The sequence below is a fragment of the Aquarana catesbeiana genome, linkage group LG02 (genome assembly GCF_042186555.1).
Source record: "Aquarana catesbeiana isolate 2022-GZ linkage group LG02, ASM4218655v1, whole genome shotgun sequence".
Taxonomy (NCBI): Eukaryota; Metazoa; Chordata; class Amphibia; order Anura; family Ranidae; genus Aquarana; species Aquarana catesbeiana.
The window spans coordinates 585,422,322-585,494,410 of record NC_133325.1 but is presented as its reverse complement, the minus strand read 5'-3'; the positions used below and the strand labels follow the sequence as shown (position 1 = coordinate 585,494,410).

General features: G+C 41.9%; 1 protein-coding gene across 1 annotated transcript; it reads right to left on the bottom strand.

The window, feature by feature from the left end:
* Positions 1 to 20,322: 20,322 nt before the first annotated feature.
* Positions 20,323 to 54,372, bottom strand: OPRD1 (opioid receptor delta 1). Its single transcript, XM_073616214.1, has 3 exons — positions 53,931 to 54,372; positions 25,896 to 26,248; positions 20,323 to 22,949 (listed from the first exon to the last, which is right to left on the bottom strand). Exons 1-3 carry the CDS (start codon positions 54,158 to 54,160, stop codon positions 22,417 to 22,419), a joined length of 1,116 nt encoding a protein of 371 aa, XP_073472315.1. The 5' UTR covers positions 54,161 to 54,372; the 3' UTR covers positions 20,323 to 22,416.
* Positions 54,373 to 72,089: the final 17,717 nt, after the last annotated feature.

The window sequence follows — 72,089 nt, the reverse complement described above, 5'->3', positions numbered from 1 at the left end:
AGTGATATACTAAAAATCTAGGGGCGCTGCAGTCCGGTCATGTGCTCTCCCCAGTGGGAGAGGAGAGAGCAGTGACAATGGCTGGATTGCCTGGGTGATGGTGTTACCCATAGGCTTATTATGGGACATCCGTTGTTCATTATCCTTCCTCTCCCCTTGCACTGGGAGCTGATCACATGACCAGACCAGAGCACCCTTAGGGCTTGTTCACACTTGACTACATTTCTAACGCGTAACAAATGCTCCTATAGCGTTAGTATGGGCGTTCGACTTGTGTTAATGAGCTTTAGTATGGGTGTTAGACTAGCGTTTTACAAGCGTTAATGACACGTTAAAAATGCTCCCAAAACACCCTATGGGCAGTTTTGAAGAGTTTGATGAGCGTTAATGTGGGTCAAAACTGCTCCACAAATGTCTATTCCATTACAGGGAATAAACTAGTCTTAACGCACCGTTACCATAGACTTGAATGGGAGGCTTCAAACGTCTTCTGACTTGACATATGGCTTCAATTTTGAAGTGACGCAACACTAATGCTTCATGTTTTGATAGTGCGAACAGCACTGTGTGCTGTCCATTGTATCATTTGAATAGGCATTTGAGGGACTTTTTTAATGCCTCTCAAACGCTTGCTTTTAATGCCAGTGTGAACTTAGCCTAAGATATACACATCTTTACTTTATAGAGTAGTTAGTATAGGGATTATAATGGGGTGGGAGCAGGTTTAAACTTTCACTTTAAAGTGGAAAAGAAAACTTTTTTTTTTTGCACATCATAGATTGTCAGTTTAAAGAAGGAGGTACACTGAGGTACACAGTGACTTCTTGGAATAGGGCACTATATTTTGTGTGTTATTGAGTAGCTTTATTTCACATGGTTCTACACATCACAGCCTGCACACTTTAAAGTGTTACTAAACCCTCAACAGTAAAATCAGTCTGTATATGCAATAAAGCATGCTTGTTATACTCACTGTGGAGCCTAAGGGGTTAATCATTTGCAGTGTATAAGGCTGTTTGATCCTGTCTCTCTGATCCTCCTCTTCTTCCACTGTCCCCATAAAATAACCTGATATTTATAGAGCCAGGGGACGGGCTGCACATGCTCAGTTTATTGTGTATTGTGAGGTTTTTTTTTTTTGGGAAGGTGCATGTGATCAGAACAAGGGCAATCAGCACTGTCCAGACATGTCCAGACAGAGGATCAGGGGAGAATGAAAACTCCTCCTACAAGCTTTGCTAGGAACTGATAGAAGTCACAAGACTGCTATATACTGCTGATGAGAAAAGGTATTTATCAGTTTATATTTACTAATATAATTGCATTTCCATGCTTTGTGTTCTGTGGGAGACCAGAGATAGTGAATGCAGGTTTTGGGTTTAGTAACACTTTAAAGAGGAAGTAAACCCTAATGGGTTTTACTTCCTCTTTTGTTCCCTGCAACGTAAAAGTATAATGGGCTAGTATGCATTGCATACTAGCCCATTATGTGGCACTTACCTGCAAATGAAGCCCGCAATGTCCCCGATGTCCCTACTGGTGGCTGCGTTCATCTTCACCCCTCTTCGTTCTGGGGCCGTGGACTCTGGCTCTGTGACTGGCCGGAGCCTTTTGACATCACTCCTGTAGGCAAAAGTGGTGTGTAAGGGTTTACAACCACTTTAACCACTTGCCGCCTGCCCACTGTCAAATGACGGCTGGGCGGTGCAGCTCTCATTTTGGGTGGACGTCATATGACGGCCTCCCAGAGTAACCGCCCTCGCACGCCCGTGGGCGCGCAGTGTGGCGATCGTGGCTGTGCCGTGTTACTAGGACACGCCGCGACCCCGATCTGTGTAAAGAGCTGCGGCCGCTGCTCTTTAACCATGTGATCACAGAGATGCCAGTAATCGGCGATCCTAGCCTCACACTGACAGAGTGTGAAGAGAGGAGAGCCGATCAGCAGCATCTCCTCACAGGGGACAGCTAGGTATGTAATCTGGGCACTGATCATCAGTGCCCTGATTACAAATATGTTCCCACCAGTGCCAGCAGTGATTGCCCACCACTGCCAGCAATCAGTGCCAACCAGTGCCCACAATTGCCACAAATCTGTGCCCACAAGTGCCAGCAATCGGTTCCCACAAGTGCCAGCAATCAGTGGCCATTAGTCATGTCAGTCAGTGCTGGCTATCAGTGCTGCCTATCAATGCCCATCACTGCTGCACATCAATGCTCATCACTGCTGCCCATCAATGCCACCCATCAATGCCTATCAGTGCCCATCCGTGCCGCCCATCAGTGCCGCCTATCTGTGCCCACCAGTGCCACCTATCTATGCCCAGTGCCCACCAGTGCCACCTATCAGTGCCACGTGTCAGTGCTCATAAGTGCGGCATATTCGTGCCTCCTCATCAGTGCCCATCAGTACAGCCTATCAGTGCCCATCAGTTGACTGCATCAGAAAAATTATTTATTTACAAAATTTACTGACAGAAATTAAGAAAAAATAAAAAACCCAGGAGTGATCAAATACCATAAAAAAAAAACTATTTGTGTGAATAAAATGATAACAATTTCACATGGTTACAGTGTAGCATGACCGTGCAAATGTCATAAAAAGTGTGACAGCGCTGAAAGCTGAAAAATGGCCTGGGCAGGAAGGGGGAGTAAGTGCCCTGTATTGAGGTGGTTAAAGGAGGAGGTGCACTGTAGTGCAAAGAATATTTGCATAATGTATCACATGTATGTAGGTTACTGAACATGTAGAATGTTGTTTTTTGCATTGCAAGCATCATGATTTTATGTGACATATGGCATTTTGTCTGATTATTAATAGCATTTGCCATATATAGGTCCTATATATGCACATATAATTTTGTGCAAATTTTATGTATTTTTCATGTAACAGGTGACATATCATGAATGTAAAAATGGCCATTGTAGACAGCCACACTGACATGACTCCAATTTGTCTGACCTCTAGTGCAAGTGCTTTTGTATTGTAAATGTCTTTTACAACAAAAGGTTGTGTATCAGTCACATGAGCCGTCGTGGTCGTCTGTGTCAGCATGACACTTAATGCCTGTCTCATCATTCTTACCTTCTTCTCAATCACAGGGAAACACATTTTAGAAATTGCAGAAAACATTCCTTTGACATCAGGATTAGTTACCGCCAATTCTAGCAAAAGCTCCATGTGGGAGAATTTGTCTTTATTCTTCAGCCATTCCTTTGTCCAAATCTATTGCCCTTTCCTTTTTCTTCTGTTGCTTCTGTATTGCCAATTATCCAAGTGTCATCGCTGCTGTGTTAGAAGTCTGTGTATCATCTATAAAATGTATTTTGTTAGTACATGCTATGGCTACCAAGTGTAAGGTTAAAGTGATATTAAAGGCAGATTTTTTGTAAATAACAAACATGTTATACTTGTCTTCTCTGTGTAATGGTTTTGCACAGAGTAGCCCCGATCCTCCTCTTCTCAGGTTCCCCACCGGTGCTCCTGACCCCTCCCTCCTGCTGAGTGCCCCCATAGCAAGCAGCTTGCTGTGGGGGCACCCGAGTAGGCTTGCTCCTGAGCCACTGCTCTGTAAGTCCATTCTCACATGGAGCGTGGCTCAGCCCCACTCCTGCCTCACTGGCTCACTGAGTGTGATTGACAGTATGTTCCCACTGCTGTCTCAGCCAGTGAGGGGAAGAGACCCGGGAGCTCTAATGCACATCACTGGATCAAGATCGAACTTGGGTAACTATTGGAGGGGGGGTCTGGGGCAAATCTGCACAGAATGCATGAAGGTAAAAAATCTTGAGTCTTTACATGCACTTTAAGCTTAGGTTTAGGGTGGCGGGGCGCAAAAATTTTAGGGGTTGTTTGCTTGGTTGGGTGTACCATTTATTTATTTATTTATTTTTTATAATCGGACTTTATTTTAAGATTTTTTGGGACAAGTACAAAGAAAGAAAGAAAAAAGGAAAAAAAAACACAAAAAGAGAAAAGAATCAATGTAACAGATAAAACATTGATGACAACAGTAGTACTTGTAGTTCGTTATCATCTAATTTTTCAAAAAATATCCCAGAGAAACCGCTACATTATATTTATTATTTAACAATATATTTAATATAAAGAAAACTTTCTTTAGAAGGCAGGCCTGTCCAAGGTAGAGGGAGACAGAGAGAGGAAAAAAAGGGGTTTATTATCAGCCTAATTAGAGCATGGGGCATCTAACCATTTTTTCCATATTTTTTGCACTTTATTTTAAAACTTAACTCCATTGTTATAGCATAGGGCAGCGGTTTCCAAACTGTGGCCCCCAGGCCAGATGCGGCCCTTTGCTTGCCTTTATCTGGCCATTGGGGCACAATTCCTCCCGCTGATACAAGGCTCTATTCCTCCCACTGACGCCAACAATGGGGCACTATTCCTCCCACTGACGCCAACAATGGGGCACTATTCCTCCCTTTAACACCAACAATGGAGCACTATTCCTCCCGCTGACACCAACAATGGGGAACTATTGTTTCCACTGACGCCAACAATGGGGCACTATTCCTCCCACTGACACCAACAACGGGGCACTATTCCTCCCACTGACGCCAACAATGGGGCACTATTCCTTCCACTGACGCCAACAATGGGGCAATATTCCTCCCACTGACACCAACAATGGGGCACTATTCCTCATGCTGACGCCAACAATGGGACACTATTCCTTCCACTGACGCCAACAATGGGGCACTATTCCTTCCACTAACACTAATGAAGAAGCAATATTCCTTTCACTGGCACGACAATGATACACCATTCCTCCCACTAATACCAGCAATGGGGCACCATTTCTCCTCCTACTGACAATGTAATTTTGTAATGTAATATTTCTACTCCCACTGAACACAAAGCCTGAGGCAATGGTTACCTCCAGGCATTTTCTACTCCCAGTTGCCACAGTCTGGCCCCTCTTTAAGTCTAAAAAACAGTAAACTGGCAGTTTGTGGAGACCTCTGATATAGAGAACCAATACCCCTCTATGTGATAGCATATTTGTAGTGACAGGTTCTCTTTAATGAGGGGTCTGCTTGACTAGGGGGGGCTGAAGGGGTTGCAGGTTATAGGGATCAGCGGAAGCAATCTGACGGCTGCTAAGCTGCTGCATTGTTTCTATATGAAAGCAGATAGTCGCCTGGTAATAACTACATGCTGCAGTGGCAAGGACTGAAGGTAAAACCACCTTGCTGCTGCCGATGTATCACATGTGTGGGTGGCAGTGATACAATATCCTATTTACCCCAATACCCCATTGCCCGACATGCATTTATGGCATAAATTGCAATGTAAACCTTGCTTCCATGTTTTTCTATGCAGTCAAATGACCGCAAAGCTCTTTGCTGTTCTTGAAATAGGTCTTTTCAGATGGGCAGTCAGGGGTGGTAAAAACGGCCATACGAACCATGGTTTTACCACACAACCCCTCCCAGCAAGGTAGCAGCAAGGTAGCAATGCTTAGCACTGTTTAAAATAACAGCCTCCCCAGACTGTCCAGATCTCTGCCCTGTGCACTCCCTCACTCCCATTTACTTCCCTATCCCCATTTGCAGGTCACCTCCCCAGCCCCAAAGTCTATTGGACCCTGCCCTGTGCACTCCTTCACTCCCATTTACTTTCCCATCCCCACTTGCAGGTCACCTCCCCTTTCTCAAAGTATAATGTGCTCTGCTCTGTGCAATCCCTCACTCCCATTTACTCCCCCATCCCCACGTGTAGCACCCTCTACTTGGGTAGGTGCTAGAGGTTAGGATTTTTGTAGTGCAGGTAAATTTAGGCAGGCGTAGCTGGAAGCAAGGCCTATTTGTTTTGATCTGTGTGGACTGGGAGTGGCTCAGAGTAGCAGCTGTGACTCACAGACAGCATCACTCCCTCGGTTACCTTCCTCTTGCTTCTAGAGGATTCTAGAAGAAGAGGAGGGGAAGAGAGGTGGAGTTGTTTTGGGTGTCTCAGGGAGCCCTAACCAATCCCTAACTAGGATTGGCAGGGGGCAGACCTCCTTGAGGGTCAGCCCAGCTGGAGAGGAGTTGTTGGGTGGAAGAACTAAGAATAGAGTACTAGGCTGTCAGGGCCTTGGAGGGAGCTCCCCAGTCTGGGGGGGGCTGACCTTGGGCCTGGGACTCGGGAGTAGGACAGATGCCTTCAAGAACTCATGAAAGATCTGAACAGGAGGCACAGAGAGGACAGCAGGAGCTAGTACTGCCAGGCAAGTCTTCAGGAGGGAACCATCAGTTTGCAGCCAGGAGGGCTGGTGAGTGACATGTGCTATCGGAAGGACTAGAGAGGCATGCCAGAGAGGACTGAGAGGAAACAGTCAGAGCTGGGTGTGCAGCCAGTGAGGATTGCAATATCGCGGGCAGTGAAGATAGGCAGCTGCAGCCAGGAGGGCTGGCAGGGCCTGAAGAGGGCTTACTGGGAGTACTAGTCCACCTAGGACAGCTAGCACTAAGGACTTCCTATTTCTATTTTTGCTACATTAAAGGGGCCCGCGGTCCCTGCCTGTAAATGACGGTTACTAAGGCTCGGCTGAGTCAGTGTCAGGCCTAAACATGTGCTAGCTGTGCGAGAGAGAGAGAGAGAGAGAGAGAGAGAGAGAGAGAGAGAGAGAGAGAGAGAGAGAGGAGAGAGAGAGAGAGAGAGAGAGAGACTGTAAGCAAGAGTTGTGCTGGAGGAGACTGAAGTAGCAAAGTGTATATAACTGTCCCAATTGATTGTATAGCAATCAATTGTAGCATTGTATAGCAATCGTCCAATTGTTTATTCCACTGGGCATCCCATAAATTCCCTTACCCATCCAAGTTCTATTCCCTCAATAAAACAAAACAAACATCTGGCCTGTTCATTGTCTCCAAGGTGATTCGGGGGAAGTGAATGCCGGCTGGGTGACAGGTGGGCCATATCACTTAGCAGCCCTTACAGGGGTACTGCTAGGGTCACCTCCCCTTCCCCAAAAGTATAATGCACCCTACCCTGTGCACTCCCTCGCTCCCATTTACTTCCCCATCCCCACTTGTAGCCTGACGTTACAGCCAATAGAGTTTACAGTTTTTTTTTTTTTTTTAATATATATATATATATATATATATATATATATATATATATATATTAATTAAAGTTACACTTCTGTTTGTCAAAAAGCAATATGTTTGTTTGTTTTATGAAACTTGGTTTTATTTTTAAAGACATTTATATATATCACAATGGCTAAATCTGTGTCTGTAGTGAATGTTGAAACCTTAATACCATAAGTAACAACATGTTAATAGATTTTTACTTCAGGAGTATATAATGAGTTTTGGAAATTCTGGAGAAATGTTTAAATAATGCATTGCAATTTATTTAAACCCATTCTATTTTAGTCAACTAAAATGTACTGGAGATTTTAGTCGATTAAATGAAAATTGGAATTGATTTTCGTCATAGTTTTAGTCAATTGACTTAATTCAAATTTTTGTCACGGAAAACATGCAGCTGAGGAAAACTATGACGAAAATATTTTAGTCGACGAAATTACCACTGCTTTAGCCTCCAGTTCTTGCAGCTCTCCGCACGGACATCTGTAATGCCCCGTACACACGGTCGGACTTTGTTCGGACATTCCGACAACAAAATCCTAGGATTTTTTCCAATGGATGTTGGCTCAAACTTTTCTTGCATACACACGGTCACACAAAGTTGTCGGAAAATCCGATCGTTCTAAACGCGGTAACGTAAAACACGTACGTCGGGACTATAAACGGGGCAGTGGCCAATAGCTTTCATCTCTTTATTTATTCTGAGCATGCGTGGCACTTTGTCCGTCGGATTTGTGTACACACGATCGGAATTTCCGACAACGGATTTTGTTGGCGGAAAATTTTATATCCTGCTCTCAAACTTTGTGTGTCGGAAAATCCGATGGAAAATGTGTGATGGAGCCTACACACAGTCGGAATTTCCGACAACAAGGTCCTATCACACATTTTCCATCGGAAAATCCGACTGTGTGTACGGGGCATTAGTGTTTCTTTGTGAGCCTGTCCGTTTTCTCAGTAAGGAAGTTGACAGGCTCAAAGAAGCATGCTGACAGTGGAGGCTTTGAGGGCCGGATAGGGACAGCCAAAGGGCCAGATGTAGCCCTAGGGCCCAAATTAGCCCAGGTCCGCCAGGACACCAGAACAAGGAGGAGAATCTTCCACTCAAGACACCTGTTGCGGTGACAACTGAAATAAAGGGAAATCTCTTGAATGGAACAAGATAAATAAAATAAACTGATAAGGGTTTTAAACTTTTCTAACTCTGTCCACAACTAAAAAAAAATTATGAGGATGCATACACTTTAAATGGTCTATTTATATATTTTTTTCATGTAAGATTCACACGATTGTCACCCAGAATTCACCAATTTTTCCAATTAATCTAATCATAAAAATGTGCGACTCTAATAATTTAAAATAGTGTTAGGGTTAGATGAGACATTAGTGGTAGGTTAAAGGCTATGGATGTTGTGGAACTATTTTTTTTTTTTTTTTGGCTTTTGACAGGATCAAAACCCCTGTTTGAAAAACAGTTGTTTCAGAAACAAATCTATCGGGTTTATGGGTTAGGTTAAGGTTGAGTTCTAGGGATAAATGTGGTGTTCTGATGTGATAAATTCATTTTCTGGTGTGAAAAAATTCTCTTGCTAGAAGCCATTATGCTAAAAAAACACAATTTTTTTTTTTTTTTAGAAAAAACAAACGTACCAAGGTTATTCCCCTAAGAAAGCTTGGTCAAGAGTGCTAAAAGATACTGCCACAACCAAATCTGGAGCTGATGATTTTTTATCTATAGGTATGTCTTGGGGCTTATAGCATCAAAGCTTAAACAGCTAACAGTTATATCCTATTTAATTTCAGTGTCAACAAATGTCTCATTTATTTCCTCCTCTGCATCTTATTAAACGTTTTTAATCAGTTGTTCTAATTAATTTGCCCAGAGTCACATTCCTCTGATTAACATATATGTAAAAGAGATCCCAAATTAAGCAATTGCTGCGGTTTCAGCCACTTTATTAAGTACTACAAAAGTAAATACAGAATAGTAATTAAACCGTCAACAGAAGTAGAGGAGATGCACAGTGACACTCGCAGAGCTATACCCTGCAGAACTAGGGATAAACACAGCATACATATTCACTACACATCGTATACAATGCAATTCTGTGTTTACTGAAGGATCGCATTACTCTTCTCTAGTATTCTTTCCCTCTTTTATTTCTTTTGCTGCAATTCCATTTTTAAGTCTTCATAGGCCATCAGTTCCAGAACGTTTCTAGCTCATGAGCCACATTTGTCATAAAACAGCTGGTTAATAAAAAGAAAAACACTCAAAAATGTACCGTAATGGTAAACAGTTCAATGAAAATATATCATCTAAGCATCCTCTGATGTCATGGTTATAGAAAGTACAGTATATAGTACAGCAAATATTAAAGCAAATTATTCAAAGACTGGCACCTGCCAGGAGGCAACCACAAGCCCTCAGCACGGGAAGTTGAGAGACTTTCTTGGATCATGAGCCACTAATCTGGTATTATAGCTGTAGATCCTTCACATGGTGTGTGTTACTAACTTAACTACTGTTGTCTTTATTTCCCGTAACACAAACGTACACATATACTGTATAAAACACGCGATCCTTCTACTTACAGATATTTCTTTAAGTATGGTAAGTATTAAAATGCTTTGCATCACAGTTCAAAACAAGATCTGCAGAAGATACATTGCCATGTTCTTCTGGAAAAGTTCAGAAAAATTTGGTATAGTGTGGCTTCAGGTACAATGTTTCCTTTCTGTATGATGGTTGAAACTATCTCAGTATGGCACCCATTCCTTGGCCCAGTAATATGTCCCTCTGGGTAACAGGACTTGATCATCAGCATTCAGCTTGGAGTACAGTTTATTTGCGCCATTGTGCCGGTGGTTTAAAGCTGAACTCCAGGCAAGCAACTAATATTGCAAATGAAATACACATAAGGGGTTGTTTTAAAAATGTGGACTTCTGTCCATCAAGTTTCGAAATTTACACAGCTCTGTTACAACGCATAGCTCTATCTAGTATGTCTTAAAAGTCCTATGCAAATTTAGACTTTCAGAAAGTCAGTATTTACCTAGGTTTAAAAGTGAATTATGGCTAAAGCCTTTTTGGCCACACTTCTCTTGTGGGTCACAGGAGTGCAATTACTTTTGCTCTCCTGTGACCCAGAGTGAGCTGACAGCGGGCTATTGCCCGCTATCAGCTGACGTGGCAGAGCCACTCCAGGCTCTAAAAAGATCCTCACATTGATTCTTAGGACCAACCCAGCTGAATGACAGCTAGATCTGCTTTTCAGCATGAGGCTGAGAGGTGGAGCCATCTGTCTCTGCCAGCCCCCCTGCCCTGTGCTCCAGTAAGCGCTAGAGGAGCAGAGCGAAGAGCAGTGACTGACACTCACTGCTCTCTACTCTGAGCAGTGAAGAGTATATGTGAAATCCACATACTGCAGTATGTGCTTTCCCTGAGCAGGAACTGAGTGATTAGTGGTCATGTGATAACCAGATTTGAGTTTTGGAGAGCTCTGGAAGCATGCTATAGGGGGTGAAGTTACAAAGTATAAATGAGATGAAGCACATTATAGAGCCTTCTCTTCAACACTAATCATACTTTTTGTTCCCTGTGTTGGCACCTGTTTAATAATAAATGCACTTTCTCTTCATAATTTTTCTCCTATTTATATAATTACTTTATGAAAAATGTAGAAAAATATTACAAATATAGATTATACATAACGTTGTATTTCTGTGTGTTGCCTGTAGCTATACTGAATTATGCAAAGATAGTATTTTTATGTGTAATATCTGACATGAACTATGCACGTGCATACAAAATATATGGAGATCTTCTCTTTTTTTTTTCAGGTAGAGTAAAATAATTTTTTCAGAATTATATGGGCTATACATAAAGTATGTGCTAATCACAAACAAGCAATATCCTTTCCTACCTATATTATGTGAAAGGGCCATTTTGTGTGTTCATTGCTTGAAACAAAATGTTATTCTGTCTGATTGCACTCAGACACCACCATTCACACATGCACTTGCCTCGGGGAGAACAATTATAAGCAAACAACAAGTACTAGGTGATATAAGGGAGAACATTTCAAGCAGAATTTGTTACAATGAAAACATGGATTGATTTCTATTGCAAAATATGGCTTGCAGCTTGAATGGAGAATGCAAAGTTTTATTTATACAGTTGTTATTTTGCACCCTGAGGACCCAACCCTCCTCCCTTTCATTGCTATGTTTATGATAGTTTTCTCGTTGCCATTTTTTGATTTTTATTTATGTAAGGTACAGGATAGGCCTTTACTTTATTCTCTCTTTTTGCAGACTGCAGCTTTTAAAACAAAATCTAGCTATTTTATTTTGCGTGGGGAAGGGTTTAGACACTGTCAGGTTTTTATTGTTGGCGGTGCCCCTTTTAAAGGGATGTTCCCTCACTTCAGTCATGGCAAGGCCTTCAAAGGACACACATGCAAAAAAGACATTTACCTCCTGCAAGACTTATTTAAAACACCTATACATTTTCAAAAAACATTATCAAAAAATAAGGGGATTTGGTCACACCATATTGCTATATGGTGCTCCCTCATCAGTGCCTCTCATTAGTGTCCACCTGAGTCATGGGTGGAGGCCTCAGTTCTCCCATATAGAGGAGTGTATTGCTCCCATGGTTCAGAGAAGCAGGATCTCCCAGGCTATGGATAGTGTAGGACCCACTAATCATGGGGTACTTTGTTGCAGTAAGTGGGCTTAAGCACCATATAGCAATATGGTGTGACCAAATCCCCATATTTTTTGATAATGTTTTTTGAAAACGTGTAGGTGTTTTAAATAAGCTTTGCAGAAGGTAAATGTCTTTTTTGCATGTGTGCGCTGTAATATTTTGTTCTGTTGTATGGTCTTATGGCTGCACCATCTTTAATGCATCTTTTAGGGTGTGCCCCCCAAATATCTTGTTTGGCCTTTAAAGGGGACACAGACAAAAGCAAAAACACATTTTTGTAAACTTGGATAGGGATAGAATGTCTAACAGTGTTTTTTTTTGCTGCTCTGTCCCAGTGAGGGATACAATCCTACTTCCTTTTGTCCTGGTGTCACGGGGACAAGAAGTGAGGGATAATCTCACAAAATGCATCACAGATTAAAATAAAGACCTAACAGAAATTTGAACCTCCCCATGCTATTCAAAACTTGAAAACAAGAAAGTGGCTGGATTAAAAATTCGACAAAACTCTTCTAACCATTCTACTAAAAAGGTGTTTTATTACTCCCTGTGTCCCTGTTTAAGAGGTTTATTCATATTTACTTTCCAGGTAAAAGGAAGTCAGACGATATCTCCCAACATGGACACAGACAACAACAAAACTGAAAAAGCTTTTTAGGGGAACCATCGCTGCTCTTGAACCCTTGAACACTACAACTGGCGACTTCTCTCAGTTTGTTCCAGTGTTATTGAGTAAGAAAGAATGCATAGTATTCAGGACTCAACAGCTTATTTCTGATTTAAGGAGCCTGTAACTTCTCTGGTCAACCTTGGCTGCCCAACCTTTCACTGTGTTAGAATATTATTCCAAATTCATAATTCGGCACTTATAGGTGTTATATTTTATTTATGGCAAGCTTGCAAAATATATTTGGATATGAGTGAATCATGAATGACCTTGATCAATTGATTTGATATGATTCTTCATCAAAAGCTGAGTATTGCTAGCTGTTTCTGGTGTATGTAGTTTGAGAATGACATATAAGGTATCTGGTATAGAATGTCAAGGGAGGTCCAGAATAGACCGGTATTTATGTAGTTAGAGGAATAATACATATTTGTTTATATCCTGTTAAGTAAGTTTTTAGTGTAGTCTCAGTCATATTAATAACTATAAGGGCTCTTTCACACGGGTCGGATCAGTGATGATCCGCCCCGTGAACACCCGCTTGCTCAGCGGGGATCGGCGCAGGTCCGTCGCAGCGACGGACCTGTCAGAGCGCCGCTCTCCCCTATGGGGGATCGGATGATGACGGACCGTAGAGTCCGTCGTCACCCGATCCGATCCGAAAATGGATGGAAAAGTAGGGTTTTCCTCCGTTACACTTTTCGGATTGGAGCGGGTCGGATGTCAGCAGACATGTCACCGCTGACATCCGACGCTCCATAGGGATACATGTATGTCCGTTTTTCATCCGAAAACGGAAGGATGAAAAACGGACATACGGATCCTCCGTGTGAAAGAGCCCTTAGTATATAGTTACTTAACCTCCCTGACGGGTTAATGTAGTTAAAGTGACACTAAAGGTTTGGGTTTTTAAAAAAAAAAAAAAAAAACATATCATACTTACCTCCACTGTGCAGCTCGTTTTGCACAGAGCGGCCCTGAACCTGCTCTTCTGGGGTCCCTCGGCGTCTCTCTCGGCTCCTCTCCCCACATCAGATAACCCCCTGGGAGAAGCACTCTCCCGGGGGGGTTACCTTGCAGGCCTGCACCCGAGTCCAGCATTCGGCGTCCTTAGACGCCGAAAGCCGGACTCGCCCCATTCCCCGGCACTTGCGTCATTGGATTTGATTGACAGCAGCGGGAGCCAATGGCTGCGCTGCTATCAATCTATCCAATCAACTGCCGAGAACCCCAGGCAGAGAGACAGTGCGTCCCCGTGGGACAAGTTTGAGGGTTCAGGTAAGTAAAACGGGGGAGCTGGTCACTGACAGGGGTTTTTTCACCTTAATGCATAGGATGCATTAAGGTGAAAAGATACGAACCTTTACAACCCCTTTAAAGTTAGTAATATGTGTTCATATTAGTAGATGTTTGGTTATATGACATTACATGATCAGCACCTTACTACAAGTATAGATTGTTACATGTGTGCTTGTCAATCAAACGCCATATATGACTCTCTGAGTTAGTATCTCCTTCTGTATAGCATATTAGTGAAGTTAGCAGAAATTATTGTGTGCCATACAAGGTTCTAAGTTTTTGTGAGGTTATGACGTTCACATGTAACATATAAAGCCAATGCTTCGATGTTGAAGGTCAGACAGACACACACACAGCCTAGAGTAGAGATGACACAGACATATTGACACAAAGACACTTTGACAAGTTGGAACAACTGATGTCTCTCAGAAGTCTAAGAACGTCATTTCCTGCTTCTTTTTGGCTACACAAGACAGCATGGAGACAGAAGGCAGCAGCCATGAAGCACACATGCTTTCCTAAGCTTTATGACTATTTATTCTATTTTATATAATTTTACCTACACTGAACTGAACTGTTATACTTTTTACATTGTATTTTTTGATGCCAACTGTGTGACTATAAACTCACACTTTGTTTTAAGTCAGTCTATCAATGCTATTCATCCAGAAACCATCCCTAAAAGGGCCCTACAAGTTTCTTACACTCATGCTCACCAAACAAATGGTTTGGCTGATGATGGGCCTTACTAGTAACAGAGCTAACTGTGCATCCTAATGCCCTTGAGGAGTTCTGCTCACAAGACAGCTCAATGGATACTGGGAAATAGAAAACATTCCTTGAATTAAACTTGTCTAAATGATGAGTAGATCCAGAGATAAAGGCAGCTGAAACACTTTCTCTACTTACCAGCCCTTACTGATCAGCCAAATGACCTACAGTATCATATTAAAGAAATAAGGAGGTTCCTGAGGTAGAAAGGGGTGGGGCCAATTTGGATTTTACAGGAAAAGTCAACATTTACAAATACATTTAGCTGCCCAGCCTTTGAATCTTCATTTTCTGAAGGTCTGTTTGGTTGAACTGCTCAGGTCTGCATCAGGTTTATTTTAAAGTAGACCTCTCATGAAAATGCAAGATTATATTATCTGGGAGCCTGTAAACCTCAAAAAAATACTAAACAAAAGTTGAAAAAGCAGACCATTTCAGGAAAAAAGAAAATAATACTTACCTTCGACCTAGTTTGTGTCTGCTTGCTAAAAGTGCCAATGATGTCAATGTTCACTGCTGCCTCCTGGGGAAGGACATGTATTTTCATGGGATTTCAAGCTTTCAGCTTGCTCAGAAAGCAGCAGTAAGATGCAGTGACATCACTGGCACCTTCAGGAAGCTGGCAGAAGCTGTGGTCTTAAAGCGGAGTTCTATCCAAAAATGGAACTTCCGCTTTAAGTGATGGTGACACCCCGACATGCCACATTTGGCATGTCATTTTTTTGTGGGGGGGCGGGTACCCTGTTTTTAGAGGCATCCAGCTCCCACTTCCTCCCCTGGCGCCGTGGCGCTGGAAGGAAGATCACCTCTCCCCCCTCCCTCTCTGCAATCTTCTGGAACACGTCACAGTTTCCTGAAGATTGCCCAGCTTGCGCATGCGCAGTTCGTGCCCGGCTGTGAAGCCACAGCCGGGCGCCCACAGTTAGAATGCCGGTGCCACAGAGAGGGGGGGGGAGAGGAGCAGGGCTTCATTGTGCCCGCATAGCTGGCCTGTGGGACAGGTAAGTGTCTGATTATTAAAAGTCAGCAGCTACACTTTTTGTACCTGCTGACTTTTAAATGGGTGGAACTCCACTTTAAGTAAGTATTTTCTTCATTTTTTTTCTCTATCTTTCATTTGGGTGGGATAGGGGCTCCCAGATAAGCAGATGTTGCATTTTCAGGCAAGATTTGTTTAAAACAAAAAAAGTTCAATATTTTTGCAATGTGTTTTATAGTAGCCTCCCTGGCGGTATTCCCGAGTGTGGCTCGGGGTTAAATTTCAGCACCATTAGCAGTAACCCTGAGCCACATTCGGGATTACATCTCAGGATCCTGGTGCGGTATACTTACCTTGTCCCCAGGATCCTGCGATGTCCCCCCGCTGTGTCCGCGGGCTCTGTCCTCCTCCCGAAGCCTCTTTGTGCCGGGCTCCGTTCCCTGCGAGCGTCGCGATGCATGGGGGCGGAGCCTGGCGGCAAATTCAAAAAAGTGAAAATTCATCTTACAGATTACAGTACTGTATATAATTTTTTCACATCCCTTTTGTCCCCAGTGCTTTGTCCAGTGCCCTGCATGCAGTATTATATGATATATACTGTTCTTTCTGCCTGGAAACTGGAGATTGTCCATAGCAACCAAAAAGTCTCCCTTTACGTCAAAAGTGGTTTTAGACCAGCTAAAAAACAGTGATAGTAAATTAGAACACTTGCAGAATTGAGCGATAGTGAATCGTGGGGAAATTTATTTTATTATTATTATTATTATTATTATATTATTATTTTTTATAATTATTTATTTATTATATTATAATTAATGATTTTGTGTTTCAAACTTCATCATACCCGGGATATCTACTAGGCTCTTGGTGGACAGATTTAAGTGTGTTATTGCGAGGAATTACCACCAAAAATTTAAAACACCAAATTTCTATGCAAAATAATTGTACCGCTTTGAGATGCAAAAATCTAAAAAAATCATTCCGCCAGGGAGGTTAAAGCCAACCCGAGGCAGTTTTCTAGCATACACAAGAAAGCGGTTCCTGCAGACATCACCTTTACTTTCTAATCATCTGTTCTGTTGATGGTATAATGATCTTGCTAGCAAACCAGCTTATTCTGAAGATCAATACATTTACACCAGGGTTTCTCTGAGCTGAATAAAAATGTTTTGGTTTTCAGTTTCTACCCATATACTACTTTCTGAATCACAATGGAGTTCATTAGCTCTTTACGTTTTACAGTGAATTCTTTAAAGGCTGGCATTGCTTGGTCAGATGAAAATTTCACAGTATGTAAGTAAAGTTTTATGGTGCATTTCCACTCATGGCATCATAACCTTGAAGACTAACTGAACTATCAGTATAAATCAGGTAAATAAAGGTGCATCAAAGCAAAAGGTATGACAAGTCTTAAAATTCATCTTCTTTAGAAAACAGCCACAACCTGAGTAAAAAAAAAGCCTGACAGAGGACACTGCAAAGGTCCAGCATGGCCTCTGATGCGTTGGAGCTAGAGCTCTGCAATGAACAAAGCTCATGACATCATAGCACATTCTTCTTCCTACAGTTTTACTGCTGGATTTAGCCACACATATCAAGACCTTGCTAGCAGTGGCATACAAAAAAGGAAAAAATTATCACAGGTTGTGACCTGGTGATGCCCCCTCTATTCCTACCACCCTAGACCTAGAATAGAATCAATACAGATATAGCTACTGAACTTGCATGCAAAAACAGATGTTTGAATGTAGAGCTACAACCTTAGTATAGCCAGAGGGTAGGAGGAAAAGGAAGGCAAGTAGTGCAGTATAAGGTTAGAATCAGACAAGTACGGATTCCTATATAAATAAATATACTCAGTTTTGTTGGAGAGCAACTGTAGATCAACGTGCACCTAATAACACACCTAACCCTGAGACTGTCATGCAGGAGGCAGCGCTGGTATTAAAATGGCACACAGACTTCAGCCAGACTTGTGAAAAAATCCATTATTGTCCTTTTGCAGCTATCCAACTTTCCCAGCCAAGCAAAACTGCAGGGGGCCCATTATCAGTAGCAGTGCCATTGCTGTCTCAACAGCTAGCATCTGTCACAGTTACAATGAGCACAGATAAAGATTTTTCATCTGATATAGTAAATGTTTTAGCGACCATTAAAAGGAACCTGTCAGGATAGAAATCTAGGTACTGTCTTCAGTGACTTATTTTTAGTGGACCTAAACTTAAAAAGTGAAGAATTGATATTTAATAAGGAACATTTAGAAATTATGTTAGTTGTACCTAAGCAGTACCCAAAAAAATACCTTTTGTTTTGAATTCCTAAAAAAATAGCTATGTATTTCCTTGTATGTGAGTGTGCCTAGGCACTCCTGCGCTTACAACCTCATTGCTGTAAATCAGCAGTTTGAGCACTAGGCACTGCTTGTTTCAGGAGATTTAGAGTGAGATGTGATGGTGTCTTGCTGGAGTAAAGGAAGCAAAGCTCTGTGTCTACCAAAATGGTGGCCTTCGCATAGAGATACAGTGCAGAGACATAGGCTCAGCATAGTAAATCAGTATTGGGAAAAGATCAGCTGCATGGAGTTTATAAGCAATATTGGCAACTATTCATTTGCCCTTTGCCTATTTTTTTTTTTTTTTACATATTTCCAGATGCCAGTTTTTTTCTTTATAGGTGCATGATACAAAGCTGTATTTCTATTCTTGCTTTACTACTTGGTGGGTCGTTGACCTTAAACAAGCATGTGCTTACCAGATGTCAGATCATCTAACATGCACCTGCTTCTTCTGTGTCAATGACAAACTTGGGAGTGAAATCGGGATGATAATTCTGAAGCGTGACCCTTAAAAAAGGAAGCAAGTTCAGCTCCCATATGAACTGACATTTTTCAGAAGTATACTGCAGTCTACAGTTCAAACAGCCGCTCTCTGACTTCTCATCTACATAATAATTCCAAGGTAATAAAGCTGAACCCAGAATGAATATGTAATTTGACAATGAGTGACCACTTTTAATTAAAGTGTTACTAAACCCAGGACCCTGCATTCACCATATCTGGTCTCCCACAGTAAACCGAACATGGAAATGCAATTATTTTAGTAAACATAAACTGCTAAATACTTTTTCTCATCAGCAGTATATAGCAGTCTTATGACTTCTATTAGTCATAGTAAAAAACGCAATGGGCGGGGTCCTGATGACCAGTATCGTTGGTCAATTCAGGTAACAGGTTACCGGCTCACCTAATAGGGTGGTGTTCCTTATCAGAACAGGAGAAGTAGTCAAAATAAAAGGGGAGTGGGAATAGGACCCAAGGTGTCCTTACCTTCAGTGAAGGAAAAGGAACAAACTGCAGTTTAACTTGATTTAACTTTATTAGAACAATTAGTAGAAAAACATTTTAATCATTGAAAGGAAAGCATAAACAATAGGAGATTGCATAAAGTAAAAACTGACAACCTTGTCACTTAAAAATGCATGCCCTTGTCATCCACACGTGTCAATCATCTCAAGTCATTAAGTGTGATATATAATGCTTACATGTGTTTAGGCAAGGTGAGTTCCGGAAAACTTTGGTAGCACAAGTCGGTACCCGTATTGTGCTTAACCATGGACCTCCAGACTCCCTATATGCCTATAGAGCTGCTGCATTAAGTCTTTACAATGTTGAAGAAAGCATTGGTTATCTCAGACAAATAAATGCAATTCTGGCTGAAAGTATCCCTGATAGTTAGTGAACAAGACAGGTTTGATTTCTGGATGTAGCACTGTCAATCATAGAGATAATTAAAAAAAAATGCAGCACGCTGCGATGCAAGCATGCGACTTAAGACAAGGAGAAACATTAGATCCACAACAAGCCTATTATAGAGCGTACACACGGTCGGACTTTGTTCGGACATTCCGACAACAAAATCCTAGGATTTTTTCCGACGGATGTTGGCTCAAACTTGTCTTGCATACACACGGTCGCGCAAAGTTGTCGGAAAATCCGATCGTTCTAAACGCGGTGACGTAAGACACGTACGTCGGGACTATAAACGGGGCAGTGGCCAATAGCTTTCATCTCTTTATTTATTCTGAGCATGCGTGGCATTTTGTCCATCGGATTTGTGTACACACGATCGGAATTTCCGACAACAGATTTTGTTGTCGGAAAATTTTATCTCCTGCTCTCCAACTTTGTGTGTCGGAAAATCCGATGGAAAATGTCCGATGGAGCCCACACACGGTCGGAATTTCCGACAACACGCTCCGATCGGACATTGTCCATCGGAAAATCCGACCGTGTGTACGGGGCATTAGTCATTCAGCACTATGTCTCCATGAAACATTAAAGATAGCACTGCATATAGGTTGGATAGGAAAATATAGTCAGCTGAGTCAAAACAGTGTGCTGCATTTTTTTTTTTTTTATTATCTCTATGATTGACAGTGCTACATCCAGAAATCAAACCTGTTTGTTCACTAACTATCAGGGATACTTTCAGCCAGAATTGCATTTATTTGTCTGAGATAACCAATGCTTTCTTCAACATTGTAAAGACTTAATGCAGCAGCTCTATAGGCATATAGGGAGTCTGGAGGTCCATGGTTAAGCACAATACGGGTACCGACTTGTGCTACCAAGGTTTCCCGGAACTCACCTCGCCTAAACACATGTAAGTATTATATATTAAGTCACACTTAATGACTCGAGATGATTGACACGTGTGGATGACTGGCTGAGCTCATGGGCATGCGTTTTTAAGTGACAACATTGTCAGTTTTTACCTTATACAATCTCCTATTGTTTATGCTTTCCTTTCAATGATTACAATGTTTTTCTACTAATTGTTCTAATAAAGTTATATCAGGTTAAACCACAGTTTGTTCCTTTTCCTTCACTGAACGTAAGGACACCTTGGGTCCTATTCCCACTCCCTTTTATTTTGATGACTTCTATTAGTGCCTGGTTAAAGTTTGTAGGAAAAGTTTTCATACTGCACTGGCTGTCCTATCAGGATGCAGGACCCCTGACCCTCTGTCTGGACAGTGCTGATTGGCCCTGTGCTGATCATATGCATTCTCCCAAGAAAGAAAAATCTCTCTAGCAATACACACCAAACTGAGCATGTGCAGCCTGACTCCAGTAACTCTGTGTTATCCAGACATGTTTTGGAGTCAGTGGAAGAAGGGGTGGATCTGTGCATACAGGATCAAACAGCCTTTTTACACGATGCAGAGGATTAATCCCTTAGGTTCCAAAAGTGAGTATAACAAGCGTGCTTTACTGCATATACAGACTGATTTTATGGTTGTGGGTTTAGTAACACTTAAAGAATGAAGTTTACCCATTTGATAGGTCTGTAGAAAAGTGGAAGGTTCCTTCTAAAGAACAACAAAATATGAGTGGGAAACACATAGCTGTGCTCAAGGTTGGTGAAGGTTAACCCTTTACGATTGAGCAGTAAGCGTTTATCAGGGAATAATATCTACCATGCCATTACTAGAATATACTTCTGTTTCAACAAAATGGGCACAAAAAGCCAACTTTTTAAAGATGGAGGAGGGAGCAGAAATATTTTGAGTGGAGATTTTTCAGACAGTTTTGGCAGTATAATATAATATTCATATATGATAATTATAAAATATTCATAATTAATGTATATACATGTTTTGTACATAGCCAAGTAAATAGAAATATGTACATCTTTATCAATTTTAATTCTTTCTCTTCCCTTTTCTCTCTCTCTCACTATACTTATTTGGGAATAATTCACAGCAATATCAAGGCCACTTCTTTTAACAGACCTTGACATGATTTACACCTTATTTACATAAACTTAAACCCTGTTTGCACTCTAAATATCCCTTTAAGGGACACAATACAAATTACTAGGAAACAGACCTTAGTAATAACATCAATTAAAGTCTTGTTCCATTGCCATTTTGTGATGTGCATCTTTCGAATACTTCTTATAGAAAGATAAAAATATATATAATGATAATGGGATTCTATGCACCTTTTGTGAAATCTACCAAATGTACATCTGTTTTATTTATATACTTGAGGTGGCAGTAAGTCATTTATGTATAAAGTCAAAGGACTAAGAAGACTCTTCTGTATTCAACTGTATTTCTCGTAAGAGAATTCAAGTTCTTTGTGCAAGTTGTTTATTGCTTCCTTTCTGAAAAAAAAAACAGTTTGATTCAGGCCTTTCAATGGTGTTTGGCCCTTGCCCAGATAAAATTCTTAAGCATACGTTTCTGATAAGAAGCTGACTATTTTTTGATGGTAAGTTCAGGTACCTTTCTTCTGTTTGAGTAGGTGCTTTGTCCTGTACTGGCCATAACAGGTCTTGTTCAGCAAGACCTGATAGACTTTAAAGACAATCAAACGACACCTGAAAAATGTCTTCATTCTGCACAAGGCTTGACGATTTGTAAAGAAGAAACCCTTCTTTTGAGGATGTAGAGTACATTGGCTCAAGGCAAAGCAGAAATGTCAAAACTGAGATCAGGAGGAAAATGTTGTAGTCCATGCACTGGATTTGCTTTAACTGTCAAATCTTTCAATGATTGGACACTTGTTCACAGCTAAAAGTATAGTCAAAAATTCAATTGTATGGAAGATATTAGGTAGCAATATCACTTATAAACTCTTTACCAAGAAAACGAGTCTGATTGTCTGCTCTGTAGGGAGAGATTGAAGGAGTTTGAAGAAATCCAGATCTCAGTAGTAATCATAGGAAAGTGTCACAATGCCTTTGTATTCTGGAACAGCATATAAAGTTAGGCCCAATGTACCTACTGCTAAAATTCGGTGGTACTGGTAACCTGAGTTACTTCTGAGTTCAGATCTTCTCCTCGTCGGCCTCTGGATCCTCTCCTTCGGCCATCCATGTCTAGTCATACCGGCTTGTCTGGAGCATGTGACTGGGCACAAGTGGATACTTGGTCCCGGGTAGTGTTACGGGCTCTGCTGAAACTACTTTGTTCAGCATGCGAACGAAAGGGTAGGCAGAACTCTCGGAAACATCTCTTGAAATTTTCATCTAAGAAGGCATAAAGCACTGGATTTAGGCTGCTATTGGTGTATCCCAGGGCAATACAGAAATGCCAGCTCGCCACAACGTATGGATTCCTCTTGTCAATTTCCACCATGGTCCACACAATAACAAAGATATGGATGGGTGTCCAACAGATGATGAAGGCAGCCACCACTACTAGAACCATACGCGTTATGCGGCGCAGGTTGCGGTCTTTCTCTCTTGATCCAGACAGGAGGCGTACACTACGAAGGCGAAGGATCATTAACCCATAGCATACTGTAATTACCATGACTGGAATCACAAAAGCAAAGATGAAGACACAGATTTTGGTAACAGTATCCCAGTACCAATCGGGGCGAGGAAATTGAAGCATGCAGGTGATTGTACCAGCTGTAGAAGTAGAGGAGATAGGAACTTGTTAGTAACTGATTTACCCTCTGTTATTACACATATAAAAAAAAACAAATTCCAAATATGGTAGTGCCATCCTCGCCTTAAAGGAACTTTATTCATAGTAACAGACAAATAGAAGCCCTATTGGTGGTAGCTCTAATTTGTTCTGTTTTTTCTGTTTATTTTCACCTTCATCAAGCACGGGTGTTTTCACTATACATAAAATTTCTAATTGGAATTACATAAAACATTCCTTCTTCTGAAACCTGCTGCTAAAGTCTGCCCATTGCCTAGCAATGTCAACGTCTTTGCACCATTGTGCCAACACGAGTTCCCACAATAGAAATTAATGCCGATCCACTTCTGTTATGAACACTTGTGCAGACACAGTAATGTAGCGCCCTCTAGTGTGTACTAGTTGTTAATGTAGGTTGGTTAGTATGGGTTTGTTAGTGTAGGTAAATTGAGTCAGGGCTAGGGGTTAGGCCTGAGCTGTGATTCTGGGTCAGGGTTCAGTGAGTCAGGACTGGATGACTCATCCTGACAGCTGTTCTGGTGCCACCCCCGGTCTAGAATGTTGTAGAAACTTCTAGAGCTAGTGGGTGGAGATTAGGAGGAGCTGCCTGGAATAATTTTGAGGGTCTCAGCCAATCCCCAGTAAAGGGCTGGTGGGGGCAAGGCTTACCTCATAAATAGGAACGAGCCATGTCAGCAGGGGCAGTCAGGTGGAAGATGGAGATATAGGGCTGTGGAGGCTGTCGGTGGCCCTCTGGGGTACCCCCTAGTCTAGGGGGTGACCTTGGGCTGGGGCTCGGGTGATGGAAGGATCCTGCTATATCACACGGAGGAAGCCCTTCTTGGAGGCACGGGAGCAAAAGAAGGACAGTGTGAGTAGAGCAGCACTACTTGGGATATACTGCCACATGTAGCCAGTTCTCCCTAAAGATAGTGGTGTGTCAACTCTTCATCCCTTCCCTGGGAGATCTCCTACAGAGTCACATGGGCTGGTGTGAGTCAGTCTGGGGGACTGGTGTGAGTCAGTCTGGGGGACTGTGGAGGAAAGTTAGCCTGGAGGGCTAGTGAATGGGGCAGCTGCAGCCAGGTGGGTTGGCAGTGCCTGAAGAGGTGATGCTGGGACCAGTAGCCATAGGAAAGGAAAGTACAAGCTGATTCTGCTACACAACATGGGGCTTCGAGTTCCTGTCTGCAAAGGGCTATTGCTAAATCTGACTGTGCCTGTAAGATCCATTAACAGTGATCCAGCTGCAGTCTGCAAGCAAGTGAAGTGCAGGAGTGTCAAGGAGACTGTATATAGACTGTGTATAAGAAGATGACCCTGAAGTTGTTGCCAACGTTTTGTTGCTGAAGTCAAGTGGGCATCCCATAACCTGGCATCCCCATCCAAGTTATTAACCCTCAATAAACCACAATAAACAAAGCCATGGACTGTTCTCTGTCTCTGGAGTGCCTTTGAAAATTTGGTGTGCCTGGCTGTGCAGGGTGGGGGATCCCAGTTCATCTGCGGCTCCTAAGGGGGTGCACTCCAGTAACATAAAAAGTAATGACTTTCAAAAACAAATTTTATCAGGGGGTGACATTTGGGTGGAACTCACATATAATCTTGGTTGTACTTTACAGCAAACCTGTGCTTTACCCAGTTAGGGCAGAGAAACAGGTTTGCTTTTCCCATCCACCAACTGACAACCCAGAATATACCTATTTTTCATTTGCTTTCCCACTGCATTGTACAGAATTGGAAGCCAAAGGAAGTACCTGGTAACTCACTCTATGTGATAATGCTGGCCCAATTAGTGCTGTCACACAGGGACTCCATAGCCCTGTGTAAGCACAGGCTTTTTTTTGCTGTCAATATCTTAACAAAGTGGCAAAGTAATGAAAGTAAAGAAACAATATGCTGTTTGGGTGGATAAAGTGAACCTGCAGTACAGGTTCAAGTCAAGGGCTTATATGTACGTGTGTCCTTTCTGACACATAAATTGTTTTAATCACAGGATGCAAATGATATCAAACGATAAATTTATGTTTATATTTAAACATTTTTATGCATTATTATGCATATGCTTTTACATCCATCTGAAATTCCACATGAAGTCTTTGCACTGTCCTGTTTGTATTTACGTTACATACATTACACTGACACAATTTAGCACACACATCCTTTATCTGCATAGGACTGCAAAAAGTAACTTCAGTAAGCATTTTGTCAGCATTTTTGTACAGAAGATGTAAAAGAAAATTGACTGCTTTTTGGTATACAATGCCAATGAATAGTAGTATCCACACATTAGTAATAATTTTTGGCTTATGCTGGCTGTTGTATATAAAAAAATCATAATGTTGCCATATTTGTGTCAAACACACACCAATGCCAAAAAAGATTTATGCCTTTAATATAGAATTGTACTGTATATCACATGAAGGTTAACCAAAATGAAAAAAAGTTCTGCCCCATAAATAGCCGAAATTGCAATAGTTAATTAGAAATAGAAATCATGTTTTTTTCTAGTGTGGATTGTCTAATGCAATTTTTAAATCTGACTATATGCAAATAAAAATGGAGGAAGCTGTGATCTGAATGATGCTATGGTCAGTAAATTAAGGAAATGTTAACTATTTTCTTTTCAGCGTGTGGACCATTCTTATATTGTATATTACATAGTTACAAAGTTACGTACTGTATGTTGAAAAAATACATACATTCAAGTTCATGTTTTAGAATTCCCATGATATTTAAGGATCTAAAACTATTACCTTAAAGTGATTCTATCAAAAACAATCTACTGACCGGTAAAGTGTGTAGGCACCTAGGTCTACCATAGGTATCTATAGACATCTCTGCACTACATTTTGAGGCATAGTTTAATTCATTATTAGGTATTCCTTATCATACCATGTACAGACAACACTAAAGCTCCCAATTACCTTTATTTGTTTTGGTGACTGCCATAACCATGATTGGCACTCCAATAATTGATGACAGAATCCATATGCAGACATTTACAGCTTTGGCTTTTGAGGGGGTTCTAAAGTCCAATGCTCGCACAGGATGGCACACAGCTACATAACGATCCACGCTCATCATGGTCAGGGTGAAAATACTGGTGAACATGTTGTAGTAGTCTATAGACAATACGACTTTGCAGAGAACTTCTCCAAATGGCCAGGTCTCCATGAGATACTTGGCACTTTGAAAAGGTAAAGTGCTGGTTGCCAGTGCATCGGCCAAGGCAAGATTGAAGATGTAAATGTTGGTTGCTGTCTTCATCTTGGTGTATCTGTGAAGAACAGAAAATACTATAATCTTAAAGATTAATTTTCTGCAAAGAACCTTACATTTATTTATTACAGGTACTTACAGTAAATAGCACTGCCAATGTATGCAGCACTTTACATATATATTGTACATTCACATTAGGGTTGCAACCTTTTCTTCAAGTCAAACCTGAACACTTTAGCAGTGCACAGCAATTTTTTTATACATATATTTTGCCAATAAATAACATTTCTAATCATATGATGTTAATATCAAGAGTCCCCCTTTACATCAGAGTCCACAGAGTTCCCCTTTTATATCTGAACTTGCAGAGTTTCCTTTCACTGTAAAGGGGGACTCTGCAGACTCTGATGTAAGGGAGAACTCTGGGGACTCTAAGGGATGCTTTGGGAACCCTGATTTGAGGGGGAACACTGAGAACTCTGAAGCATGGAGAGGACTCTGATGTAAGGGGGAACACTGTGGCCTCTGATGTAAGGGGTGCTCTGAGAACCCCGATTTACCTTAGTGTACTCACTCAAAGGCAGGAGAGAGAAGGGGGGAGACTTAAGTCACAGACAGGGATGGATGGTGAGCTCACTCACCCCTTGGCAATCAGCACCTCTCATTCAGATGTATCTGAGACTGCTGGGCTTCAAATTTCTGGCCCCAACTTTCCTTTTCTTATCATACATCACGGGACACAGAGCCATAGTAGTTACTATGTGGGTTATAGGCCACCTTCAGGTGATGGACACTGGCACATCCTAAGACAAGAAGTCTACTCTCTATATAACCCCTCCCACTACTGGGAGTATCTCAGTTTTTTTGCCAGTGTCTAAGGTGTTGGTTACAAGTAAAGATGTGCCGTGCTGAGCTCCACTGGAGCAATCCTTGCTGGGGCTAGCTATGCAGCCGGATCCATTCAAAGTGTCTTTTAGGCCGAATTGAATAGTACCCGGGCCTCGTGTCTGAAGAAACTAGGTTTTGCCTGTAAACGCTTCTCTTTTTTAGAGAGCTGGACCCCGGGATCCAGTACTTTTGGTATTAAGGCCATAAAGTTTTACTGGCGGAGGTGCTATTACAGGCCCAGGATTGTGGGTTCCCTGAGGGTCCCCAGCTCCTGAAGGTTTTTTTAACAGAACCCACCGTGAAGGGTAAAGATTGGCTCTGTTGGTTTTACCACAGAAAACCCTGCGGCGGGAAAGGTAAGTGGAGTTATCTAAGAAATTTTTGAATTTTCTTATGAATGTCTCCTTTAAGTTAGTAAATGTTGTCATGCCCTGGAGATTGGAGTGTGAAAGGGCAGACACAGAGGGGTAGGGCCAGGAGGAAGAGGTGCAGATCAAACCCTCTCTCCTCTCCTGTCTGTGTGGGGGGGAGGGGGGATTATTAGTGCTGGCTTTGGGCAGCATGAAAGAAAGTGTAACAGACTCTCTCAGCTTAGACAAATGCAGCCAGCAACCCTGCTGGGAAGCCATAGTCCAGTCTAAATAATGTGGTAGACTGAAACCTGGACTCATGATTCCAAACCCGAACTGTCCGGGTGAATCCTGGACAGGTGGCAACCCTAATTCACACTAGTCCCTGCCTTCAAGGAATGTACAATCTAGGTCCCTAACTCAGATTCATACTGTACATACACATACTAGGGCCAATTTAGACAGGGGTCAATTAACCTACCAGCATGTATTTGGAGTGTGGAAGGAAACCCATGTCGGCACAGGGAGAACATGCAAACTCCAAGCATGTTGTGCCATGGTTGGAATGCAAACCAATGACCCTGGTGCTGCCAGGTGGAAGTGCTAACCACTTGCTGGCACATAGCTAATACAATTTCAGCACATAAAAGCAAGACATGGCTACCTCTTTTTTTTTTCTTATGTCACTCGTTGTCAAATACATAGGTAGGGAGGAAAGGGTATTGTCAAAGTGATACCCTTTAGTGACTAACTAAAATTACTGAAACATATATTGCTGCTGATTGTAGCGGTGTGCAGCTGCTGTCTGACTCCCCTATGTGCTTCCAGCACAAGGTACTTTAACCCCTACTAAACACTGAGCAGTTACAAAAAAAAGTAAAAGAATCCCATATTTATTACTGTATATGCAGGCTGACTGCATTTTAAATATTAAGGGCTCAACTGGGCTTTAAAAATAAGACTATTCTCTGTTTTTTTCACGGATAGAAATAAAAAAGTACCGTAGATGCCAGGAATCCTAGTTTAATTCTAACCCTTAGGTTGACCCTAATACATAGTGTAAATAAACTCTTGTTTCATTATCATTGTATAAGTAAAGATTGCCATAGTGATGCTCATCGCATTGGTAAACAAGCATCAAAATCCGGTTCTCTATGCTTTGGGTTTTATTGCCCCAAAATTGTTGAGGATGTCATCTCTGAAATTCTAGTCTGGGGCTGAAGCAGTACATATATTATGGTGGTTACATGCAATGCCTCCCTCTGACTACATTTCCAAGTGACCTTGCAGTGTGTAATGTGTAATGTGTAGGCCTTATTCTGGTACCTCCTGCCTGCTACCTCCTGGTACTTGCCTTAGGGTGCCAGGAAAAGGGGGTGGTAAAATCCAATTCCCCAGCCACTTGCTGGGGTTTTTGATTTTCATAGTGCTGAAGATGTATTTTTTTACAGACTCCCGGCTGCTATAATGACAGTGAGTGTGTGTACTTTAGTAAAGTCGACTTTCATGTGGAAGTGATAGAAGCGGCTGTGAAGCCACCTATCACTCCCACCTCCGCCGCGATGTGCCACCCCCCCCACCATGCTCACAAGGCTCCGCTATCCCATCTGTGGGCCTGGTGCTGTCATGGCAGGTGTCTCTGGGAAGGGCGACGAGAGCTTAGCGGACCTCTATTCGCTCAGCCTCCCTCCTGTACACAGACCGAGAGGTGACGTGTATGACATCACTTTCTGGACTGGAGCTGTCATTCTCCGATTACAGCTATGTGCCGTTCTAACCCAGTTGTGATAGCTCAGAACAAACACCAGGCAGGCTGTATGTAAGTTCAACCAGGAATCTATCTTTATTGACAAGATACAGGCTTTTATACACTCAAAGTGGAGTTGCAGACCTCCTGCTCATATTACTCTAACAATACAGCTGTAACCTAATTAACCTAATTAACATGAGCTAATTAACTAATCCCTTTAGACAGCCTAGATGACTCAGACATGACCGTTAGGCCAGATTGGCCGTCTTGTAGTTCAGAAAATCCAATCAACATTATCACAATCAACATAGACTCTTCTTCACACAATAGCAGAGTTAATTAACACAAATAACAATGGGAATCTAATGACTCTTAGATCCCATAGTAGACTTATTTACAATACACATTTTAGCAGACAATAGACAGACAGGTGTTGGAATTTACATCAGCATCTCCTAACAGTATCTGTCCCAGCATTATGAATCAGCCACTATTCCAATATGGCAAATCCAGGGTCCCCAGGCATACAGCTCACAAAGAGCACCGTTCCCCCAAATGCAAGGGCCCACGATCGATTGGCAAGAGGCTAGCATACAGTCCCCTCCAAAAGTCTCTCTCCCGGCTAGGTCTGTTACATTTCTCCCCTTTTGGCAGGAGACACAGGAGGAGACCACCGACAGTTTGACTCCGAAGGTAGTCAGTAGTTCCAGTCCTCTAATGCCTGTACCCACACAGTACCCCAAACAAATTGTTCCAAACAAAGCATTACTCACCCAGCCAACCTCTGCCTCTCTCAGAGAACATATCTGCCGCTGGGGAGAGGCCTGGACTGGCCCTTCTCCCTGGAGTCCTTTCTGCCGCTGGAGAGAAGACAGGGTGTCTGGGCTCACTCCGTCATGCTGTTGGGGATCTGGGCCGACTGCCCAGCATCCCTGGGGTATACAGGTGGAGACTGAAGTCCCATCCATCTTCACAGGACATCCGTGCTCTGTTAGTTGAGGGTAAAGTCCAGCAGTACTCGGCCCTGTTGCCAGCCCTTCTGCTGGAAACCCCACACCATCTGCTCTGTCTAACTGTTGGGGAGGGACGACGAACACCTCCTCTCCCATCTCCCCCTGTATCCTGATCTGCTGCTGGGAAGTGACCACCTCCTTTTCACCCTGAGCCTCCGGAACCGACGCAGGTGTAGGGCAGAGATCTTGGACCCTCTGTCCGGTTGCCAGCGCTTCAGCTGGGGAAGTTCCTTGTAACTTCACAGATACTTCTGTTGGTGCTGGGCAGAGCATAGTGAAGTTTGGCCCTAATAACAGCTCTTCTTCTGCTGGAGGCTCACCAGGTTGTTCTTCCTCAGCAGAAAAGTCTATCAAATCCCCTGTCTCTGCAACTGGTGTCTGGGGATAAAGGTTCACCATCTCCTCTCCGTGGAACCCAGAAGATGCTATCAGTGCTGGGCAGAGGTTATCAGAGCTCTGCCCTGTTGTCAGCACTTGAGGTTTGGGAACGGCAATCTTCAGATTTTCCACTGTCGATTCTCTGGCATTCTGCTGGACAGGCACATTCCTCCATCCAAGATCATCCAATGCAGAAACAGGTTCATCAAGGTCAGTCAGCACTTGCTGCATCCGCCATAAGACCTCCGCCTCCATAGCTGCAGGTGCAGGTTGGCAAAGCACACCGTTACTCTGCCACATTGTCAACAGTTCAGCCAGGATTTCAGAGTTGTCAACTGGTATTTCCTGATAGTCCCAGGCAAAGGGAGCACCACCCTGCTGCTGAGCAGAGTCTAACAGCTGTTTGTAGGCGATCTCCAACTCCCATTCCTGAACGGCCAGAAACTCCAAATCTTGGAGTTAGAGCAATAATTTTAATACCAGTGCTCCTGCATAACTCTAAACTGATGACCTGTAGGGGCTTTTAAAGCATTGATCATCTTTTATATTTTGTGAAAAATTAAAGGTTACGGCGCCAATATCTAAATGTCCCAGTGCTGCACCTAAAATTAGTGGTATACTAATAATTCATGAAAAAGTATATATAAAGAGTGCTATCTGGATAAAACTGTATAAGTGATAAATTAATAATTCCTTATATAAATACAAGTGACCAAAAAAACACAATTCATCAATTTACATCAAAGTCCATAAATGTCTATATAGATAATTCTTCAATATATGCTCCAACACCGTGCTTCTAAAATAATATGTGCTCCAAAACTTCAGACACAATAGTGCTTCACCTGAAGTGACTTTAAAATGTTCTCACTAGAATTCCTCGGCCAACAAGTGACCATAAAGCACGTAATCTGAAAACCTCCTCAGTTCATAGGTCTATCTCCACGTCTATTTCACTCCTCCATGTGTGGATACCATACGATCACAGTTGGATATGCAGTGGTATGTACATACCTCCCAACATTTTGAGATGGGAATGAGGGACACCTACTAGCAAACGTATGTAGGCATACGGCACGCCCCCTGCCACTTTGGAGAATTGCCCCATTGGAGAATTAACCAAAAAAAAAAGGTTAATTAAATCCACAGGAGCTTTTTTTTACCGCTACTATTCCTTTATATTGGCTTTAAAAAATTACAAATGCAGCAATTTAGAAATTGGATGAAAGGTTTAGCACTGGGGAAAACTTTTTGAAAGATAAAAAGTGCATTTTATATACAACTATGAGGATCAGACCTAAATGAGGGACAAATGAGGGGGGAAGAGGGATAGAGGGACATTCCTCCAAATCAGGGACAGTCCCTCGAAATCAGGGACAGTTGGGAGCTATGGTATGTGTAAGAAACTCTTTCCAGTATCAAATATCATCTATCTCCCATCACTAGACTCTGTGGAATTGGCTCAACCACAAAGAGCCACAGAAGGCAGGTATAGTGTAATATTGCTTTTTTTATTTTAAAAGGTGCACTTACTTATATCCATTCAGATGCAGAAAGGCACAAAAGCAGCTTGAGGGTCTGTAGAACCAGTCCCACACTGCTGTGTGACTAGCGACGTGCTTTCCAACTACCCAGCAGAAGTGGAGGGCTCCTTTCAATTTGCGTGTCAAGCCTCTCTTCTATGCATTTCACGCTCAAGTGCGCGTCATCAGGAAGTGGGGCTGACGCCATTTTACCAGAGCTTAAATCGTAGTAAGCCAGACGCCATTGGTCAGGATCAGCCAATACAAATATTAGCATCTCTGCACCGAAAAAACACAGAAAGAACTTTAAAAATTAAAGAACCAAATTAAAAACGCTTCTGCATACCCTCCGTGAGCTGTGTTTATGAAATCAATGTAAAAAAATATTTGTTTTATATTAATAAAGCCCCAAAAAACTTATGTGGATGTCTCCTTTGGGCCCAACACACACAGTACACATAAAATACTATTTAATCAATACAGTCAAGTTACCCCTATGACCTTAATGTAACAGAATTTAAAAGACATATACATGTTAATTTTACTTTCCACAAATCACATGCATATGTATATCCTATGTTGTTCCTGTTTCCACAAACAACCTACAAAACTGGTGATACCACCATCTAGAAGACAAACATGTAATTACATGATTGCACTCATACATATATAAAGCGACAAGAACCCATGCAATTAAAATCATATAATTATATATAAATTCTACACGGACTACATATAGATCCATACAGCACAAATGTACATCCCATCACTGGGTGTCACAAATTTATAACTCCAGGTGCCCCATAAAAAAGGGAACAAATGAACTATTCTAATTAACAAAATTCCATATGTGAGGTATACAGTAATATTAAAACCAACTGAACTCATATGTCACTAAACGTTGGTGAGAAAACAATTTAGGTCTATAGCGATTTTAACGCCAGTGGGCATGAGCGAGCCAAGCTCAAAATTCCATCTGGTTTCAGCCTGAGAGACATGGATCCTCATGTCACCCCCTTTCCAATGGGGCAATATTTTGTCAATCCCATAAAATTTCAACAGGGCGGGGTTTTTGTTATGGTATACCATGAAATAATTGGAAACACTGTTTCCTGAAACCCTTTTTGATATTATTTACATGCTCATTAATTCTTTTACACAGACATCTAGTGGTCCTACCCACATAGTAAAGCCCACATGCATTCCTCCCAACTTTTTGAGATAGGAATAAGGGACATCTATTAGCAAAAGTATGCAGGCATAGGACACACCCCTAGCCACGCCCCCTTAAAGGAGAAATATACAAAAAACAAGATTGGTTGAACCCACAAGTGCTTTTTTTTACCAATATTATTCCGTTATATTGGCTTTTGGAATTTACAAATGCAAAAATTTAGAAATCAGATGAAAGGTTTAGCGCTGGAAAACACTTTTTGATAGATAAAAAGTGCAATTTTTATACAACTATATAGATCAGATCAAAATGAGGGACAAATGAGGAGGAATGAGGGACAGAGGGACATTGCTCCAAATCAGGGACAGTCCCTCAAAAACAGGGACAGTTGGGAGCTATGCACATGGGCACGTGAGAAGATATACTACATATCTTGTACTGCATGATATAAATTTATCAATTTTATATTCTTTTCTATTATATCCTATAAATGCTTCAGTCTTTCTTATTTTGTCAGCGGTGGTCCTACGTGAAATGCATTCGTATCTAAAAAGGTTTTCTTCCTGATCTTAGGGGGACCTACAATGTTTTTGGCAATCATGTTTCTGAGCCCTGGAGACTTCCTATAAATGAAAGAAGGTTTCTGTGGCAGGATTTTATTCAATGTGGTATCTTTCAGAAGAATGGGCCAAAACGTTTTGAATGACATTTCAACTTTTTTATAATCCAAATCTAAGTAGACAAAAATCCTTGCACTGGCCCTGCCTCCTCTTATGATCCCCCTTCAGTGCTGTACAGGAACTGCTGTCCATCAACAAAGCTATATTCGGTGCTGTCTGAGCTGCACCTTACTGAATTTAAAGCTGAAGTTTGTACATGTGCTCACTACATAGGACATACTCACAGTGCAGGATGAAAGGCATGGCAAGGATGGTGACAATGCAATCCTTGCAGGGAAAGCCAACAAAGCAATGTTATCATTCCTAAACAGAAAGTGCTCTAACAAAAAATTGATATAAGTTTTGATAGAGGAAGGAACAATATTAAAATATATATATATACCAACTACATGTAAATGAACATTAAATTATTCTTTGTAATGATTGTTTAGTTTTTTAACAACTTCTCTTTTGAACCCTCATACTTATCCCAACATTTGAAATGAACCCTTGTCACTTAACATCCTCTTAAAGTGATACTAAACCTTCAATTTTTCAATTTAAAAAAAAAAAAAAATTACAAACATGTCTAGACTTACCTGCTCTGTGCAATAGTTTTGCACAGAGCCGCCCCAATCCTTTTCTTCTGGTGTCCCTCGCCGGCACACCGCCTTCCATGGGGCACCCGTGCAGGTTCACTCCCGAGTCCCGCTGTTGCATCCATTGACACAGGCAGTGGGACTCGGCTACACTCCCGTGTCACAGCTTTTGATTGATAGCAGCGGGAGTCAATGCTCCTTCCTGATACTATCAATCTGTCCAAGGAGGAGAGTGACAGCGACTGGAGCAGCGGCTGGAGCAGTGCACATCGCTGGATCGGATCCGGCTCAGGTAAGAAAAAAGGGGGGGGGACTGCAGCACAGAATGCATTAAAGTGGTTGTAAAGGCAAAAGGTTTTTTTTATCTTAATGCATTCTATGCATTAAGATAAAAAGCCTTCGTTGTGCAGAAGCCCCCCTCAGCCCCCCTAATACTTACTCTAGCCCCATCTCGATCCAGCAATGTGCAAGAGAGACTCGGCTGTCAGGGACTCTCCCTTCTCATTGTCCGAGACAGCAGTGAAGCGCCACTGGCTCCTGCTGCTGTCAATCAAAGTCAGCGAGCCAATGATGAGAAAGAGGGGCCGGGCCAGGCCACGGCTTCATGTCAGAATGGACAAACGGAGCCGCGGCTCGCCTCAGGTGCCTCCATAGCAAGCTGCTTGCTGTGGGGGCACTCAACGGGAAGGAGGGACCAGGGGTGCCAAAGAGGGACCCGAGAAGAGGAGAATCTGGGCTGCTCTGTGTAAAACCACTGCAGAGCAGGTAAGTATGACATTTTTGTTATTTTTGAAACAAAAAAACAAGACTTTAGTATCACTTTAACCACTTAAGGACCGGAAGTATTTACCCCTTAATGACCAGGCCATTTTTTGCGATATGGCACTGCATTGCTTTAACTGACAATTGCACGGCTGTGCGATGCTGTACCCAAACAAAATGTATTGTCCTTTTTTTCCCACAAATAGAGCTTTCTTTTGGTGGTATTTGATCACCTCTGCGTTTTTTTTTTTGCGCTATAAACAAAAAAAGACCAACAATTTTGAAAAAAAAACAAACAATACTTTTACTTTTTGCTATAATAAACATCCCCCCAAAAATGTAAAAAAACGAATTTCTTCATCATTTTAGACCGATATGTATTCTTCTACATATTTTTGGTAAAAAAAATCGCAATAAGCGTATATTGATTGGTTTGCACAAAAGTTATAGCGTCCACAAAATAGGGGATAGATTTATGGCATTTTATTATAATTTTTTAGTAATGGCGGTTATCAGCGCTTTTTAGTGGGACCGCGACATGTGGGGCGGACAGATCGGACACTTTTTACACTTTTTTGGGACCAGTGACATTTATATAGCGATCAGAGCTAAAAATAGCCACTGATTACTGTATAAATGTCACTGGCAGGGAAGGGTTAACACAAGGGGGCGATCAAGGGGTTAAGTGTTCCCTAGGGAGGTCTTTCTAACTGTAGGGGCAGTGTAGTGACTGGAGGAAGAGACAGATCGCTGTTCCTAATCACTAGGAACAGCAGATCTGTCTATCCTCCCCTGACAGAACGGAGATCTGTCTGTTTACATTGACAGATCCCCGTTCTGTCTCTCTCAGGGGTCTCAAACTAGCTGTTGCGAAACTACAAGTCCCATGAGGCATTGCAAGGCTGACAGTTACAAGCATGACTCCCACAATCAGAGGCATGATGGGACTTGTAGTTTCGCAAACAGCTGGAGGGCCTCCAGTTTGAGACCCCTGGTCTAAAGCCTTCCATATAGCCTGTACTGTTCTTTTCCCACATTGTCTAGGGATACATACAGGTTGCTCCTGAAACAGTAAAAAAAAATCCATGCCGGTTCATGCACTTGAGAGGTAAAAGAGAAATCCTGGACAGCCGCACTCAAAAGTAATCTTCGATGTTTATTTAAAGGGGTTGTAAAGTTATTTATTTTTTTTTTTTTAAATAACAAACATGTTATACTTACCTTCACTGTGCAGCTCGTTCTGCACAGAGTGGCCCCGAACCTGGTCTTCTGGGGTCCCTCGGCGGCTGTTTCAGCTGTGGTGAGTGCTTGCGGGCGCGCTCCCGTGATACAGCCGGCGGCTATAGCCGCTCGCTGTATCACTCGGCCCCGCCCCCCGGCACGCCGCGTCATCGGATGTGATTGACAGCAGCGCGAGCCAATGGCTGCGCTGCTTTCAATCCATCCACTGCAGCCAATCAGCGACCAGGCTGAGCTGCAATGAAGATGACGAGGACGAGCAGCGAAGATTCGAGGCGTCAGGTAAGTAAAACGGGGGGCCTGGGGGCGGCGGTACTGTCAAAAGTTTTTTCACCTTAATGCATAGAATGCATTAAGGTGAAAAAATTTTTACCTTTACAACCCCTTTAAGTATAATCATAAAAATACATGCCATAGCATCACAAAGCAGGAAATCTGACACGTTTCACACTGTAGTCAGTGCTTAATCATGCACTTACAATATATGCAAAGAGCAAAATAAATCCTTAGATTTCATGCCTGCAGTTTCCAGCAGACTCATTTTCATACTGTCTCTCAAGCTAGCCATAAACAGCGAGAATGATGGATGTTCACACGTTTGAAAAATAAAAGTTTGCTAACATTTGGGCTCCTATTACCTTGTCATCAGATTTAGTTTAATTGCGGTTGCACAAAAGATATCATCAAACCATGGATCAATTATCATTACACATAGTCGGGTGGAACCACTGTATACACAAATGCAAATTAGAAGGTAATTTGCCCTGTAAAGTGGAAGTACTTGTCACAGACTGCAAACAGACATGGTAAGTAAACAAAAGCATACTTTGGTATCTGACATTGACAGTTTGACATTAGTGAATGCATGTCCACACACCAAGTTTCTTAACAGCGCTTTTTCTTTTCAGACAAAAATGTAAGTGTTTTTTAAACCCACGACCCTGCATTTACTATACTTAATCTCCCACAGTACACAGAACATGGAAATGCAATTATTTTAGTAAATATAAACTGCTAAATACATTTTCTCATCAGCAGTATACAGCAGTCTTGTGATTTCTATCAGTTCCTGGTTAAGCATGTAAGAGGAGTTTTCATACTGTGCTAAGCTGTCCTATGAGGCTGCAAGACAGTACTGATTGGCCCTGTGCTGATCACATGCACTTCGCCTAGAAAAAAAAACTCTCTAGCAATACACATCAAACTGAGCATGTGCAGCCTGACTCCAAAGGCTCTGTGTTATCAGGACTTGTCCATGGGGACAGTGCAGGGAGGGGAGGATCTGTGCATACAAGATCAAGCAGACTTTTTACACAATGCAGAGGATTAACCCCTTAGGTTCCACAGTAAGTATATCAAGCATGCTTTACTGCATATACAGATTCATTTTACTGGTGTGGGTTTAGTAACACTTTAAGGCTTTAGAACCACTTTAAGGCATTTCTCTTATCAAAGCCAATTAACACAAATGTATTAGCCACATATAACTGTTGAGAGTAAACGAGCCAATCGTTTGTTGCGGGAACATCACACAAACAGAACAAAGCATTGCTGAGCAAATATAAAACTAAAAAAATAAACAATATAATAATAACAATAATTAAAGTAAACCACAGAGCTGCCTTATTTAATAAAAAAGATGGTGGGTACAGTTTCCCTCATACCTTCTGCTAAGGCACATAAACAGTTTTTCAGACAATATTTATTTCATGAGTCTTCTGGGCCTCTCTCGAAGGCCATTTTGAAGTGCTTATGGATGTACAGTATATGGTATCTACATTTCTGTTTTACAGTTTTACTGTTTTCAGAACAAGCCTGCTTTTAATCAATATTCAGGGACGCATTTCTGATCTGATGTTCCTGAGCTTTTTGAGCACAATATTGTAGCACTGTCCCCGTAGAGCTTGCTGAAAGTTGACTTCATAGGTCTCTCCCTGGTTACCTGCAGCTGGTTGCCAATGGTTCCCACTTAGGTGCAGCGGGTTCCCGCTTAGGTGCAGAGGGTACCTACTTAGGTGCAGAGGGTTTCCCATTTAGGTACAGAGGGCTCCCGCTACGTTGCTGAGGGTCCCTGCTTGGTTGCGGAGGATCTCCCACTATGTTGCTAAGGGGTCCCGCTTGGTTGCCAAGGATTACCCACCATGTTGCTAGGGGTTCCTGCTTAGTTGCTGAGAGCTCTTGCTTGCTTGCTTAGGAGCTCCCACTTGTTCCATCCTTACTCCTGCTTGCTCGTTATTCAAAGACCAGTCCGGGGTATTTGGATTTTTTGTATTTGATTTAGAATTTGGATGGGAGAAGGGATGAGTGGGATACTCCAACTTGAACTAGTCACAATAGATGAGGACAACCATTGCGAAAAGTGAGTAAGTATATGTTTATTATTTAAAAAAATGCATTTACAATTGTTTTAAGAGCTTCAGGAATGCTCCTTGAATTTTTTCCCCAAATATTTTTACTATAAATTGTTTATATATTGTTTACAAAAAAGAAAAAAAATAAGAAAAGAAAAAAAAAGGAGTAAAAGACAAATTAAACAATCACCGTAAATCAGCAGTGGTCAAATTGTCCCACACCACAAATATCTAGCAGCATCCATAATACGATCAAATAAAATTATGAGTATATCAGAACAAGTGACAGACATATAAATCAGGTTAGAACCATCTAACGACCCTATTCCCATTTACACCTATGCGTGTTTGATCTTCCCACGATGAGATACATACACCCCTAATTTTGCTGTTAGGCAACTCTGCCTCTTAAATGTCTATCTTTTTCATTTATGTGCAAAGTAATGCAATATGTATGTTGACTGTACCTTGTATTCATGAAAAATCTAATAAACTTTTTTGAAAAAAAAATAAATCAGGTTAGTTTCAATCATCATGGAGCATGCTCATTGCTACTCAGTACCCTCTTGTCAGGGCTAAGCTCAACCCTTTCTTCTCTGAGCTTTAACTGTACTTCTGTCTCGGTCTGAATCATGGTTTCTGACACCTCTACGCACAAAATGTGAATTTGAGAGCAAAAAAAAAAGTGTCAGTAAGTGTCAAACCAGGAGAAAGGATAAAGGAACATTATCACTGCTACCTCCAGTAATAGAAACCAACTAAACCAACAAAAGTGTGCCTGCTCACAGAGTATCCCAACCACTCACGACTGCCAATGCTACACACCAGACCCTCCAGCTCATATAGCAATAACAACATTGAAGAATCTGCAAACATACCAATGCTAAAGGGGCTAGACTTGGAATCTGCAGCCATGGATCCCACAGTTTGTGAAACTTATGAGGGAAACCCTGTTGCGATAGAATTTGCCTTTCTTTAAGTAGGGTGGTGTTGACCTGTGTACGCTAATCCTCAAATGTAGGGGAAAGCCATTTTAACATAATGCTCTTGTGGGCCAGAAATAGCAATCTTGATATGGTTGTCTGGGCTTGTGGTGTATATAATTCCTCATCCAAGAATCCCAGGATACAATTTAATGGGTCATGTTGTAAAGCAGTCTGGAATGTCATATCAATAATGGAAATAACACAATGCCAATAATGCACCAGTATGGGACATCTCCAGAGCACATGCATTAGATCCGCAGGGGATCCTCCCCATCTGGGACAATCTGGACTCTTTCTACGGTGCCATTGATGTAATTTATATGGCGTTCTATAAGCCCTGTGCATGACAAAAAGTTGTGTTGGTGAAATGCAAACAAGTAAAACCTGTTCCAACACCTCTTGCCATATCTCTCCATCTAAACCAGCAATATGTTTATCTAATTTTTTCCTGCCTGGGAGCTATTAATTACCAAGGGAACTATCCAGTAGGGATTTATACATGGAGGAAATTAGACTTTACACTGAGGCATTTTTCAGGCATTTTAGCGCTACAAATAGAGCCTATAAAGCACCTGAAAACTGCCTCTCATTCATTGCAATGGGTGCTTTCACACCCGGACAGTGCGCTTGCGGGACATTAGAAAAAACCCTGCAAGCAGCATCTTTGTGGTGGTTTGGCAATGAATGGGCAGCACTTCCGAAGCGCTTCAAAAGCACCTTGGAAGTGCTGTAACACGGGAGTTTTTTTTTTTCAAATTCTTTATTTAAATTATCCAGCATACACAGAACAGCAAATCCTCTTAGTCTGATACATGGATAGAGTGAACATAAACCAAACCAGTGCAAACAACATCAGTTATGATTAATATAAGTGCATGGGTGGCCGTACCGGAGTGCCTAGTAATCATAAAATCTACAGAACTTAAACTGTTAAAAGAAGAAACAAAACTCTTAGTTCGAGTAATCATTTCTGCTGTGAATGCAGGGATAAGATAGTTTTCATTAACTTCAGTGAGGTGGAAAGATAAAAGCTAGAAAGAGTAGGAGAGGAAGAGAGTACAGTGGGGGGAAGACACGGGAGTTTTTAACCCCTTTTTGGGGGTAAAAAGCACCCCACCAGTGGGCGAAAAGCGATGCTTAAACGGCGTTAAATCGCTGCTAAAACAAGCGGCGCTTTACCGCAAATGCACGGGCGGCCCCAGTGTGAAAGGGGTCTTATCTGTAGTGTTAGCTAACTGATCCATGGAGGGGACAGCAATCAATCAAAAAGAAGATTGCATACATTGGCTGAAAGGGTGTGATGGAGTTGAAGGTATTGATAAAACCTATGAGACGGGATTCCAAATTCCATTTGTATATTGTGAAAAGATTTTAAATAGTCCTTAGCATATAATTGAGATAGGAACCAGACACCCCTAGAGTACTAGTCATCAAAACTCTAAACATTGTCCCTCCCAAATGGGTAAATAATATGATACCCCATCATATCTCAATATTAGCTTCATCTCATAACAAACCTTGGACATAAGGGTTAAGGTAAGATAATGAGGTCATTCCCAAAGCCCTCCTACCTCCAATTGCACCAAAAGTGAATACCTACTGAAACATGACAATAGGACAGCTTGGATAGGATCCTTATGGTTCAAAACATCCCAACCAGCAAAGTGTTGTATTGAGTAGCCAGGAAATATAATCTTGTAGATGGAAAAGCTAATCCCCCACCATCTTTGGGTAATTGTAGTATAGGTCGACAGATTCTTGGATTTTTACATTTCCAAATCAAAATTCTAAAACGGGAATCTATTTTTTAAACCATTGTAAATTAATCCATACCGGTGCATTATGTACAACAACTGCGGTGCCCAGATCATTTTAATCAGATTTGCTCGTTCTACCACAGACAGCGGAAGTTTACACCATGTTTTACATTTTAAATTTTTCCAGAAGGACCTGTTATGTGCAGGCCTCTGCTGGAATAAAATTTTACTGACCGTACCTCGTTGAATTTTAATTTAATACCCCTGCTCTATTGGAAGATGTAACCATCACTCTTGTTCTGGTGATAACTGTACAAATTTTAATTCTCATCATTTACTGTCTCGCTTACAATGGCCCGAGGTCACATGGGGCCAGGGACAAGGGATCTACCTAGCAGTAATAGAGACAAAGAGACAGCAATAACCCTATCATACCCTATTCAAAACTAAAAAAAGTTTGCTATGTATACACTTTAACTGCATAGAGCTATCAGAATATCACAATTTCCCAACAGAGGTCCTTTGACAAAGTTGCATAGTCATTCCTAAAGAATAAGCTTTTCCTCTGCACTTGTCCTATGTACAAAGATTTAAATACTGTACAGTTGACATCTTCTTAGCTTGCCACCCATTTACCAGTTTGTACGTTGTGCAGATGTACAAAGTTAAAGTAATTGTAAAGGTAAATGAAAAAAAAAGCAATATAAACATGTCTATACTTAACTGCTCTGTACAATGTAATTGCACAGAGTGGCTGTGACTCTCCTCTACTCAGGTCCCCTGCCTGTGCTCCCATAAGTGCACTCGTGCGTGCTCGCTCCTGAGTCCCATTGCTGTGTCCATTGACACAGACAGTGGGACACGGCCCCGCCCCTGCCCCCCGTTCCCATGTCACTGGCTTTGATTGAAAGCACTGGGAGTCAATGTCTCCCGGTGCCCCAGCAAAGCCAGCGAGACCCGGAAGTGAGGGGAGAAAGAGCTGCAGATGTGCACAGGGCTGGATTGAATGAGGGCTCAGGTTAATAAAGGGGGGGGGGGTAATGATACCTATACATTTTTTTACCTTAATACAAGGAATGCATTAAGATAAAAAATGTTTAGGCTTTAGAAACACATTAACTGCTTCACATACATTACCAAGTGAGACCCTCCATTATTATAAAGTTCTATTTTATTGAACATTGCAGAAAATTATTCCCAATAGAAACTGTATAATTTTCAAGCTCTTGGGAGTGTTCGACTGGTTTTCAAACCTAACTTAGCTTGAGGATATTTTGGTGTGCAAAATAAATATCCCTTTGAAGTAGAATAATGGTTGGTTCTAGCTTGAGACGCAGGAGGTAAGGGCCTGGGGCAACAGAGGCAGAGGCAATCTTTACCTTTGATATAGGTTATTTAAATATAATTTGCAATGAATATGAAGCCAATAAAATCTGAGAAGTAAGAATCAATATGACTAGTAAAGTAATGCTCTGTTAATGTCTGAGGCTGCATGAGTGCTGCCGCCACTGGGGAGCTACAGTTCATTGAGGGAACCATGAATGCCAACGTGTACTGTGACATACTGAATCAGAGCACGATCCCCTCTGTTCGGAGACTGAGCCACAGGGCAGTATTCCAACATGATAACGACCCCAAACACACCTCCAAGACGACCACTGCCTTGCTAAAGAAGATGAGGGTAAAGGTGATGGACTGGCCAAGTATGTCTCCAGACCTAAACCTTATTGAGCATCTGTGGGGCATCCTCAAACGGAAGGTGGAGGAACACAAGGTCTCTAACATCCACCAGCTTTGTGATGTCGTCATGGAGGAGTGGAAGAGGATTCCAGTTGCAACCTGTGAAGCTCTGGTGAACTCCATGCCCAAGAGGGTTAACCACTTGCCGACTGCCGCACGCCGATGTACGTCCCTTTTTTGAGGACAGATATCGTTGTTATGGCAACAGCTAGCTGCCATAACCCCGGTATCCCCGTTTTCGGCCGGCGGTCGGCTACAAGATAAAGGTGGTCTCTGCGGCGGATTCGCCGCGAGATCACTTTATCGGTGGCGGGAGAGGGCCCACCCCTCCCGCCACGATCCGGTGCCCTCCGCCGCTTACCGTCAGCAGCAGTAGGGGCGATCGCGTCCGTTCCCTAGCTGTGCATGGAGACGAGTGAGGGGAAGATGGCCCCCACCCGTCTCCATGACACTGCAGGGCGGAAGCGACTTTAAAACGTCAGTCCGCCCATACGTCTTAAAGCCACATTTTTTCAATGTCATTTTTTCAAATTACATTTTATTTTTTATTGCATTTAACCTCCCTGGCGGTATGATTATTTCTGATTTTAGGTGCTGAAAGCGGTACAATTATTTTGCACAGAAATTTGGCGTTTTATATTGTAGGCCTGTAATTCTTAGGAATAGTTCACTTAAATCTGTCCAAACAAGAGTCTAGTAGACATCCCGGGTATGATAAAGTTTGAAAAACGAAATAAAAAATTATAATATAATAAATAACTATAAATAATTATAACAAATAATAATATAATAATAATAAAAATTATATAATAATGTAATCAAATCAAAAACACTGAAATTTGCTCAGTTGCAGAATTTTAGCTTTCGTTACTTTTAGTGTTTGATGACGGATCTCCCCACAAATCACTATCGCTCAATTCTGCAAGTGATTCTAATTTATTATCGCTTTTTTCTAGCTGCTCTAAAACCACTTTTGATGTAAAGAGACAGTTTTGGTTGCTATGGACAATCTCCAGTTTCCTGGCAGAAAGAACAGTTTTATATATATAAAACTGCATGCAGGACACTGGACAGACCACTAGGGACAAAGGGGATGTGTAATTATTTGATACAGTACTGTAATCTGTAAGATTACAGTATGCTGTATCTATACTGTGTGTTTCACTTTTGAATTTACCGCCGAACTCCGTCCCCGTGCGTCGCAACGCTCGCAGGGAACGGAGCTCGGCACTGTGAATCGAGCGAGACACAGCGGCTCGCCGATCACAGCGGGGAGACATCGCAGGATCCAGGGGACAAGGTAAGTATGCTCTTCCTGGATCCTGCGATGCAAGCCCGAGTCTGGCTCGGGGATACCGCTTTTGGTATAAAAAATCCAACCCGAGCCAGACTCGGGAATACCGCCAGGGAGGTTAAGTCCAAATATGAGATCTGAGGACTTTTTGACCCCAGATCTCATATTTAAGAGGACCTGTCATGCTTTTTTTTATTACAAGGAATATTTGCATTCCTTGTAATAGGAATAAAAGTGACTCAAATACTTTAAAAAAAAAAAAAAAAAAAAACAGTGTAAAAATAAATCAAATCAAATAAAATAAATAAGAAAAAAAAATAAATTTAAAACACTCCATCCCGACAAGCTCGCACGCAGAAGCAAATGCATACGTGAGTAGCGCCCGCGTATGAAAACGGTGGTCAAACCACACATGTGAGGTATCGCCGCGATCGTTAGAGCGAGAGCAATAATTCTAGCCCTAGACCTCCTCTGTAACGCAAAACATGCAACCTGTAGAATTTTTTAAACGTCGCCTATGGAGATTTTTGAGGGTAAAAGTTTGACGCCATTCCACGAGCGGGCACAATTTTGAAGCATGACATGTTGGGTATCAATTTACTCGGCGTAACATTATCTTTCACAATATAAAAAAGAATTGGCCTAAATTTACTGTTGTCTTATTTTTTTATTCAAAATAGTGATTTTTTTCCAAAAAAAGTGCGCTTGTAAGACCGCTGAGCAAATATGGTGTGAAAAAAAGTATTGCAATGACCGCCATTTTATTCTCTAGGGTATTAGAAAAAAAATATATAATGTTTGGGGGTTCTAAGTAATTTTCTAGCAAAAAAAACAGTTTTAAACATGTAAACACCTAAATTCCAAAACAAGGCTGGTCTTTAAGTGGTTAAGGTAGTGCTGGAAAATAATGGTGGCCACACAAAATATTGAGACTTTGGGCCCAATTGGGACATTTTCACTTAGGGGTGTACTCACTTTTGTTGCCAGCGGTTAAGATTAGCCATGTGCGATTAGTTTCGTACAAATCGAAAATTTGTACGAATTTCCGTAAATTCGTACATTCTGGAGGATCCGAAATACGAATTGCTATGCTTCTGAATTTTGTACGAAATACGAAATTTCGTTTACGAATTTCAGATCCAAATTCCGTTTCAACGGAAACGTGACTGGTGTTTTGTTGACCAATCAGAGGTTTTCTTCTGCTGCTGAGTGAGGGTTGGAAAAATGACCTTTTTTAATATGGGAGTGGGAGACTGGTACTGGTAGTCGATGGGAGATTCAGAATCGAACAAAATAAGAATGTTCCTTAATTACGATTATTCATTATGATGAAGTTAAAAACCCAGGAAGTCAGCACAGCACAGGGATAATGGGAGCCCCTCATAATGATAAATTCATCATAACGAACATTCGTAATTGTTACTAAAAGTTAACGAACCTAAGGAAAATTCGTATTTCGCACAAATCCGAATAGAATTTCGGACACGAATTATGAAATACGAATTAACGGCTAATATGAAACGGAAAGAAATGAAAAAAATTTATTGACGGCGCACATGTCTAGTTTAGTCATTAATGGCTGTGTGTTGAGTTATTTTGAGGGGGTAGCAAATTTACACTGTTAGGGCCCTTTCACACTGGGGCGGGGGCGGCGTCGGCGGTAAAGCACCGCTATTGTAAGCGGCGCTTTACCGTCGGTATTCGCCCGCTACCGGGGCGGTTTTACCCCCCGCTAGCGGTCGAGAAAGGGTTAAAAACCACCGCAAAGCGCCTCTGCAGTGGCGCTTTGCCAGCAGGTATAGCCCCACTGTCCCATTGATTTCAATGGGCAGGAGCGGTGAAGGAGCGGTGTATACACTCTGCTCCTTCACCGCTCCGAAGATGCTGCTAGCAGGACTTTTTTTACCTTCCTGCTAGCGCACCGATCCAATGTGAAAGCCTTCGGGGCTTTCACACTGGAGACAAAGCAGCTGCACTTTCGGGTCGGTTTGCAGGCGCTATTATTAGCGCAATAGCGCCTGCAAACCGCCCCAGTGTGAAAGGGCCCTAATACAATCTGTACACTCACTACTTTACATTGTAGCAAAGTGTCATTTCGTCAGTGTTGTCACATGAAAAGATACAAAAATGTGAGTGGTGTACTCAGATACTATATATATATATATATATATATATATATATATATATATATATATATATATATATATTCTCTCTTCCTTTAGCTTCATAAATGCTTTCACATCTTCAATGGAAAAGAACCGTTGCCTTCAACTCTTCAATGCTTGCATGTCAAACCTATCACAAACCTGGGCAATTCAACAAAAATGAGCAAGCAGGGGTTATCCTTCATAAAAGCTGCATGTCAAAACAATTGTTATGTTCTGAATTCCACCTTCTGAGCCTTCTTATTGGTGAGTAAGGCATCTAATCATATTGAAGGCCCAAAAGGGAGATTCAGGAGGTTGGAGGAGTCAAAGCAAATATAAGCTGAATTCCATGAAGATATAAAAACACTAAGGGGAGATTTACTAAAACTGATGCACACAGAATCGGGTGCAGCTCTACATAATAACCATTCAGCTAGCAGGGTTTATTGCCAAAGCTTAATTGAATAAGCTGAAGTTAGAAGCTCATTAGCTCATTGGTTACAGTGCATAGCTGCACCAGATTCTGTGTGTATCCGTTTTATTATAACGGCCACCCCCACCCCCCCGAGTATTGTTGTATTTATTAATTCACAAATAAATGTTTTTTTATTTAAATGCAAGGAAAGTAAATACATAAATTTGACCTGGTATTAGTCTCTCGCAATCCACTATACAGAAAAGCTCAGCCTGGGAAAGGTAAAAGCAGCATAAAGTCACAGTCAATGTACTCTTGTCCTAACAAGGGACGTGCTGAGAGTAGAGTGACAGAGAACTCATTAGTCTGCTGATTCACCTTTCACTGTCCAGTGACAGGCTGGAAGAACGACCAAGACCTTTAAGTGCTACTGAACTGCAGCAGAGAAAAATAAGGTCTCCCTGATATACAGGGCTGTGCTGTGCAACAAAGCTGTGTACATTTTAGACCTGCATGGACATGAATACATCCTTTATCAGGCAAGATAGCACCATTATATGTATTATTCTGTGTATTTAGCCTGGAGTTCAACCTTATGTCTATATCTTTGGATCCTGTCATGGGTGCTCAACCTGTGGCCCTCCGGTTGTGGTGAAAGTCCCATCATGCCTTTGGGAGTCATGCTTGTACCTGTCAGCCTTCCAATGCCTTATGGGACTTGTAGTTGTGCAACAGCTGGAGAGCCACAGGTTGAGCACCCATGTTTTGACATACCATTTTTACTGAAGACGAAGGCTTTTACATTTTTTTTTTTAATCGTATGATCTGAATTTTATCTAACCTAGATACTATTGAAATTTAAAGGTGTAAATAAGCTGACCGAGGCCAGTGCTCATAACCATTAAAATAGCAGCAGTGGAGCAGGTTCGGCTTCAGTAAATTTCCTTCTGATTTGTTTCCTATTTCCTTCACTTCTTTTTGTACAGTATGTATTGAATAATCCCACATGTGTACATTAAGAAAAGGAGATCACCAAGGACAGAGCCAATAAAGACAGGGTCTTGATGGTCAGAATGGGTGCCAGTATTTTTTTTAGTGGACAATGGAAGTCTTTCTATGAAAAGGTGCATTTACCCACACATTTGGACCAAGATATTTTTTCCATCCGGGGTCATATGATATCATTGTAGATAGCTGTTAGCCTTGCAAGTTTACTGCTGACCCATAATGGGTTAAATATCAGCAGAGAATGTCCTAAATAACCTTTCTTAGCAGACACTGTGCATCCAGTATTCCCATGTTCTCATCCTTTCTGTTTAGAAATAAATTTGACTCTTGTCTAATTCTTTTCACACATTTACATTCTAACCAGTGCTTGCCTTCTTCTAAGCTAAGCAACATCTATTGCGTCATCTCAAGCATGATATAACTAAGCTACGGGTGCATGGTTCATCACCTGCACTAATTATTGTAACACCAGCCTTTGCAGCATTCCAGAACAAAATTACACAATTCAGAATTTATCACCTCCTCACATCTAGCCTCTAGTTATACTTTAATCCAAAACCTTTGTTGTGCTCCTGAAATTGTTTCTTCCTCTTACTTTTGCCAGAACTTCTCTCATGCTGTTCCCCATCCCTGGAACCCACATGTGCCATTAAAGGAAATGTATAGTCACAGCATACACTTCATTTTATAACGTCAGCATTCTAATGACAATACCAACAATAGTTATGTTTGACAATCTAGTATAAACTTATATGAAAAATCTCCTTTCATGTTGTGAATTCTGCCTGTCTGCTGGCCATCTCTTCTCACAAGTTCCTGACTTCCCTGCATGCTTTACAGCTTCTCCTCTGTTGTTTACGTTAAATTTTAAGGGACTACATATCCCATGGCACCTTGCTCCCTGCAAGCATTGATTCCTATACTGACTCTGCCTCCTGGAATTCCTCCTTTTAACACCTCTGTAGTACAAAAGGCAGGCTCTGTGAATCTTGTGACAGTAATGTTTCTAATATGCTGTACGTATAAATGACTCTCTTCATAAAGCTTGCATATATCCACTAAGGCAATATTGTTGATCGGAAACTCTTGTAGAATAAGTGCTATAAAAACTGTAAACTCATAACAGAGTGAGAAGATACAATTTAAAGATGCTTAAATTTCACATTTAACTCATATTGTATGTCTGTTAATTTTCTTACACATGCTGAGTCTCGAAAATTTAAAATTGATTCCAATGTAAATAACTCCTCAGAGCTGTAATATTGCCTTACTCTGGCTCAGCACATCTATACAATAATGGATTCAGCAAATGGTTTTAACAGACCTAGACTATCCGAGTGCCTGGTCTGAGAGTTTTCTCACTTCCGCTCCTATACACTAGAAGAAATCTTTAGTAAAGTGGTTGGCATACAGTTTTAGAGCCTGTGAAAACATCCAATGTAGTGATGTTATTAATAATTTTTGTATCATATTAGACATAGATAGTATCTGAAAAGTAAAATGGTATGCAATACCTTTCATTGGCTGAGAATATTATAGGGTATAAGCCATTGAAATCTTTTTAAAGCAGAAAACTGGATGTTTTTGAAAGCTTTCACCCAAAATATATTCAGTTAGCATATGAAGGGTATCGTCTGGATTTGTGGTTCCCCATTTGGGATATGAATACCCCCAGGGGACCATGCCAGGGCATTTGGAGGTATGCAAAAGAAATCAGTAATGGCACGACCTAGAAATCCTGTGTCTTTAGTTGCTAGGATGCAGGCAGCTGGGTCATGCAGCATCATGAGTTTCCATGTTGCAGGGGAGGAAGAGGAGGAGACACACACATTGAGGAGTGGGTAAAAGGTACACAAGCTGCAGGTCACACACACTAAAGAGGAAAAGGAGCTCAGCTATAATGCTGCACTCCAGTACTGACCAGTACAAATGTCTTTTAGCTCATTACACTACTCAAACCTCTGTCCCACTCCTATTCTCAGGCCCACTGGTTTGCACAAATTATATCTGTGAACATGTTTATAATAGTGTTAGTATGGTTCTTACTCATTTTGGGGGGGGGGGCAATGTATGGAAATGGGCTGCCACAAGGGTACGGAAGTGAAAAAAGTTTGGGAACCACTGGCCCACATCATTGCTAAGGCTGGGTACACATGAGCCGAATGTCGGGAGACATTTGCCGGTTCAAAAAAATATGTCTGACACTCGCCCCATCTGTATGTTGGCCTGCCCGACAGAAGCTGGCCAAGCATGCTGGAAAACCAGCAGCTGACCGACTCCTGATCAGTGCTCTCAGACATTGGCAAGGAGTGCTGATCATAGTGTTCATAGTGTACTTTGCATAGTTAGTAAAGCAGATCAGACCGGAGCTGTCAGTTTTTTTTCGTTCAATCAGCTGGGTTGAACAGAAAAAAACGATTAGTGTGTGATGGCCAGGCTTAACAATGTGTCAGACATTCCAGCCATTTGTATCTATTTATGTTTCTTTATTCATCTCTTATAAAATCAAGAAGCACCTTTTTTTTATTTACAAAGAGCCTTTAAAGTGTTCTCATATGTTACATAAAAGGCAAGATGTCTGTTTTTCAAGCTGACATTTAGTCCCATTATGCATTATTTCAGTAACTGTTGGGTATTTGCATGCTCATAGGCAAGCTGCATCTTCTGTTGGGTTCAAAACAAGCTTGTAGTTATTTTAAAAAGCCAATACAAAACCCACAACTAAAACGAGTAATAGAAGAAAGAAGAAAACTACAGTAAAGTAGTTGGGGAATTGATATCCTGTTGATCATACGTTTGCTCCTGATAATTTACTTAAACAACCAGTCCACCTAAAACTCTGTTTTTAGTAGATGCTGGTGAGATACCTGAACTTGAGTTCTAAGGTCTATTAAACTGCAGTAGCCATTGTAAGGGGGTTCCACTCTGCATGTTCAACCTTTATTACAGGGAGATCTTGCTGTGGTAGTATCCAAGACGTTTAAATAATAAGAGGCTGACTCAGCTCACAAGGCTATGCTTAGAATTTAACTACTTTTTGGTGAACTGTAGCTAATTACAAGCCTGTTGCATTAGCGGTTAGTAACTTGAATATACTGCACTGAAAATCACAGCTGTTGTCCAATTTGCACTCATTTAAAAAAAAAATCTGCTGGAACCTGCCATTGTCTGACTTACAAGCTCCATACTTGTTCCATGGCAGGTAGACTATGTCAGAAAATATCTACAGCTTGATGAGGAATTTGATGGTAGAATTACAACTTTAATTAGGTATAGTCTAGAGAAAATTGTGCTTAATGATTTAAGCTTTAGTGGATATTAAAAACCTTAGGTATCCTACAATGAACTACTCAAAATAATTGCTCGGTCTCTAACAAATGAACAAGACAATAACCATACAGGTTATGGTGAGAAGGGACTAAAGAAATTAGAAAGCCCTCCAACCATAGAACAAAATGTATTCACATGTCTCAATTCATCACATTTCCCAAAATTAGGAAGATTAATCCTCATTTCAGGACAATGGGTGGAGCCATGCAATAATTCTTTTATGCCCCAACAGTCAAACAAATACTATTTTTCTTTTGCATCATACCTACTTCTTGTTTTACGTGGTAATATAGGTCCATTTATACCGGCCTGCAGTACAACAATGGATATTTACCTAATGTCAGACGTAAGTACCAATGCAATAATTCCCAGTAATCATCCCACTAAAATCAATAGGGTGTTAGGCAGACTTGTTGGTACACGAAGCCAGATAAAAGGCTAACATACAATAAGCATTCTGGTTGTCCTTGGTCTAATCCCTTCATATGTCAAAATGCCAATGACCAATAGTGACTCCTGTGTTGATATATACTAACTGTGGCCAGATATCTGGACAACTTTGTGAGTTGCCATGTTGTATATTAAGTCTTTTTGCAAACAGTAGGCATTGTCCCTTGTGTGTGATATGCTTCTAAATGTATTTTTTACCTTTATGTTGTAAATATTTTAAACAAGAAAGGCACATGGGCCTTTAGAAGGCATTCAATTACATGTTTTACCAAATTAGCTTATAGTCACTGTTTAATTATTGTTACAATGCCTAAATGCCTAATACATTAGAAGTATATCACAACTCCCTAAGGAATTCTGGATGAAGGATCACAGCAGTAGGCATGTATAGGATCACAAATCATTCTGCTTCTAGATTCAATGCCAGCTGTCATCCTTTACTACAGAGCCAGTGCCAGAAAGAGAAAAATATGTTTAAACAGACTCTTGCTGAACCAACAACCAATAATTTGGTTGTTGCGCTAGACACTTTTTAGTTGAATACTAATAACTTTAATTATAATACCAAGTTCCATTTCACTGCTGCTTGCATAACTGGTGACATTCACAGTAATAGCACTCCTTTAGTAATAACATCCTAAAGAGATAAATATTAATATACTATGTACTCTATGGGAGACCAACAAATACAAAGAGTAATGCAAAGAATAAAGAGAAGCAACATGTTTAAACCATATTAAAGTTAAGTGCCCATACTGTATCAACTTATAAAATATGAATAACTAATGAGAGCAATATTACACAAAAGGTGTATTACTTCATACGTAGAAAGCTGTTTAGATGAAGTTTTAGGAAGCAGGTAAAGTATACAACCAGTTCTATGCATAATGCATCAACAAGAAAGAATATAGTTATGGAAAGTTATAGATGATAGTCATATGGAGAAAGAGGAGGAATATAGGTCATATTAAACAGCTATATGTAGAAATAGGAGAAATAATAGGGAGAACTTTTACTGGGAGGACCAGAAGTTTATGACACTTTTATTTATAAAATAGTAGGAATTTGTAAGGATCAAATGTAGAGCAATAGTTAAAGCATACATAAAGATATGTAAGCTATAGGCATAAGAAGAGAAAAACATTAATGCTAATATAAAAGATTATTGGCCATAAAGCTAAGGAGCATTACTGCAGAATTCGTATAAATATTATAGTAGATATAAGCTACTTGGAAATAAGGGAGAAGTAGGTAGTTACATGCATTACACAGGGAGATGAGACTAGACTAAACGAATTAGAAAGGAATAGCATTCCCCTGCTCTCTTGTTTCTAAAATGCCATCCTAATTGAGATGTCTGTCTTCAGGTCATTCATGCTCTTATTACCAGTGGATCCTGGACATGTACTGAAAATAGAGGACAGTTGTGGCACACACACACACAGTACATACAGCAGTATTCTTAAACAGAAAAATGCAGAATAAGCACGCCTGCTCTGAAATTGATTTACATATACAGCAAAGAAACCCACCTTAATGAACAAACTTACAATAAGTGAATGCATTCTTGCATTTTCAGTCTATACTAATGAGCAGTACAGTATCTCATGATTGTCCATATATATATATATACATACACATGCATGCACCATTCTATCTATCCTATCTATCTATCTATCTATCTATCTATCTATCTATCTATCTATCTATCTATCTATCTATGTCTATTTATCTATCCAGGCTCAGAGGTGACATGCAGAAATGAACAATTATCTCCCTATTTTCCACGTTCCATACACCCACTCCTCACAACTATTCATTACAAATATTCTCAGCAACATAGGATGTACTCTGGTGGGTAAATAAACTGACACTTAAGAGAAGAAATGGTTAATGTGCCGTACATCCAGGCAGGTCCAGCCCATACCTCACAATCCCATACATGACCAGGATGTTGCCGAGGAGCCCCACCACACACACCACTGAGTAAAGGGCAGTGATCGCCACGGCCATAATTATTGAAGCATGGTTTCTGGAGACCCCTTGGCCTGGGACACTGAAGCTGCTGTTGGACGTGGGAGAGAAGGAGAGGTTCTGTGTGGCATTGTAGAAGAGGATGTCTGAGTACAGTCTGGAAGTGGATAGCTCAAGCTCCATATTCAAGCAATGGGATAATGCTTGCTCTTGCACGGCTGCTAAGTACAAGTGGTACCCGAGTCTGGGTTGCCGTGGAGACAGCAGGAAAGATGTTGAGGGCAGGATGCTCGATTCTCAGCAACTGAAAGGAAAGGATGGAGTGGAAGAAAGAAAAATACTCCTTCTCTCATGAATGCAGATCCTCCTCTACCACCCTTTGCTTTATTAGTTCCCTCTCCAACAGTTACTCCTCCTACTCATACATTCTCTTCACCCTCAAAGACGTTCTCTGTTTCCTCTAATCATATTTTGTTCCTTACAGCAATACACTCACCTTCTATGCACCTCTTATGGCTTCTATGAATAATTCTTACATACCTCCAGTAAATCTTTTCCTCTCACGTTTAAATATATTTATCTCTCTCTGCTTCAGTACATCAGCGTAAAAGCCCCCTTATCAGTTTCCTTTTTTATCTGTCATCTATACTTCTGCTGCAGTTTCTGACTTTCTATATTCCTACTGCCAAAAAGACTGCTAATTAAACTTAGGTCTCACCTTATTTTTTCCTCTTGTCTTCTTCACAACCCTTCAAAAAAAAAAAAAAATCACAGTTTGCCTTTTTTTTAATTTATTTTTTTATACTTTTTCATTGTGTTAAATTCTTTAGCCTTTTGTGTCTCATTCTCGACATGTCAAGGTCAATCAACCATACTTTACTGTTGCTAATTAAGTGTGATATGATTAGCAAAGAATCTGTTTTATGCTGTCATAATGACAAGAATCATATTTGCCTTGAAATAAACAAATACAATTCATATAAACAATGACAAAGCTAATTAAAATCAGAAGCTGACACCTCAGGCAAAGCTTTCACATCAATAAACAAGATATGATATACTAGTCAAAATATGTTGATATTGAGAGCATATTCAAGGGTGTTTCTATAGGTGCATTTAGGGCATGTAAATCATATTTAAACCCAAGAACAACGGGGGGCGTGGCCTGACGAGGCATGTGAGCAGACCTGCTGCACAGAGCTCCCGCTGAGAATCCTGCCTAATATCCTTTCCTCACCACCGAAATCGCCCGTTTTTGCCCCAAAGAGCTACCTGGTGCCTCCTGGAGACATTCGGTGCTGACAGGTGATCGATTGGTGCTGATGATGACCCAGGGGAACCGAATGGAGACCGAGGCCTGGGAGTCCCAAGCTGACCAAGATGGCGCCGGCCGGTCTCAGCCTCCTAAAGCACAGCGCGGCCTGGAAAAGAAATCCGAACAGGGGGGTAAGTCCAGCAAACTTCCTAAAGGCAAGGAACAACCCAGGGACATGCTTTATTATACTCAAAAGCTGGCCGGACATTCTAATTCCCCTCTGCCTGACTCCCCCCAGCCTAACAGGGAAGATACAAGCATGCTAGATGACACAGTGCCATTGGATCTGCAGCAGGATCTCATGTCTGATCCATCTGACTCCCCCTCAGAAGACAGTGTACAGCCTTCTTTGAGTGAAATCCTGCATGCTGTGCATAAATGCACTGCCTCAGTTGATGATTTGAAGGAGAAATTTGGGGGCCTGAAAGAAACAGTATCCCTTATGCGCCAAGATCTGCAAAAAATCAGGGAAAGAACCACAGCAGTGGAGGGCTGGGTGAGTGACGTGGAGGACCAGTTGCCCCCCCTTCACAGAGATGTCAGGATGGCCACACAAAACGCCTTTCAAGCCCTTAATAAAACTGACGAAATCGAGAACCGTCTGCGACGCAATAATGTGCGCATAGTGGGACTCCCTGAAAAAGTGGAAGGACGTGACCCCACTACTTTCATTGAGGAATGGCTGCAGGAAGTCTTTGGCAAAGAAGCTTTCTCTCCCATCTACACAGTGGAAAGGGCCCATAGAGTACCCCCACGCCCTCTTCCCCCTGGGAACCCCCCAAGATCAATGCTGGCCAGGCTCCTGAATTACAAGGACCGTGAGGTGATACTGAGACTGGCCAGGGAAAAAGGCAGCATTAAACACAATGGCACTAAAGTCTCCTTTTACCCGGATTTCTCCGCCGAGGTACAACGCAGGAGGTCAAAATTTATGGAAGTGAAAAAGAGGCCTACAAAGGCTGCAGCTATCCTACGCAATGATGTTCCCGGCTAAGTTGAGAGTAACGGCAAACGGACAGAACCACTTTTTTGAAAATGCGCAAGATGCAACATCATGGTTAGACCAGAATGAGCAAGATATACGCCACCAGGGTCGTGAAGAAAGAGCCGGATAAACCAGAGAGGACAGAAGAAATGCGAGAGAAAGCAGGGCGTCCATTTTCCTGTTTATGTTTTTCAATCAGAAGAGGAACTTTACCAATTGCTTACGCAGCGAGTGACTACCTCTGGAAATATTGTTATATTTTTCTCATCCAGTTATTTCCACTTGAAGCACAGACCCTCACAGGGGACGTCACCGTGCAGAACAAGTAGAAGATGCTTGAAGCCATGGGATACATGGCCAATGTTTCATTGCTCTGTTGGCATCCACAATCAGGACAGACCACGTAGCCTGCAATTTCGGGACGGTTCTGGAGGTATGCGCCACAGCGTGGCGGGACCCAGGGCCCTCAACACAGTCTGTTCCTATTTTTGTTTTGTTTTTTTTCACTGTTTTGCCGCGCAGTTGCGCGAGAATATCCACCCTTCCAGAACACCTAGCTTCCATTGGGACAACCTTTTATTGAAAAAATGTTTTTTGATGCAACACATTCTAATGCTCATGGGTAACCATATAACCAGATCAGCTCTGACTTCCAGAAGAATCTCCTTTAAATGTATTTTTGAATATGTGCAATGGTATCCACGCCCATAGTATCATGGAATGTGCGCGGAGTGAATGACCCTTTAAAAAGGGTCATGATCTCCTCTGGTTTGCGCAAATTCCATCCGGCTATTATTGCCCTTCAGGAGACACATCTCCTGGGGGATAATGTGGGCTGCCTGCAGTATGCCTGGGTGGGCAAATCCTATCACTCCACTCACACCGCCTACTCTCGTGGGGTGAGTGTATTGATACACAAAGCTCTGGCATACCAGGAACTGGACTCGCTAGTGGATAGTGCTGGCAGATATGTTTTCATTTACTGTAAAGTGTATACCTTAACACTGATTATAGCCTTTATATATATCCCACCCCCGTTTTCACGGGAGGTACTACAGCTTTTGCTGATGTACCTGGCGGGCAAACCTGATGTCCCACTGTTAATCATGGGAGACCTTAACTGCTACCTTGACCCAAAATTGGATAGGCACCCCCCAGTCCATTCTCCTGGGGGTGGGAGGGGCACGGCACTCAGCCGCCTAGTTACGGAACTGGGCTGGACAGATTTTTGGCGCATTCGTAACCCTAATATAAAGCAGTTTTCATGCTTCTCCAGAACTCACGGATCCCTGTCCCGTATAGACCTTAGTATAGGCACTCCTAATTTGCTAGAATACATCTCTAAGATAGAATACTTCCCTCGGGGAGTATCTGACCATTCACCTGTGGCTGTATGGCTGAGTGCCCAACCTCCTACCTCACTACCTAAGGCGCCATGGAAACTCAACGCCTTCTGGCTGAAACTATTTAACTCCCCAGAACGAATTTCTAATCAAATAGAATTATTTTTCAACTCCCATAAACACTTAACAGATACAATTCAAACCTGGGAAGCCTTTAAGGCATACCTCAGGGGAATATTTATTGCTGAAATAGCCATGGTCAAGAGAAATTCCTCGGCACTACTGGAACAGGTTGGAGATCAGGTGCGCCAGTTGGAGCTTGCCTATGTTACTGACCCTACAGAGTCTGCGAGGGAGGCGTGGATTTCGGCCCAGGATTCACTGGACCGCTTGAGATCCTCCGCCGCAGAACGCAAAAGGTTCTTTAGCAAACAGGCATTTTATGAAGAAGGGGAAAAAACGGGACGCCTATTGGCAAAAATAGCCAGGTCCCAGCAGCTGTCTCCAGCGGTCGGGGCGATTCGCACGACCGGTGGAAAGGTAGTTAATGGCCTGGATCAGGTTCTATCAGAGCTAGCATCCTTCTACAAGGATCTTTATGGAGCGAGGGATGACTACACAGATGGTGAGCTAGAGGCATACCTTTCAGGAATTGATCTGCCCTCTCTATCTGAAGAGGCTAGGCAATCACTGGAAGCACCCCTGACGTTGGAAGAGCTACAACATGCGGCATGTTCCTTCCCTACGTGCAAGGCTCCTGGGGAGGACGGTATCCCCATGGAGGTTTTCACCCAATATGGTGAGTGGATAATGCCGCAGCTACTAGAAGTGTTTAATGACTCGCTTAAAAAAGGCAGCTTGCCGACCTCCATGACTAGAGCCAATATAATTTTATTGTTGAAACCTGGTAAGGATCCAGTTGACCCGGGCTCATACAGGCCTATTTCGCTACTGCAAAGTGATGTTAAAATCCTGGCTAAGGCCCTGGCGCTTAGGGTCAACCGGTTCATTGAATCCATAATACACCCCGACCAGGCTGGATTTATGCCGCAAAAGTCCACTGCCACCAACCTCAGACGCCTATTTTTAAATATGCAGCTGCAGCCAGATAATGAAGGAAGCAGGGCTCTGCTCTCCCTGGACGCCAATAAGGCGTTTGACAGTGTAGGTTGGAGATACCTATGGGCGGTACTATCAAAGCTTGGGTTTGGAAGTCGCTTTATAGCATGGGTCAAACTGTTATATGCTTCCCCAAAGGCGACTATCAGGATGTCAGGTAGGATGTCACATGCGTTTGCTCTGGGCAGGGGCACAAGGCAGGGATGCCCCCTGTCTCCCCTGCTCTTTGCCATCGCCATCGAGCCGTTGGCGGCTGCGGTAAGAGCTAGTCAGCAGATTACGGGCTTTAAATATGGGAACCTCCACGAAAAGATTATGCTGTATGCTGACGACATGATGCTTTTCCTGGGGGATACCACAGCGTCCTTAGCGGAGGTGACAAGAATCATCACTGGGTTCGGTTATTTTTCTGGTCTGACAATTAATTGGTCTAAGTCAGCTTTGATGTTGCTGGACGAGGGGGGTGAGGTGAATCTACCGGACTCCTGCTCGGTTCCGGTAACGTCATCATTTAAATACCTAGGCATACAAATTTCACCTAAAATAGCGGAATACTGCCCCCTAAACATACACCCCTTGCTATCCAGATTTAGAGACAAAATCAACACATGGAACAGGCTCAAACTGTCACTAGCGGGCAAAGCTAGTTAATTTAATAAAAATGATTTTAATGCCGCAATTACTTTACTTTTTACACAACTCCCCAATAGTAATACACTTAAAGATTTTTAGGGTGGTTAACACTCTCTTCCGCAAATTGCTGTGGAATTCAGGCACACCAAGAATTAAGCTGGAACAGCTACAAAACCCTAAGGACAGCGGAGGGCTGGCAGTACCCAACCCTTGGCTGTACTACATAGCAGCTCAGTTGCAGCAGTTGGTGGGCTCCATGAACCGGGACCCTCCTGGCTCATCGGCGCAGTTAATGCTGATTGGGACAGGAGCGGAAACAATCCCGCTAGGCCTTGAGGCCCAATTGTTTCACAAATCCAATAAACTAACGCCCACTCTTACTTTAATACAGAAAGTCTGGAACAAGGGAAGGCAGCTGCAGGAGGTAACAGGCTTCACAGAATACAGCCCAATATGGGGGAATCTTTCATATGTAGAGCTAGCAAAGCTGCAACAGGGTCCCAGATGGCGCTCATTTGGTATTATCCTTTTATCCCACATATTTAGCAATGGCAAGCTGCTGACGTTCTCAGAGCTACAAAATAAATACAACCTCCCAAATACCATGTATTATTCATATATCCAACTCAAACACGCGGTGGACACACAAGGAAGTGCTACTCCCTGGACATTGTCCACCACCCCTATCTTTCATCTGATACAGTCCAGCACAGAAACTAAAGGTTTTATCTCATATTGCTATAAAATGCTACTGATGCAACTTTTGAAAACACACCCGCCCAGGGCACCGTCCCTATGGGAGCAGGACGTAGGCCCAATTACGGGAGATCAATGGGAAGAAATTTTACAATCTGTTAATATATGCTCTCTCAACGTGGCCCAGAAGGTATCCCAACTGTATATAATACTTAGAGTGCATTACACCCCACTTAAACTATACAAGATGGGCAGGAGGACTGATCCTTTATGTAGCAGATGTGAGCGGCATCGGGGGGACCTCATTCACCTACTGTGGAGATGTCCAAAACTCCATAGGTATTGGAGTGAGGTTATGGAAACACTTAACCGAGTGTTCCAGACCACCATTCCCCTTGACCCAATTCACTGCATCCTAGGAGTCCTAGAGGATATTGTCCCGGAAGAGATGACTAGAATAGCACTCACTAGGGCACTGTTCCAGGCACGCAAACTTATACTGCTTGGCTGGAAATCGACCTCGCCACCATCAGTGAAATCATGGATTACTCATATGGGCAACACCTTAATTATGGAAAAACACATTTACCAACACAGAGGCAGCTCCAATAGATTCGAAAGGATCTGGGCACCATGGTTAGACACCCCTGGACTGAGTCCTAGGGAGCTGGTAATGTCCAGACTATTGCAATGTCTCGGGGGGGGCCCATGAGGTTTTATTGATGGTTAGTGACCATAAAGTAATAGAGCATTGAAATATTTCAGGATTTTTGGTGATAAATGATGATTGGAATGTAATAGTAAATAATGGTATGTTGTTGCATGATGTATGTACAATGGAAGCTATGTATGGAAATGTGTTCAATAAACACCTTTTTGATTTAAAAAAAAAAAAAAAAACCCAAGAACAACAATATTGCAGCTAACCACTCTTTAGATATAGTGGCTGCATTGGTCTTCTTTATTTTGCTTTTTCCTTTACTCAGTGATCCTGCCAGCAATGCACTTCTTGGTTCTAAGATGACAATGCTTACTTACTAAGCTATTTTCACCCTAGGACAGAAAGTGTGTTAAAGCAGCTTCCCGTTGTTTCTACTCCATTACACAGGGGATGCGTTCCATAGTTCACAGAGGTAAACTCTGCATTCCTTTTTTTTGGCAAAATAAAGAGACTTCTATTTTTTTCTCAACCAAAGGCATGCTTGAATGAACTAAGAAATAGACGCCGGCATGTTTTTTAGTCAAAATGCTAAAAGAAAGCGTCAGGACCTGTGCCTTTATTAACAAATGCAAATTTCAATACACAGCCTTTGGAATAGATAGGCAGCTTCTGTGTCAAAAAACAGCAAAGTATTTACTCAAACAACTTTCTATGTGAACAGATCTTCTGCAGAACCAGAGTCAAACCTTTGTGACATACATGTCTGTTCAGTTCTTTGCTCCATTTAAAAAGCAGTGCTTTCTGGAACAATATGGATGGCCAGATGTACGTAGATTTGGGTTTGTTTACATTAGGCTACCCCTGATCCATGATGGTTAGGTCCGAAAAAATTGAGTATTTCTATTTCTGTTTCTGGGTTGGAATGGACTTGGGGCAAATGGACGTTAATGGACCAATGTCTGTTTACACTATATTACAAATAGTATTGGGACGCCTGCCTTCACACGCACATGAACTTTAATGGCATCCCAGTCTTAGCCTGTAGGGTTCAATATTGAGTTGGCCCACCCTTTGCAGCTATAACAGCTATAAAGACATGGATGAGCAAGTTTGGGGTGGAGGAACTTGACTGGCCTGCACAGAGTCCTGACCTCAACCCAACAGAATACCTTTGGGATGAATTAGAGCAGAGACTGCGAGCCAGGCCTTCTCGTCCTTATTCAGTGGCTGACCTCACAAATGTGCTTAATGGTCAAAAAATCCCATAGAGGCACTCCTAAACCTTGTGGACAGCCTTCCCAGAAGAGTTGAAGCTGCTATAGCTGCAAAGGGTGGGCCAACTTAATATTGAACCCTATGGACTAAGACTGGGATGCCATTAAAGTGCATGTGCGAGTAAAGGCAGGTGTCCCAATACTTTTGGCAATATAGAGTGTATCTCCCCATCCATAGACTTACTTGGAGCATCTGATCAGGTCTGCCTAAAAAGCTGACAGGCAGACCTAATCAAAGGCCCATGCAAATAGACCCTAATGGGTTAATTTGTTCTTAAATAATTGGGTCCTGGGTCTAAAATAACAAAACATTTACTTTACAATGGCCTCTTTTTTCACAAAAAAAATAAAAAATTTCAGCTCTACTGACTGAAAACGCACAGCAAGCTTCTGGGTCTAAAACTGCTATGTATTTTCTCAAAATAAATCTCTATTTTTTCACCAAAAAAATGGCACTTTTAATACACTGACATTAGACATAGATAGCTAGCTCCTAGGTCTAAAACAGCGTTTTGAAAAACAAATACCTCAATTTTTTTACCACAAAAGGCACCTTTTAAATGACCAAGAATACAGATAGTCAACTTTTGAGCCTAAAACTGCACATATTTTCTCAAAACAATCTAAGTTTTTAGAAACCCTGCCAGCAGACCATTTATTTCTGCAAAAATCTTCCCAAAAATGGTATTTAGCTGTAAAAGCCTACGTTCATGTACACATCAAAAGCCCTATGACTGCTGCTGGATCCCATCATCTTGGATGTGATGTCAGCAGACGCGAAGAACTCAGTGCTGTCACTCAGATGACACTCTACAATATTTTCTCTTGTTCCTCCTTGTCAGCTACATGAAAGATTATGTAGGAAGGTGAGGGGAGGGCTGGAGATGCTGGACCTGCACAAACAGTGATAAGGCAGTCCCAGAAGAGAAGAGGGTGATCACATGCAAAGTGGAAGAGGGGAACTGTGCTAGGGAATTAACTATCCTGAAGCAGTCAGATTTTCTAGGAATTTCAAAGGCACATTGCCAGTGAATAAAAATCATTTATGGAAGTTGCAGACAGGGCTTCCTTTTTTTTTTAATGCAAACTCTTTTTCTTGGTATAAAAGAGAAAAAAGTAAATACAATATAAAAAAAAAAATAGATGTCACAAAACATACACCATAGTAAACATTTAGCACATATAGCACAACTCAGAATGTAATATCATATATTCTAGGACTACAGTGCAAATACAGGGGCAAACCAAACATAAGGCGGACTTTCATATACATAGCAGCAACCAATTAGTGTTGGGATAAGGCACATTCCCTCAGCATACATAAGTAACCTGAAGATATTATATGGTAATTATAATGGCCTGTCCATGACTAACTGTGGTGGAGCCAAAACCGGGATATCCAACCATCCCTGTCAATCCAAATTAAAGTGGAAGTAAAGGCAAAACCTAACTAACGCTAAACCTACTCAGACCCACATTCTAAGCCTAATCTATTTAGCCCTGTAAATAGAAGATCTCTATACTTAGCCTTTCTGTAGCCGCTACAGTCCTGTCCCAGGCTGAGCTGTCAGCAGCACCTTCAGTGTGCAGGAGAGGCAGCCGACAACGGAAGCCCCATAGTAAGTCTATGGGTGACGTCACTTCCTAGCCGTTGTTGGCTTTCTCCTGCACACAGAGGGCGCTGCTGGAGACTGGACCAAAGTGGCTTTAAAATAGGTAAGTATAGCAATCTTTTCTTTACAAGGCTAGATAGATTAGGCTTACAATGTGGTAGGGCGTAGGTTTAGAGTTAGCTAGGTTTTGCCTTTACTTCCACTTTATATTTACGATGGGCATTACTGTGGCGGTAGAAACCCTACAATATCAGGAGACTTACGGACCATAATGGCCAGGGGTTCCATTGCAAGGGGAAACAGCAGGGGCGACAGAGTTTTCTCAGCGTTTCAGAAAGATCATTATCAATACCAAGTTGAGCCCCGGGGCAGCATAAAGAATACCCACCCATTAAATAAAGCGATTCCCCAGGCCAAATCTAGAGAGCACTATCCAGAGGTAAGGCCATTCAATGCTGTCAAAAGCCTTGGCAGTGTCCCTACCCCCAGGATTTCCACTGATATTTGCATATTAAGAAAAAAGCACCTAATGTCATTCGCAGTTGATCTAGACGGATGGAATCCCGACTTATCCCTGTGGGCCAATCTACCTATCACCTTAGATAGCTTGGTGGCCAATATTTGGGCCATTAACTTTACATCCATATTCAGTAAAAAAATAGGATGAGTCAGGGAGTAGTTTATCCTTCCCTGGTTTCTGGAGAACTATAACAATTGCTTCTTTCATAGAGTCCAGCAATTCCCCTGTATCTGTAATGTCCGTAGTGGGGACAGCAGGAGCACTTCCCTATATCTATTGTATACCCTGGAAGGGAGACCATAAGCCCTGGAGATTTGTTATTTGGAGCCGCAGCTAAAGCCTCTGTGACAGACCCAACAGGGACAGGGGCTTTTGGAGCAGACTGCAGGGTAGCCTCTTGCCTACTGACTATGGGCCCTGGCTTTTGGAGGGCTCTATTCTTTGGGAGGTGTGTGCCTGGGGTACATTTGGAGTGGTTTTGCTTCAGCTTCAGGTCCATGTCTCCCTGTAAACACACAGACTCTGGGACCTAGGATCTGGTTACAGATTTGGGGCCTCTGTGCACAGACCAGCATTGACTGCTTCCACCCCCCCAGAAATTAGCTTAAAACAACCTAATGCTAAGGTCTCCTCCTGTTTTGTGTAATCTGTTTATTAAGATGTCTTTCTCTCATTGTGTGCCTCCTAGGTGTGCATCCCCATTGTTAATTGAGTCACATATTGATTCTGCTAGTATTATGTCCATTTCAGCTTGTTACCAAACTATTGTGGCATGAACATGTGTTTATGTTTAGGTTAGCTGTTCATTAGATGTACTGTTAGACGTACTGATAATATTACTGTTTACTGTCGTTTGCATTGTTTAGGATAATGTGATCAAGCTCTTATCTGATTTTGTGTGGTATAAATTCTGTGTGAATTTTCAGTCAAGAGTTCCAGTTTGCACCTAAGCTAGTGTCCTCTAGTCTTTGGCTGCAATGTTCAGCTATAATATCTGTTTCCAGAGTGGAGGAGATGAAGCTGTATACTGATGGAAGTGGTTCGTCACAGCCTCTGTAAGCTCTTCTATTGTGATAGGGGAGTTAAGCATGACCTCCTCAGGCCCAATGATCTGGGGAAAAGGGCAACCCTCTAGAAATTTCATTAGTTCAGTGGGAGACAGGACTTCTTTAATAAACTAACTGTTGAGATACTGTGGATAGCTAGATTTGGTGTTTAAAACAGCAACATATTTATTCAACATATGCCTTTATTTTTGACCACAAGATTTAGCTTGCTCACGTTTGGATGACCTTGACAAACTCCTTTCCACTTTAAGCTGCATCTCCCTGCTGCCACCAGAGCACAGGGTGCTGGAAATCAAACTGAAGGGTCTGGTATGGATTTGGGGGGGACCCCACGCAGTTTTTTTTCACATTTTTTAATTGCCGGCAATTGTTTTTTTTACATTCAACTGTCAGCAGGGAATCCCACTGACAGCTGATGACTCATAGGTTGATAAGGATGCAGCAGCTGCCCGCTCCTTAACAACTATGTTGTTTACTGGTTGTTAAGGAGTGGGTGGCTGCCCGCTCCTCAACAGCTAGTACACATTCTACAAATACCACATGCCTGGATCACTACTTAATTTCCTTAATTTTAACATCTTTTCATGCAGTATTTACCGAGTGTTTTCAGCGTTTCTTGGTAAATACCGCAAAACGGTCTAGTGAATTGAGTTTCAGGATTACATGTGCTATTTAGGCAAAATGTGTCCTGACACCTAAATATCTCATGCAAGTTCATTCTGTAAATGGAGCCCACTGTCGTTTATCCATAACTCCTCTTCTTTTGTACATTCACAGAACACCTTTTATTTGATGAAGAAAATTTAAGCCACATTCAGTTATTTACAGCTTTTATCAATGATACATGCCACACTTACCATCATGGAACCTACTGCTTGTCTACAGATTGGGAGGGGGGGTGCCCCAAACATTCGTGCACAGCCTTTTTGCAGAAAATGTATAAAAATCTAAATATATAAATGAAAGTGCAGCACTATAACACAACAAAACTATAAATAAGTGCAAAAATAATTTCCATCAAATAACTGAAAAAAAAAGATCAAAAAAGAACTCCATAAGCTTAATGTGTTATCAAAACACCACATATAAAGGCCACAAATAATGAGCGAAGAGCCAGAGCTAGAAGAACATTACAGCTCCTTACCAGAAAATATTGACCCCTGTATTACAGATGGTCAAACAGCACTTAAAGCAGATGTAAACCCTTACACATACACAGTGAAGTGAACAGCCTCAGATGATACACAGAGAAGAAACAACTCTCCCTATATACGTTTTACATGTATATCCGCTGTCTTCATCTGTATATATCCTTTAGAAAGTGCTCTTTGTGTTATAGTGTTTCTCTTCTTGGTTAGTACTGAGAGTGGATTATTGGCATACAGCCAAGACAGCTGATTGGAGGAAAGGCACACACCCCCTTCTCCTCATAGGCAAAGGAAGAAAGGAATGTGCAGAGATCAGACACAGCTACGGGACATAGTGCTTTGAAGAGAGATAAGAAAACACTGCAGATATATGTGCCCAGATCAAATTTAATGAATGGGGTTACATCCCCTTTAAGGACTTAAGGTCACCTTTACACCTGTTAGCCTCCTCTGTCAGAGTTAATATGGAATACACCTCTGGAATTGCTCAAAAATAAGACAGAAAGAACACTCTCATAATGCAAACCAATGAAAAGCAAGGCGCTAACAAATATGTGATAATTGTAGGTGAACAAAGGATAAAAAACAATCCAAATATACTTGAGTCCAAAGATGAAAAAAAAAATTATTTATAAGAATTATTAATAAATATTGCACAGACCACCCCTTCAGACACTTAGTCTCTGCAAGGGATAGGCTAATACACTTCAAATTTTTACACAGAATCTATTTCACTCCTGCCAGAATTGCAGCAATATACCCCTCGATCTCTCCGGAGTGTTAGAGATGTGGTTATTCACCGGCTGATGCTAAACACATCTTCTGGGAATGCCCTCAAATTAAGACCTTCTGGGAGGGGGTGGTCTCATGCATTGCAGATTTACTGAAGGTCCCTATCCCAATTTCAATTAGGGTTTGTTTATTAGGCCTGGTTGATGAGGTGGTTCCCTCAATGGCTCTTAGAACCTTACTAAACATACTATTTTTCTACGGGAGGAAGGCTATACTATTGAAATGGAGGTCCTCCACGCCTCCCGGTATACCTTTTTTGAAGGGTATGGTGAATTCCATGCTGCCTTACTATAAAGCAACTTACCTTTCCAGGGGGTGTGAGAAAAAGTTTAATAAAGTGTGGCATGCATGGTTTAATTCAGATACTACTGCTGGATAGGTCTGTTTAATGTATTGTCCCCTGTAGTCAAGAGTTAAAATCATATCTGTTTGGAATTCTCTAAGGTCTCCCTTTTCTGTTAAAGAGGGTCGCTTTACAATTGCAAATATACTCTTTGGGTTTTACAGTAGTTGATGAATAATAGCTGTGCAGTACCTGGTCACTATTTCAGCCATTTGGATATATCCGTTGTATGTACCCTGAGTTTCACCTTTGAGGTTTAAGGTGAATGTTCTGTCCGAGGATGGGGGTGAACTGAGTTACGGGTTGTTGGGGGGAGAGGGTGGGGGGCTAGGGGATGGGTTATACACTTAGTCAGTTGCCAATGTTAGGTAGACTGATCTGTAGAATTAGAACAGACCAGTTTGGTCATAGAGCGATCTGGCAGTGTGTCAGGGTCACTCTTTTGTTAATTTTTTATGTCTGTCTATTAAAACTTTCAATAAAAAGAATTTTCAAAAAAATAAATATTGCACAGTCCAAAACATTTTCCAAAATCTTGCTGAAGAAAGCTCCAATCACCGTGCTCCTGGTCTTAAAGGTGCCTCAGATACTCCTCATATAAGTGCTCCATCACAAAGTGTACAAAATGCACACTTACCAACAGCATCTATGATATGCGCTTTTGGTGTCATAGGGTACTATCCTTTTTGCACGTTGTTTTCACAATGTCCCAACTTAAGAATGGTCAATGGGTAGCAGAACAAGGAATGCAAACAAACATACCTTGTATTAAAAATGGCCAGGGTGTTCTTCTCATGGACCCAGCTGATATTCTGGATGTGTTCGTAGAATACTACAAGACACTATATGCTCCTATTCCTGCTTACAATGCACAAGAATTGGAGACACTGTTGTCCTCCTTAGACATCCCGGTACTGTCGGAAACAGATAGGAACGATTTGGAGGCTGAGATAACAGAGAAGGAGATTGAAATGGCGATTAGATCCTTCCCTCTGCACAAATCTCCAGGCCCCGATGGGCTGTGTATAGAGTGGTACAGATCACATCTGGAGGCTCTGGTTCCACAGCTTAGGTCTCTTTTTCTTTTCTGTTTAGAAAAAAAGATTCTCCCGGACTCGCTATTGGAGGCCCAGGTTATCCTTCTGCCCAAACCGGGTAAGGACCCGTTAACCTGCTCCTCTTATAGACCCATAACACTTTTGAATCAGGATCTTAAGATCTTGACAAAGATATTAGCCACAAGGCTGTCAAAGGTTATTACTACTCTAGTGGCAATAGAACAAACAGGCTTCATCCCCCAGAAGTCTATGGACACAAACATTTGCAGGCTGTTCACACACCTACAAATTGCAAACAAGATATTTGGGGGGCACACCCTCTCATTAGTGGTGATAGGATCACCCCACTCCATTAAGTACCTCTCATTAGTGTCCACTTGTGTCATAGGTTGAGACCTCAAGATTCTCCCATTTAGAAGAGTGTAGCTTTCATGGTTCAGAGAAGCAGGATCTCCCAAATCTATGGATAGTGTAGGACCCACTAATCATAGGGTACTTTGTCGCAGTAAGTGGGCTTAGCATCATATAGCAATATGGTGTGACCAAATCCCCATATTTTTGATAATGTCTTTTTGAAAATGTTTAGTTGTTTTTAAACTAGCCTTGCTGGAGGTGAATTTTTTTGCATGTGTGCGCTGTAAAATTTTCTTCTACACCTACAAATTGATTATGTTAATCCTGGGGCTAGGGTGGTGGTGTCTCTCGACATGGCTAAGGCTTTTGATTCCATTGACTGGAATTACATGTCGGCGGTGTAGAGACATATGGGGTTTGGGGACGTGTTTAGGACATGGATATCTTTGCTTTACAGTAAGCCAGTGGCGGCCATCAAGTTAGGTACGTCAGTCTCCCCTCAGTTTGCGGTGAGTAGTGGAACGTGTCAGGGGTGCCCTCTGTCACCATCATTATTCGCCCTGACGATAGAGCCACTTGCCATAGCGCTTAGGAAATCGCCTGATGTAAAGGCATTAGAGGTAGGAAGCATTCGTGAATGTACCACCTTGTGTGCAGACAACATGCTTCTCTTCCTATAGGACCCAGGACCATCTTTAGAGGCAGCCTTTGAGATCATGGGTGAGTTTTCCCGGTTCTCTGGGCTGTGCGTGAACTGGGAGAAATCAGATGCATTGGCCATTGACACGGGTGCTCAGGCTCTGGCGACAAAATAGGTCCCCATTGTCTGGGTGTCATAGTTTAAATACCTCGGTATTCACTTAATTAACTTCTAAAATAAATGATTACATGTCATTGAATCTCCTTCCATTACTGACCAAGGTTAAAACACAGTTAGATGCTTGGAAGCATTTGCCTCTTTCACTCATTGGAAGGGTTAATCTTCCTAAGATGAAGGTTTTGCCGGTCTTTCTATAATTTTTAAGTAATTCCCCGATATGGATCCCCTCTTTGTTTTTTAAACGTGTGAACAGCCTGTTTGGTTCCTTCCTATGGTCCACAGCACATCCCAGGATCAGCCTTCGTACACTGCAGGAGCCCCTGGGACAGGTTGGGCTTACCCTTCCAGACCTCTTTAAATATTTTAGAGCAGGGCAAATGGTGGTCGCTAGACGCTGGCTACTACGTGATAATGGGGATGCAGCAAATGTGTTGGAAGCAGCTTGTGTGGGGTCATATGAAAGCCTGTCTTTTCTGATATACAGGGGTTCCCCAGCTTCGTCATCGTTGACTGGCTCAATGTGCGTCGCCATTCGCGCATGGGACAGAGCACAGGTGATGATGAAATCCAAGATAGGTGTATGGTCACCGGATGCCCCATTGTGATTTAACCCCAGACTACCTCATTTGGGTACGAAACCAGACCCCATCATTTGGGCGCGGGTGGGTATAAAACAATTGAAACATATAGTTGAGGGTAGGAAATTACTCACTTTTAACCAATTAAAGGACAAATACGGGTTGCCTAACTGGTACTTCTTCCGTTACATACAACTAAGGCACGCATTCTGGACGCAGTTTGGATCTGATGCTTTGGACCTGGGGTCATTCCCTTTGGAGTCCTTACTATGCGAGGAAAATTTTTAAAAACCTCTATCAGAAGTTTATAAAGAATTATTTGTAGAAAGGCCAAAAATGCTTAGTAAGTGCAGAGATACATGAAGTGCTTTAATACCTGATTTCGGAGGAGATGACTCGGATGATATATGGGACCACCCGTTTGGGACTCTAGTGTCAGCTCGAGATAAGCTCATCCAATTTAAACTACTACACAGGGTATATTATACCCCAGCAAGGTTATCCAGTATATATGGCACCGACACAGCTGAGTGCTGGCGATGCACCGCCAACCCTGCAGACTTTGACCATGTATTCTGGCATTGCCGGCTAATTCAGGAGTTCTGGACGGGGGTCACGCGTACCATTCAAGCCTTACTGACTATACCTATACCACTTACAGTGTTGGTGTGTCTTCTGGGCCTAGTGGAGGAGCTAGCACCGCGTAGACCTCAAAGGACTATGATATCTCTTTCATTGTTTTATGCACGTAAAGCCATTTTATTATGCCGGAAAAAGCCTGAACCACCATCGTTGTCCTACTGGAAAGACATTATAAACAAGATACTGCCCCTTTACAATGCTACATATCTAAGTAGGGGTTGTCCTAAAAAGTTTGAGAAGGTGTGGCAGTGCTGGGTTGATGCTGATAACACTCTAATGTAGAAACTGCTGAGATTTAGACCCACTGTAAACCATAGTTAAACTGCATTATCAGTGGTAACCAAGTAGAGAACTGTTTCCCTGAGAAGATGGTGTACTGCATGAGATTCAAGGAAAACACTGTTATTGTCACCACAATAATCAAAGTTGATTGTGCTCCTGTACTGTATGGAATGTTGCACAGGGTGGGGACGGGAGTGGGGGGAATTCAAGGGGGGAGGGGGTTGGTACACACGTTTTGTATGTGTTGTATTGTATTGTATGTCTAACAAAACTGTGAATAAACATAATTTTCAAAAAAAAAGAACGGTCAATGGGAAACCACCATCATCTGATCTCCTCAAACATCAATAACTAAGACCCAGGGAGAGATAATAATCCAAGATAGTGTGATATCGTTTTATTAAAAGTCAAAACAAGGATTAAAAATATAAATTTGCCACTCACATTTCAAGGTGCTATAGTCAGCACAAACACAACCAGCCTGTTTGATTATCCTGCACAGAGCTCGGCCCGAGTCAGTAACAAATAAAATGCATTGAGACTGCGCGTCCGCCATATGTGATGTAATTTCCAGGTTTTGATTTGGTTTGAACATTCAGCCGTTTGGAACGGACGCCTGCCCAGCCACATCCGGCACACACCCTGTGCACACGCTTTTGACAAGCATGCTTCACTGCATATGTAATGCTATCGGTAACCAGTCCTCTACTGGTGTCAAATAGGTATATGTGAATGTCCCAGACCCACTTACTTGGTGATAAATGTCCCAGGCACATTCCTTCTCAGGGTGAAAGTCCTTTTTCCCGGATGGTGGTGGATTATTAAGGGCGTCAGTCACTTTGAATACATTTTAGATGTTTAAATAATGC

Coding starts and splice junctions, on each gene's coding strand:
- OPRD1 (XM_073616214.1), bottom strand. CDS start 54,160: ATGGAGCTTGAGCTATCCACTTCCAGACTGTACTCAGACATCCTCTTC. Junction 26,249..53,930: donor GTCATGTATGGGATTGTGAG/GTATGGGCTGGA, acceptor TGTTCTTCACAG/ATACACCAAGATGAAGACAG. Junction 22,950..25,895: donor AGTCACCAAAACAAATAAAG/GTAATTGGGAGC, acceptor CTACTTCTACAG/CTGGTACAATCACCTGCATG.